This window comes from Perissodus microlepis, chromosome 1, assembly GCF_051167445.1.
Source record: "Perissodus microlepis isolate ML-2025 ecotype Zambia chromosome 1, ASM5116744v1, whole genome shotgun sequence".
Classification (NCBI taxonomy): domain Eukaryota; kingdom Metazoa; phylum Chordata; class Actinopteri; order Cichliformes; family Cichlidae; genus Perissodus; species Perissodus microlepis.
Genome location: NC_140461.1, coordinates 40,089,381 through 40,161,469, shown reverse-complemented (window position 1 = coordinate 40,161,469; position 72,089 = coordinate 40,089,381). Strand labels below are relative to the sequence as shown.

At 40.9% G+C, this 72,089-nt stretch overlaps 1 protein-coding gene and 1 long non-coding RNA gene across 2 annotated transcripts; one reads left to right on the top strand and one right to left on the bottom strand.

Moving 5' to 3' along the window:
* Positions 1–29,742: 29,742 nt before the first annotated feature.
* On the bottom strand, positions 29,743–36,262 carry LOC146394285 (uncharacterized). Its single transcript, XR_014799852.1, has 3 exons — positions 30,408–36,262; positions 30,147–30,332; positions 29,743–30,063 (listed from the first exon to the last, which is right to left on the bottom strand). It is a non-coding gene; the product is annotated as an uncharacterized LOC146394285 (long non-coding RNA).
* A 25,144-nt stretch (positions 36,263–61,406) lies between these two features.
* On the top strand, positions 61,407–67,356 carry ccnd1 (cyclin D1). The gene is made up of 5 exons (XM_084923663.1): positions 61,407–61,906; positions 63,225–63,440; positions 64,060–64,219; positions 64,379–64,527; positions 64,605–67,356. The coding sequence occupies exons 1-5, from the start codon at positions 61,709–61,711 to the stop codon at positions 64,758–64,760; spliced, it is 879 nt and encodes a 292-aa protein (XP_084779789.1). The 5' UTR covers positions 61,407–61,708; the 3' UTR covers positions 64,761–67,356.
* Positions 67,357–72,089: the final 4,733 nt, after the last annotated feature.

The window sequence follows — 72,089 nt, the reverse complement described above, 5'->3', positions numbered from 1 at the left end:
CTTGTATTTCATGTTGAGTTCATGAGTTTTCTACAGCAATAAATCTGCCGTTTTGAGTTTATTCCTTTGTGTATGAGTCCTGAGTTTCATCCTGCCTGCCACACACCTTGACATCTACACTGCTTCAATGATGTTGAGGTCCAGGCTGTGGGGAGGCCAATCCATGATAGATAGTGTCATTGGCTGTCTTTTGACTCAGCATTTTGAGTTTCATGTGTGTTCCCCATTATGATGGTCATGGTGTCGTATCTTCAGTGTGCGAGTCTGTCAAGTCCCCTGTATTCAGTCTTGGGAAGGTTACTTTTAAAATGTATTCCACTACAGATTACAGAATACATGCCCCAAAATGTAGTTTGTAATGTATTCCGTTAAATTACTCAATGTGAGTATTCTGAATACTTTGGATTACTTAATATATTGTTATGCCTTTTAGAGTTACATTAATGTACTATTGCTGTGTGGTTTATTACCATTACTGAAGGCTACTCCCCACACCAATACCAACGAGATTATTAAATCTTAATATAAAATGAGTAACAGTAGGGTGGAGGTAAGGCTGCACTTTTTTCAGTAATCTCGAAAAGTATTTCTGTATCAGTAATATGTTTTCTTTTTGTCTGCTTTCAGAACTGCACATGATTATTTGGAGCTAGCAGGTCGTTAATGCTATCCATCAAGTCTAACAGTCTGCACATATATGAACTAACCTCAGCTAACGCCAGCTAACAACGTTAACTCGGTGGCGAGTAGCCTTCAATAATACTAATGAATCACACAGCAATAAAACACTGAAGATAATGAAGTGGCACATAACCCAGGTAGCTACCACAACTAAAACAAGGTAGCTGCATTAGGCTAACGTTAGTTTTTAAAAAAGAACTTACTTCCAGATGTTTCTTTAGGTTTCTTTTTGACGCTATTTCAATAGGAATTAGCAGTAGGCAAACAGTCAGTTCACAAGGTTTAATGCTAATACAAAGCAAAATCTAATTGGTGCCTGCTGATACAATGAAATACAATATACAAATAAATAAACAAAATAAACAACCACAAACCTCAAAATAGTCCTTAGCTCTTTGCTGTCAAGTTAAACCAGTTTTGAAACAAATTACAATAGCAGTGTGTAAGGACCTTGGCTCAGCAGCCAGAAATCCACCCCAGCAAAGGAGCAGCTTGGCAATCTGTAAATTAAAACGGGACATCACTACACTGAACAGTTTACCTCAGAAGGAATATCCCTCCTACTTTGCTTCATATCTGTTTTTCAGTTACCTGTCTCCAGGTTAGGGTCGCACCCTAATAAGTATGTGTAATAAGCAAGTGGTGGCAGAGTCCACTACAAGTTTCTCCACAGGCATAAAACAATGTTTTCTTCCTACAGGGGCACAAATAACGTTAAAACTTTACCAAAACTCAAGTGGAACATGTTCTGTGACCTACTGCTCCAATAGAAGGCTATGGAACCCACATCAAGCAAATAGCACTGCTTAGACCAGGTATTCACACAGCTCCAGGTTCATGCAAGAGATCAACTAATTACCTGCACCTGTGCTTATAAAAGGGAAAAACCCAGCCCAGACTCAGGTCTTGTCACATTGTCACATGGCAATGCATGGAATTGCCAAAATTAGAGGGGGGATAGCCTAACATATCAAACAGGAAAAGACCGCCGTGTAATCCATTTATTTCAACAAAGTAACCGTATTCTAATTATCACCTATTTAAACGGTAACGGAATACAGTTACTCGTTTTGTATTTTAAATATGTAATACTGGTACATGTACTCTGTTACTCCCCAACACTGCCTGTGTTTAAGTCTCCCTTGCCCTCTGTGTGTTTCAGTGATGTCTTTGTCTCCCCTTTTGTTTACATGTTTCCCCTCCTTGTGTTTTGTTTGGTCTCCCCTGTTTGCCATGTGTAATTTCCTTGTCATTTAGGTCCCCCTTGTGTCTCTGTCCTGTGTGCCCTTCTCTGTGTTTGTGTTTTTGTGTTGCAATGCTCCTCCTCTTCGTGTTCATTCGATGTCTCCTCTATCTGTCATGTTTATCTACATTCTCCAGTTCCCTCACTCCCACTCTCATCCTCTCCTTAACTATCACCATTTCAGCTCTGTGCGTCTTAGTCTGCGTGCTTCCTGTTTTATTTTGACAGTCTCGTGTTCCGTGTTCAATGTGTTTAGTTTTGCTTCCCTTGTGGCATCATGTTCGTTTGTATCAGCTGTTTCCTCATGTATTTCCACTTACCCCTCCCTGTCTGTATATAGTCTGTGAGTTCTCATTCACTCTGTCTGTTGAGTTCACATCATGTTTCCATGCCTCCATGTTTTCTCATGTTCAGGTTTTTCTCATGTTCAAGGTTTTATGTTCTTTGTCTCTTGTCTCCAGACCATTATGGCGCCCCCTCCACTGTGGCATGTAGAAAACATCTCAGGTGGGATTTGCTTGTCATGCCAGTAACATTGGAAACCATCAGGACCATGAATGTTAAATTTCTTTCTCATCAGAGAATAAAACTTCCTTCCACCTTTCAATGTCGCATGTCTGGTGGTCCCTTGCAAAGTCCAAATGGTCAGTTCTGTGGCGTTCAAGAAGACGAGGCCTTTGAAGACGTTTTTTTGTTTTTGAAGCCCTTCAGTCTCAGATGCTGTCTGATGGTTATTGGGCTGCAGTCAGCACCAGTAACGGCCTTAATTTGGGTCAAGGATCGTCCAGTGTCTTGACAGACAGCCAATTGGATCCAGTGTAGTGCTGGTGACATTTTTTTCCATCTGACTTTTTTTCCCCCCATAATCCTCAAGATCATTTAAGATCATTCTAACTACCAGAAACCTCGAAGCACAGGCCGAGGGGGCGGTGTGGCAGCAATTTTTCACACCAGCCTATTAATTAATGAAAGACCAAGACAGACTTTTAATTCATTTGAAAGCCTGATGCTTAACATTGTCCACCCCAGCTGTGAAACTCAGAAACCAGTCTTACTTGTTATCATCTATCGTCCACCTGGGCCTTACACAGAGTTTCTGTCTGATTTCTCAGACTTTATATCTAATTTAGTTCTGAGCTCAAATAAAATAATTATTGTGGGTGATTTTAACATCCATGTAGATGCTAAAAATGACAGCCTCAACATGGCATTTAGTCTGTTATTAGACTCAATTGGCTTCTCTCAAAATGTAAAAGAACCCACCCACCACTTTAATCACACTCTAGATCTTGTTTTAACATATGGCATAGAAACTGAACATTTAACAGTGTTTCCTGAAAACCCTCTCCTGTCTGATCATTTCCTGATAACATTTACATTTACAATAATTGATTACACAGCGGTGGAGAGTAGATTTTATCAAAGTAGATGTCTTTCTGAAAGCGCTGTAACTAAGTTTAAGAATATAATCCACCCACTGTTATCATCTTCAATGCCCTGTACCAACACAGAGCAGAGCAGCTATCTGAACGCTACCCCAATAGAGGTCGATTATCTTGTTAATAATTTCACCTCCTCACTACGTACGACTCTGGATACTGTAGCTCCAGTGAAAACTAAGGTCTCTAATCAGAAGTACCTGACTCCTTGGTATAATTCTCAAACACGTAGCCTAAAGCAGATGACTCGTAATCTGGAGAGGAAATGGCGTGTCACAAATTTAGAGGATCATCATTTAGCCTGGAGAAATAGTTTGCTGCTTTATAAGAAAGCCCTCCGCAAAGCCAGAACATCTTACTATTCATCACTGATTGAAGAAAATAAGAACAACCCCAGGTTTCTCTTCAGCTCTGTAGCCAGGCTGACAAACAGTCAGAGCTCTGTTGAGCCAACCATCCCTTTAACGTTAACTAGTAATGACTTCATGAACTTCTTCACAAATAAAATTTTTATCATTAGAGAAAAAATTACCAGTAATCATCCCACAGATGTAATATTATCTACAGCTACTCTTAGTACCATTGATGTTAAGTTAGACTCTTTTTCTCCAACTGATCTTTCTGAGTTAACTTCAATAATTACTTCCTCCAAACCATCAACGTGTCTTTTAGACCCCATTCCTACAAAACTGCTCAAAGAAGTCCTGCCATTAATTAATTCTTCGATCTTAAATATGATCAACCTATCTCTAATAATCAGCTATGTACCACAGGCCTTCAAGCTGGCTGTAGTTAAACCTTTACTCAAAAAGCCATCTCTAGACCCAGCAGTCTTAGCTAATTATAGGCCAATCTCCAACCTTCCTTTCATATCAAAAATCCTTGAAAGAGTAGTTGTCAAACAGCTAACAGATCATCTGCAGAGGAATGGTTTATTTGAAGAGTTTCAGTCAGGTTTCAGAGCTCATCACAGCACAGAAACAGCTTTAGTGAAGGTTACAAATGATCTTCTTATGGCCTCTGACAGTGGACTCATCTCTGTGCTTGTCCTGCTAGACCTCAGTGCAGCGTTCGATACTGTTGACCATAATATCCTATTAGAGCGATTAGAACATGCTGTAGGTATTACAGGTACTGCACTGCAGTGGTTTGTATCATATCTATCTAATAGACTCCAGTTTGTGCATGTAAATGGAGAGTCCTCTTCACACACTGAGGTTAATTATGGAGTTCCACAGGGTTCAGTGCTAGGACCAATTCTGTTTACATTATACATGCTTCCCTTAGGCAGCATCATTAGAAGACATAGCATACATTTTCACTGCTATGCCGATGACACCCAGCTCTATCTGTCCATGAAGCCAGATAACACACACCAATTAGTTAAACTGCAGGAATGTCTTAAAGACATAAAGACCTGGATGGCCGCTAACGTTCTGCTTCTTAATTCAGATAAAACTGAGGTTATTGTACTCGGCCCTGAAAATCTTAGAAATATGGTATCTAACCAGATTCATACTCTGGATGGCATTACCTTGGCCTCCAGTAACGCTGTGAGGAACCTTGGAGTCATTTTTGACCAGGACATGTCCTTCAACGCACATATTAAACTAATATGTAAGACTGCTTTCTTCCATTTGCGCAACATCTCTAAAATTAGAAATATCCTGTCTCAGAGTGACGCTGAAAAACTAGTTCATGCATTTATTACTTCCAGGCTGGACTACTGTAATTCATTATTATCAGGATGTCCAAAAAACTCACTGAAAAGCCTTCAGCTAATCCAAAATGCTGCAGCAAGAGTCCTGACAGGGACTAGAAGGAGAGAGCATATTTCTCCTGTTTTGGCTTCCCTTCATTGGCTTCCTGTTAAATCCAGAATTGAATTCAAAATCCTGCTCCTCACATACAAGGTCTTAAATAATCAGGCCCCATCTTATCTTAATGACCTTGTAGTACCATATCACCCTATTAGAGCACTTCGCTCTCGCTCTGCAGGCCTACTTGTTGTTCCTAGAGTATTTAAAAGTAGAATGGGAGGCAGAGCCTTCAGTTTTCAGGCCCCTCTTCTGTGGAACCAGCTTCCAGTTTGGATTCGGGAGACAGAAACTATCTCTACTTTTAAGATTAGGCTTAAAACTTTCCTTTTTGCTAAAGCATATAGTTAGGGCTGGACCAGGTGACCCTGAATCCTCCCTTAGTTATGCTGCAATAGACGTAGGCTGCCGGGGGATTCCCATGATGCATTGAGTTTTTCCTTTCCAGTCACCTTTCTCACTCACTATGTATTAATAGACCTCTCTGCATTGAATCATATCTGTTATTAACCTCTGTCTCTCTTCCACAGCATGTCTTTTATCCTGTCTTCCTTCTCTCACCCCAACCGGTCGCAGCAGATGGCCCCGCCCCTCCCTGAGCCTGGTTCTGCTGGAGGTTTCTTCCTGTTAAAAGGGAGTTTTTCCTTCCCACTGTCGCCAAAGTGCTTGCTCATAGGGGGTCATATGATTGTTGGGTTTTTCTCTGTATCTATGAAGCGCCTTGAGGCGACTTTTGTTGTGATTTGGCGCTATATAAATAAAATTGAATTGAATTGAATTGAAGAAATTCCAAATGACTGTCTTACTGCGTCCCACCTCAGCAGCGATGGCACGCTGCGAGAGACCTTGCTTATGCAGTTCAACAACCCGACTACATTCAAAAAGGGAACGTTTTTTTGCTTTTACCATCAGAACCTCATGACAGTGTGACTACCTGACAGAAAATGACAATGAATCCATATTTTTGCACAGATCTGGCCTTTTAAAGGCATGTGGTCTTAAACTTTTGATCTGCACCTACTTTTTAGGTGTAGCAGGGCAATAACAGTTTACTATTACATCACTGAGTCCCTCAAAATGTGCCAGATGGATAGTTGTAGAAATTCTTTAAACTCGTATTTTTAGTGCATAGTGTTTGGATAGAAATAAGGGTTGTTTTTTTCCACAATGGTATGAGAAAGCAATAGAAAATCTATGTTACATGTTATTCAAGACAGAAACTTTACTTTATTTCAAGAACTTGTATCTAAATATGGAATTAGCAACAATAAAATAGCTTGAAATACAGCAGTTGAAGTCATATAGAAAAGATACCTTTTGTTACTTTCCCTCATCCCCTCGACTTTTATAGGGGAACGTAACATTAGAAGTTCCTATAATTGGGTAACAAAATATTTAAATCTCTATAGCCCAAACTGTTATCAAAAATATATGTTATTGCTAAAAATGATGATTCAATTTCCCTTCCAGTTAGAGTATGGCAGGGAGATCTTTCCAATCCAGATCAAAATTTCTGGACAAAAATATGGTTAAATACAACTTATAAATAAAAACACTCTCTGCTTCCCTGAGATACTGAAATGAGATGGCTAGCTTGCCGCTGCCTCTGGTTCTCTGGGGCACTTGCCCTTTGGCCATGAGGGTTCGATCCTTCTCCGACTGGGGTAGGCATGTTGTTGTCATCGAGATGTGATGGTCCAGGTCTCCTCTGTCTCTGCCCTAGTGGTGTTTCTGACAGAGGTGTCATTGCAGCTTGTCACCCTCATTACCAAGTATATTTTGTGATAAAAACACACACACACACACACACACACACACACACACACACACACACACACCCCAGAAAAATATTGTTGGGTTGTTTATCCATGTTTTTTTTTCTATGTCCTTTTCTCCTTTCAGGTGCTGTTTGTTTCCTGTATGTGTTTGGAGACCTATTGTACTTTTCCACTTGAGCTCTGTCCTTTTATTCTTATTTTTTCATTCATTGCACTTGTAAAAAAATTACAAATGAATAGTTAGATAAAAGGAAAAAGGAGCCTATAGAGTGTCCATAGAGCTCACCGCAGAAAAGCAAAAATGTTTAGCGTAACAGTGCTTTAAGATCCGATTACATGATCTAAAAATAAATAAAAGGTAGCTTAATGAGAATTAATAATTTTTTTAAATGAAGGCAAACACACTCATTCTTTTGATATCTTCCCCCAGTTCCCCAAGTAAGTGAACACTCATTATAGCAACTTTCAGTGTGAAATTCAGCATTAAAGTCACCTCAGTGTGTATTTTGAAAGAGAAATATTGTCGAAAATTAGGTCAGAGTTTAAACAGCTGTCCTCCAGATGTTTCATTTTAGTATTACTGTTTAAATTTTATTTTTGTGTTTGATAACTGAAGTGTTTAAATAATTAGGTTTCCTGCTTGTCTGCTATTGACATATTAAAATTAGGTGAAAGATTTCTCAAAGTCGGGTTCTGTTAGAGTCTGTACTATCTGTATAATTGTTTTCACTGGGATATTATTGCAGCAGGAATGAGTGGTAACTGGAATGGTAATTAAGTCCCTCCCTCTCTTTTTCAAAAAAGAAGCAGAGAGGGAGGCAAGAAGGGAAGAGACTTGAAGAAACATGAAGGAGATAATATGGAAAAATGACTGTTGACATTCCATGCATATTAGTGCAGGCGGGATTTGTCAGTGCTAGGAAATTAGTTTTCTGTTTATTTACACAAGGATCTACAACCATGAAATTATATTGCTATAATCACACATTAGGTTATCCTTGAATTGTGTTTATTTAGAGCAAAGAGAAGTTCCACAAAGTGGTAGGTCAGCAAAAACCCCACAAGCAGAGACTTTTTTCACTGATGTAAACCTGCGGCTACTCTAAATCCCATCACTAACCTCAAATATAAAGTGCTCTTTTCATTTTATTTTTGATAAGGCTTTCATTGTTAACTCTCAATTATATTTTGACATTTAATAGTGACAGTGATGTGATAAATTGCTACATGGATGATTCTTTCTAAAAACCATTCCAAGTGCATTATCATGAGCTGCAGTCAAAGGTTCTAAAAGTCTACCCATTAGAAAAAGGAAAATATCCACATTTTAAATGTACCTGTGTATAATGTGAAAAGCATTTTGTTGTGCAAACTTTATAAGTTTGGCAAAAATGTGCGTATGACATGGCATTGTCTTTACTGCTGTGCACTGTCAAAACCAGTGAAAATTGACTCAGACATCATGAAAAACAGCTGAGTAACTTTGGCACCTTGAGATCACTGTTGCTGTGAGCTAGCATTATACAAAATCAAATGAGTTGAAATGAATGAAATCATTGCTCTGGGTATTCTCAGCTGACTGAAACAGATGGCTAATACTGAATTTAAAGGTTCCCCACTTCACTGGAATGAAATACTGCAGACCTGTATGGTCAGCAGTATTTGGTGGCATTTGATTGGAAACCACTGGTCCAATCCAGCAGCTGCAATTACATATTAACATTCTGCATCAACTGTTTTGTCTAGCAGAGCACACCGAGTTGTTTTGCTACTCTGCCCACCGAGGCAGGCATGGCCAGCTGTTGTGTAGGAGGGTTTACCACCCAAGAAGGCCGTGCAAGAAACATGACACGCATGCAACAGTGTGTCATAGTCACTGTCTGTTATCCATCTGATAAAAGCCTCATCTGCAAACAGTGGGAGGAATATAACCATGTGTGGAGGGCTGAAACTAATTAACTATAAGAAACTGCATTATGCACAAACTTACACTGTTCTTCTGTGCAGTGTGAAACCAAAATAAAACAAACAAGAAAAACATAATTATTCAGCATTGCTAAAAACAGCATTGATAGGTGATAATTGTAAGAATAATACGAAAAAAACGAAACTGTAACTTCAAGATATCGCAGGTGTTGTGATTAAAATGTGTTACATGATTGTTGTTATAAAAGATGAGCAGAAATGAGCAAATTGCTCTTTGGATTGTGACTGTGTGCACACTGGAAGACCACAATACAAAATGAAATTTTCTTGGACATATGGATTGGAGGTGCCCAAGAATAGGTGTGTAGGAGGGTGGAAGATATTATTTAGTCCATGCACACTTAGGGATAAGGAACATAACTAAGTGTGTATAGGAATGCAAAGCTCCAGCATTTTGACAAATTATTAGTAGTTAGTAGTAGTAATCTAAGAGCTTTATTATTGGGCTGACAAATGGTTTGGCAAAATAAACAGTAAACTCAATTACACCAGTTATTACCAAAGATGTTACGAGATTTGATTGAAATGAACTGGGACTTCAGGGCTCAGTTTTTTGGCAAGTTTTAGAATATAAGGAACAGACCTGTAAAAACGGTTTGGATTTTAGATGGATTATGAATGCCATCACTTTCAGATGAATATAGAAAACAGGAACTGCCAAAGAAAAAAATTGAAGTGTGTGGAAACTGATAAATCTGGATGAATAAGAAGATGAGGCAACTTTCCACTGGATAAAAACGCACTGTACTACAATACAGAGAAAACCCAATCAACAATCACACGACCCCCAAGTGCTTGCCCAAGCAAGCAATGGCAACAGTGGGAAGGAAAAACTGCTGGTGGAATCTTCCTGTCTTCTTCACCTCACTCACAACCAGTTGTGGCAGATGGCCACCCCTTCCTGAGCCTGGTTCTGCTGGGGGTTTCTACCTGCTAAAAGGGAGTTTTTCCTTCCCATTGCTGCCAAGTGCTTGCTCAAAAGGGGGGTTGTTTGATTAGGGTTTATCTTACAACATAAAGCACCTTAAGGTGACTATTGTTATGATTTGGCGCTATATGAATAAAATTTAACTGAATTATTCGTCCAAGAAGAGAAACATTGTGGTATATACATTAAATCTTGTGCAAATGTTGTTCCATTGTTTAAGCAAAAGTGATTATTGGAAATATAAGAACCTGGTTATGCTCACTACTACTACTACTACTACTTCACACATGCATTTATACAGCACTTTTATCTGTACTTTTCACACACACACTCAAATGAATGCCAATCGGGGTTCAGTATACTTCAGCATGCAGACTGAAGGAGGTAAAAATTAAGCCACTGACCTTCTGATTCCGACCATGTGAGCCACAGCCATGAGACAATTCAATTCATTTTGCTTTTTTTCATACTGCCCCAATTCACAACAACAGTTGCTCGAAAGCTTTTTATATTGTAAGATAAAGTACAACAAAAAAGCATTGTAAATTTATATTACAGCTGAAAGCAGTGAGACAGGCAGTGTAGCATGTGAGTGATGGCGGCAGGCAGTCTGTCCAGCTTCTCAGTGAGACAGGCAGTAAAGGGCTATGATTGACATGAGGTCTTGTCGCTTGTGCCTCGACACACCAGTTATCCACTACTTCCTGGGCCCTTTGTGCTGCTAAACACACACACACACAGACACCATCTGCTGTGGTAATTCACAAGCTGCATGCCGGAGCAGCACACAGCCTCCTCTCTTACTTTGCTTTCTCCTATTCATCCCTCTTTCACTCAGTCGCTGTCTTTTATTTGGAGGGAAAAAGCCAGGCTATTCAGAACTTTTGTTTGTAGCCCCCCCCCCCGGTCCCATTAGACACACACACACACACACACACACATCAGAGGTACTCTGAGTTTTAAAATGTATTTATCTTCTTATATTTTATTTTATATGAAGCACAGGGCAGCAGTTCAATCAGCAGCTAATTCTCTTTCTAACCAGTCACTTAAGCAAATGTGACACAACTGCAGATATGGTTACATTTCCAATGGAAAACGATGATTTCATCAATGACCAAGAAAAACCTAGTCCTTACTTTGTATGGGATTCTTGACAATTCAATTGAGGATAAATTCATCAGTCACCAGCCTCAAAACTCGCAAGATCACAGCACCTCAGATAGAGCCCAGATAAATGCCACACAGAGTTCCAGTAGCAGACACATCTCTACATCAACTGTTCAGAGGAGACTGCACGAATCAGGCCTTTATGCTGAAATAGCTGCTAAGAAACCACAACTAAGGAAAAGCAACAAGCAGAAGAGATTTGTTTGGGCCAAGAAAGACAAGGAATGGACTTTAGACCAGTGGAAATCTGTGCTTTGGTCCGATGAGTCCAAATTTGAGATCTTTGGTTCCACCTGCTGTGTCTTTGTGGGATGCAGAAAAGGTGGCGTGATGGTGTGGGGGTGCTTCGCTGGTGACACTGTTGGGGATTTATTCAAAACTGAAGGCACACTGAACCAGCATGGCTACCACTGGTTCCATCCGGTTTGCATTTAGTTGGACCATCATTTATTCTTCAACAGGACAATGACCCGAAACACACCTCCAGGCTGTGTAAGGGCTATTTGACCAAAAAGGAGCATGATGGAGTGCTGGGCCAGATGGCCTGGCCTCCACAGTCACTTGACCTAAACCCAATGGAGATGGTTTGGGATGAGATGGATCGCAGAATGAAGGCAAAAGGGCCAACAAGTGCTCAGCGTCTCCGTGAACTCCATCAAGACTGTTGGAAAACAATTCCAGGTGACGACCTCATGAAGTTCATCGAGAGAATGCCAAGAGTGTACAAAGCAGTAATGAAAGCAAGGCGTGGCTGTTTTGAAGACTCTAAATATAAAACATGTTTTGAGTTTTTTCACACTTTTTTGTTTACTACATAATTCCATATGTGTTCAATCGTAGTTATGATGCCTTCAGTGAGAATCTAAAGTGTAAATCATCATGAAAATTAAGAAAAACCATCAACGAGACAGTGTGTCCAAACTTTTGATTGGTAGTGTGTGTCAGGTCACACAACAACCTGAGCCTATAGCAGCAAAGCTAAGGGCTGATTCAGGGTCACTTGATCCAACCTCAACTACAAGTTTTATTAAAAATGAAAATAGCACTGTATAAAGTTACTTATTCCAAAGAGGGTATTTGCATCTGGAAACCAAACTGGTGCTGATGCTTCCACAGCACAGGGGTTCTGCCTCTTGTTCTACTTTTGGAAATGCTAGGTCCCACAAGTCAGCCTGCACTCTGAGAGTGCATTGATAAGATACAATGATTGTTTAGGGTTTTAAGTGTGGGGAGTAGAGGGTTTTTAATTTCCAGGCTGGATTTTTAGGAAACCAAAGAACATAAACCACATACCATACACCAGTCCCTGTACTTAATCTCTACTACAGTATTCTGACACTGTTGTCCTGGGGAACATTTTCATACAGCACACCTCCCCGTTAATGCCACAAAGATTAAAAAAAAAAAAAAACCCTCAAAAAGCATGCCCCTGGTCCCATTCCTCACCTGAATCCAGAGGTGTGTAGTGACGAGTTACATTTACTCCGTTACATTTACTTGAGTAAGGTTTTGAAAAAAAAAAGCACGATACTTTTTACTTTTACTTGAGTACATTTGTGAAGAAGAAACGGTACTTTCATTCACATTTGCAAAATTCGACTTGTTACTTTTTAAAAAAATAATTAGTTTAACACATTAGATAACATGCCGCCAGTGGAGTTTCCGGTAACTTTTTTACCAATCAGATGTGGTCATGCAGTCACATGACCAGTTTGAAACTGTGGCGGGCAGAGCGGCCCAAGCGTTTCAAAGTAGCGACACACGGAAAGAAGAAACACGTGAAAACATGGCAGAGCCAGTCGTCTACGCAAGAACTGAAGAGGATGAACAGCTTTGGCCTCACATACAAAGAATGTTTCGCTTAAAAGCAGTACAAAAGAACAGCTATGTCTTCAGTGTCGGTGTCTTCAGTGAGAGCCAAAATAAACCAACTTTTCAGCGTGAAACAACTCAACTCGTGTAACCTGAGGAAACGGTAAGTTCTCTCTAAATATCTTTTTAGCTGTGGTTAGCTGGATGTCAGTCTTATGTTACAGCAGCTGTGTCGAGCTCGAGCTGCGAGTCATATTTTCGGCGCTACGTTGTAGTGAGATAAGTTTGTGGGTGTTTTGTGCAGCTTCAGCTGTCCTTTTAGCTGCTCGCTGGTTAGCTAGCGTGAGCTATAAGCTAACAGCTAGCCTGGTTAATGACGCTAGAGTTCCACGCACATGCAAACAGCTCGTCTCTACTGCTTTAACTGTTAAAACAGAAGCAATACTGCGGCTGACAGGGTTTATTATGTGAAACAGCAGCTTGTTTAGTTTAAACAGTCTGCATTAAGCTGGGCAAACACTGTGCGATTCCTTTCAGTCACGTTATTCAGCTCCTGCTCAAACTGTACAATTGAATCTCAGGGGTTAGAAGTTCATAGGTCACGATGCAGGGTCTCACACTATACGGCCTGATGCTCTGATGCGACACACTGTGCGTCCATAACATGAAGCTTCCATCCATCCATCCATTCGCTTCCGCTTATCCTTTTTCAGGGTCGCGGGGGGCACTGGACCCTATCCCAGCTGTCATAGGGCGAGAGGCGGGGTACACCCTGGACAGGTCGCCAGTCTGTCATACAAAATCTGTCTCCCGCTCTCCCTCTCTCTGTCTTTCACTCGCACAGACACACACAAACCACCACCATAAACTTTGCTAAATTACTAATGAAAAACATTGACCAGGCAGCTGCAATTGAGCAGCAATGTCCATCCAACTCTTTTCATGGTTGTTGTAGTTGTGATAATTTTGTGAGGCCACACACACACACACACATATATATATATATATATATATATATATATATATATATATATATATATACACAATATAAATATTATATTGTATGAATGTGATAATTATATTGTATGAACATGGTAATTATGAATATTGTAATAACGTGATATTATATTGTTCAAACGTGAAAGGTATATTGCACAAACATGAAAAGTGTATTTTTAGAACAATAAACTTTTCACGTTATAACGTCATATAGCTCTATTTTTCTTTTGCCTGGGTGGCAGCTCTACGCTTACGTACTCGGATGAGCTTGCCAAAGTTCTACAAGTTGTGCCTCCATCTCTTGTGTCCAGATCACACGTTGCACTGCCGTGCTGCTCCACCTTTTCACTTTCATTTCTGTGTTTGTGCGTGCGCAGTGTGAGACCGTGCATTGAGGGGCGACAGGATTTCAAACAGGTTTGATTTTCTTGCGACCATACAATTGATGATTGGGAGCTGGTCGTGAGGTGTTAATCGCTTTTCATTACACCATGTATACTACACGATGCACGACACATGATTAAGGCGAAACTCGGGCCGATCCCCAAAACGGTCTCCACTTCATCAGACATCACCTAGACTCAGAGCTGGATGAGGCCAGCGCAAACAGCAGCCGAACCGACTAAGATGATGGATCCATGGGGTCAGGAAAGCCAGAAGCAGGGGAGCTGGAGAGGTACCTTTCATGTCCATTCACTGGAGGTGTGGATCTATTGCATGGCGTTCCTCACATCAAGAAGCTGTCGATCAAAACCAATACAGCTCTTCCTGCATCTGGAGCCTGTGAAGGACTTCTTAGTCATGCAGGACTCCTGTTCACTGCTAAACAGTTACAGCTTCACAGAAAGAACCTTGAGAGCAAACTGCTGCTGAAGCTTAACCATCACCTCACTGAGTTAAGAAATGGCACATTTTTGCAGAAATAAATGCACACCCATACAACTTATGGTAAACTGAGCTGCCTTGTATGTACATACGTTGAAGATGCCTCGTTCTGTTTTCTCTGAGGCTGCTGTGCCATTTGGAGCAAAAATGAATATAAAGTTTACAGCATATCTCGTCACTGGAAATTGTTTGCACTGTTTATATATTTATATTATTTACTGTAGGTATTGGTGAAAAAAGCTTTATGTTGTGAAAAACTGAAATCTGGAAATTAGAATTGTTGTGCCTTATTTTGTTGATGTTTTTACATATATTCCTTTTGAAAATACTAAAATTTGTATATTTATTTATTTTTGTTTGTCTGATAGCATTTATTTATAAACTAAATCGGACATTTCAAACAGTTACTCGCTACTTGAGTAGTCTTTTCGCCAAGTACTTTTTTACTCTTACTTGAGTAACTTTTTTGATGACTACTTTTCACTTTTACTTGAGTAATAATATTTTAAAGTAATGCTACTCTTACTTGAGTACAATTTTTGGATACTCGACCCACCTCTGCCTGAATCCCCTTCGTGGTTGAACACTGTAGGCACTTTCACTGAAACTGCTGTTTGGTGTCTTGGTCAGAACTGTAGCTGTTTAAAGCACTTTGAGTGCTCAAAGTAGAAAAGTGTTATATAAGAACCAGTGTATTTACCATAACTGGAAATGCAACTTTCATTACAAATGATCGCCAGCATTTAGTAACTACAACTTAACATTTTCATTTATGTCTCCCATGGAAATGAGTCTCATATAACTTAAAAGGAATGAGTACAACAGAGTCACTTTTCCATTTACCAAAACTAAATATTTAATATTCACTTTTTAGTTAAACAATAGTCAAACATTAAATATGAAAACTCAAAAAAATGTCACACAAAAATTAAAAAATTTAGGCAACCGACTTCTTCAGTGTAACAGTGTTTTCTTGGTCTCCAATAATGACACACTATGCTGTTAATATTTAATAAATATTAAAAAAAATATCAAACACAAAGACAATGTGTACTTTTGAATATCTGAATAGCACCACTGTGAACTGAAACTCTAAAACTCTAAAGTGTACTGTCCTGGTTCTGTTATTTGTCAGTACCTACTTGGTTAACATTCATATTCAAAATGACTATCAGAAATTTCTTGTAGTCTAGTTATTGCAGCAAAAAAAGAAAAGAAAAAGAAAAAAGAAAAACAACAAAAAACAAAACAAGATACTGTGCTTTGATACAGTGATCCAGACTCTTGGGTCTTTTTCAATGATCTTTTTTTTTTTCTTAAAGACATCTACTACATCATGTGTAATTTTTTTTTTGTCATGTGTAATTTCCATGACAAATATTAATCGCAGTTAAATCGCAGGAGATGGCAGTAAAAAATCCGGAGCTGTGATGTCATCTAGTACACTGCAGTTCCAATTGTAGAACGATCGTGCTGCGTTCTCGGGGAAGTCCAGACTCCCGTGTGAACTTACGAAGTCCAGACTAGCGAGAACGCGAGGACGGACTCACATACTTGAGAAACGGCCTAACAGTCTGCAGTCTATGAACTAACCTCAGCTAATGCCAGCGAATGTTAGCTGGCGTTGGTGGTGAAGTATCCTTCATTAATAGTAAAATAGTAAAATTCACACAGCAATAGTACATCGAAGATACTGAAGTTTCGCCCATCCCGTTCTTCTTATGAAGCGGTGTCAGAATTTCCAAGTAAGAAATCAATTCCTGTTGCTGTTGTGCTGGCCCCGGGTCCATTGTGTAGCTGACGCCACCAACATTAACAGGATGCTTACATTAGAGGTTCTTATTGCGTGTTTATTCTTCTTATTGCGTGTTTTGTTTGGGTTTCCGGCAATCAGAATCAGAGAAACTATATTAATCCTGTGCCTGACTGCAATTAATCACCAAAATTGGAGAAGTGATATAGAGGGGATAGTCTAACATATGAAACAGGAAATGATCGCTGTGTGTTCCATTTATTTCAACACAGTAACTGTCTAGCCGTGAGGCTGGGTCTCGACTGACTCGAACCACTGTTAGAGGTGATTGTGAATTGGCATTTAGACAGACCACCTTTTCACAGAGTGCTCTGTCATATCAGGGAGTGAGCTTCTGGAATACAACTCTCCCCATCTTTAAGAATCACTTAAAAGGGTGGCTGAGGGACACACAAACATGTTTGTGATTATGTTTAATAATCATGCTTTTTATTGGACATGAAAAAGAGGTAGGGTATTATAAAAAAGGAAACAACTATTAGTGTAATGGGTCAGTGCAATGAAAGGACAGTCAGGGCATGTGTAATACTGGGGTTTGTGCAATATAATTGATTGTTTGAGTGTTTCCGTTGTTGTTATGTATATCGTCCTCTGTTGTCCACTCTTCTTGTCATTGTTTGTTCTAATATAATGTGATCACTGTTTTTGTCCTTGTCACATGATCTGTAACTAGTGTCTCTGTGTTTTTACTAACTTGTGTTTAACACCAACCTGCCAGAGGGTCTGCAGATGGAAATTAGCCAAAGGCTATAATCTGGCATATTTACATTTGTTAAAATGTTCATTAATATGTATTGCCCCTCTTTCTAAATAAAATAAAATAAATAAAAAACAAAGTAACTCTATTCTGAATATCACCTATTTAAACGGTAACTGTAACGGAATACAATTACTCATATTTTGTTTTTTGTTGTTGCTTGTTTTCTATTCCGTTACTCCCCAACACTGGCTATATAGGCACCAGTGCCTATAGTTTGTTTTTCAGCATCATTTTTTACCTTTAGATTATAACCGGATATGAAAATTTCCTGAATTTAGTGACTGTATTTCAGAAATTTTTCATTAGAAGGTTACAGCTCTGTAACTGTTAGGAGACCTGGGTCATCGACCCAGAGTTTTGAGTTTTCATTATTACTGAACTTTGATTTTGATATTTTTCATCATTTCTAGTCTTTTGGTTTCTTTGTTAGAGTTCTGTCTTATGGTTTATGTCTCTTGTTCTATAGTTGCTCTGTCTCCCCTGTCAGCTATATCCCCTTATATCAAGTCTGCGTCTCTGTGTTGTTTCCTGTTTTACTTTGTGTCTCATGTTAATGTCTCATTAGCCCTAATTTATCCCAGCTGTGTTTCCCTCCTGTCTCTCATTCACTGATTGCTCCCTCTGTGTATTTAAGTCCTGTGTTTTCCTTTGTCTGTGTCGTGATCTCCATCATCCAATGCTGTGTATTCCATCCGCCTGCCAGTTTAGTTTCTGTATTCCCAGTTTACCCAATTTTTATGTTTTTGTCATTTAGTAATAAATCTTTATTTTGAGTCTGCACTTTTGGTTCATCATTCTTCCTATCCTGCCTGCACACGCCCCACACATGACAGAGACTCAACTGTCCAAGTGCTAAAATAACTAAGCAAACCATCCGAGACTGTATTTTGTATTGTGGTGTAAAGTCATAGTCATGTGACCTAAGGTTAGGTATCTTGTGATAAACAAGATTAATGCATTAATGCATGAATGCATGTAAACTCACTCTTTCACTATTGTTCTTTTATGAACATATAAACAAACAACTGTCTTACCTATATTTACTTATGTCCTCTTTGCTTTCCTCCTTTCCTTTGCTTGCCCCCTGGTAACAAATGAGTGCTGATGAGGAAGAAAAGGAAAGACATGAAAGCATCCTAAATATCAGACAAGAAAACCACAATACTCGAGGTCTTTGGTGTCACGGGAAAAGCATTGTCTTACTTCCCCTCTATGGTTCTTCAGTTCAGTTCGTTTTATTTCAAACATTTCAAACATGTGCTTTCACAATCATTACAAAATACCATTCCATTATTTGTTTGAAAAGGAGTAGGCAGAAGTATTTACTTATTTGTCCCTACCCCCTCAAGTTTTACCTCTCATTCATTTAATTTTCTTTTAGTCTTGAATTAAACAAACAACATATGAAACAAAATAAAGCAAAACAAAACAAACATACATAAATCAAAAACAAGAAATAATCAAGCCCCACTACAGTATAGTTTCTTTCATATTAAAAATACAGAATGTGTAAATTTGCAGATTCACAAGTTATGGAAAAACAAACAAACAAACAAAAAAACCCAAAAAAGAACTAAAACACCATTTTTTGTGTTTCTTTATGTCCTCCAGTTCCTCCTCGTTAACGTTGCTCCTCTTAGGCGGTATCTTATCGGCGTTAAGGCCCACTGGTTGCGAAGCTCCTTGAGGGTTGCTGAAACCCGGCCTGTCCTGGCAGTTAACCTCGCTGGCTGCTGGTGGAGCGAGGCTCGGCCTGCCAGCCAGCCTTGCTGGTTAGTGTTGGTACCCGGCGTGGCCTGGCAGCTAGCCTCGTTAGCTGGTGGTGGAGTTCTGTCTCTGAAGAAGAAAAACAGGGGATGTTGAGTACAGACCTCTCCCTGTATTTGCTGTAACATGGGACACAATAATCAGCAGTGCTTTGCTAATGGCAGCAAACACACTCACTTTGCTAGACACCCATCACCAGGTTCAGTAATGTAGACAATGCTGAAAAAATAGGATAAGTTAATTGTTAATGCTGTCAAAGGAGCTTGTAAAGAAAAGCGTCTGGACTTCTTTAAGTTGCTTGAAGATGTTTCACCTCTCATCTGAGAAGCTTCTTCAGTTCTAAGGTCAAATGGCCGAGAGTCCCAGATTAAACCCAGTGGATAAAAACACTTCAGGGAAGACACAAAGGACGAGTGTTTGCCTTTCCTGGACTGCGCTGTGCACATTGAAGAGAACGGCAACCTCAACATCAAAGTTTACCGGAAGCCCACACACACGGACCAGTACCTCCTCTTTGACTCCCATCACCCTCTGGAACACAAACTTGGGGTAATCAGGACCCTACACCACCGGGCAGAACATGTTCCCTCTAAGCCTGAAGGAAAAAGAAGGAACACACGCATGTAAAGGAAGCACTCAAAACGTGTGGTTATCCTAAATGGGCGTTCATAAAGTCAGCAAAGAGGCACAGAAAAGAAGATCAGACACCAGCAAGGGAGGATAAGAAGGACAGACGCAACAACATTGTCATCCCCTATGTATCAGAGAAACTCAGGAGAGTTTTCTCCAAGCATGACATCCCGGTGCATTTCAGACCCAGCAACACAGACACAAACTGGTTCACCCGAAAGACAAAACTCCTAAACACAAACTTAACAACGTGGTGTTTGCTGTACAGTGCAGCGAGGAATGCCCAGACCTCTACATTGGAGAGACCAAACAGCCACTTCACAAGCGCATGGCACAACATAGAAGAGCCACCTCCACAGGACAAGACTCAGCAGTCCATCTGCATCTTAAGGATAAAGGTCACTCTTTCGAAGATGCCAATGTTCACATTTTGGACAGAGAGGACAGATGGTTTGAAAGAGGAGTGAAAGAAGCATCTATGTCCACTGTGAGCGACCATCTTTGAACAGAGGCGGTGGTTTACGACACCAACTCTCTGCCATCTATAATCCAGTTTCGAGTTCCCTCCCCAGACGCCTTAACGCCCACTCACATCCTGGGCCATCTGACCTCAGGAAATCACATGATAAGGTGGGGCCAGGTTTCACAATGAGCTCACCCAAAACTCTGGCTGATTGGGACCCACACCCGCTTTCACACCTTGGCTCAGGTGATTAGAGAATCATCAGGGGGTCCTTTTGTCCCTCTTTGAGGGGGGGGATACCCCCACTGGGTTTAAATCTGGGACTCTCTGCCATTTGACCTTAGAACTGAAGAAGCTTCTCGGATGAGAGGTGAAACGTCTTCAAGCAACTTAAAGAAGTCCAGACGCTTTTCTTTACAAGCTCCTTTGACTACGATGACCTGGATGACTGAGAACCTTCACAGACAATTGTTAATGCTGAAGAGTTTGTTTTTTATTGTTACTGATCTGCTGAATTTTAAAATACAATATAAAATTTTGAAAAGGCCAGCATGAAGATCCCCTGTTTCCTGTTTTTTTTTTGTTCCATTGAATTAGATTTTGCAGATAGTTAATATTTTGACCTTTAGGCAAAAGTTGACTCATCGCTTCCTGGTAACTGTCTATCAAATATTCCACCACCTCAGCAGCTTGTTATCCAGTCCAGTCATTCCAGTTCAGCACACTGTAAAGACCTCAACGACTGGACTTAATATAATCTTAAGATCTTGGCCTTGCCATACAAGCCAAACAAGGCACTCACAGTCATAAAAGGATTCTTCATCTTCACTTTTTTCTTTGCTATGAAGCTAGTAAGGCTGATTGTTTCTGATACACAGGGGTTGCTTCACGTGGGAATGAGATCTTTTACAGTTTTTATTTGGAATTTGGGTGCTTTTTCACTCATTCTAAGCTTATTCCTGTTGGAATATGTAAAATTATTTGTCGTGATTATTATTTTCCTCATGTTTTTTCCCCCTCTGCTGTTGTTGTATAATTTTAACATATTCAAAATAAAGCCACATTACAGTTCTTAGTTAAGTCTGACCATTCTTTTTGAACCACAGTCTCTTTGGGTACTTTGAAGGTTGCTATAGAAACCTGTTGCAAAAACCAAAAGGAATCAAAAGATGAAAACAGGCTGGCTCAGGTAAAATAAGACTCAGTGAGGGCTCTGGAAGCTCTGGGTCCACCAGCTCTGGAAACCATTTTCTTATGCTTATTCAGGGTCCCACTTTAGGGGGTATCTGTGACTCAGGCAGATGGGGTGATCTACCAATCCACAGATTGAACCGGTTTTGCCCCCAGTGCATCCATTTGAGTGTGCTAATGTTAGATAAGCCACTATAGAGGAAAAAAGTGCTTGAGGTGTCTAATTCTAAACTCAAGGTGTATTTAAGTAGAAAAGCGCTTTGAATGTATTACAGGGGTGTGAATCATAAGACTTATGATAAAAAAGGCTAATGTAATGAAATAAAAGTAATGAAATAAATAAATAACAGAAAGTTTCTGTTTTTTTTGGGGTTTTTTTTACAATGGGTTCCCAGTTTTAAAAAAAAAACAAAACTTTTGTAATTTTGTCAATACAGCATTACGGCTGCCGTAGTGAGGAGCTTCGTGGAGTAATCTGGGTCCAAAACTCCGTCCATTCAGGTCCCAAAGTCAAACGAACATGGTCTAAATTCTTTCATCTTTAATTAAATCATCAGCGTTGCTGCTTTATCGGGTGTAACAATTAAGTTTTACATCCAGGCATCCATGAAAACAGAATTTATTAAATTTAACGGAGTTAGAAGTTAGCAGGAAGTTAGCTCGCTAGTTTCCACCTAAACATTTCATACCATGTTCTGACTGAGAGATTTTTGAAACTAATTAAAACGTACAGCTCTGCTATCACTTCCAACATAAATGAAGACAAAAATAAACAGCAGAGGCGTTTGCAGGGTTACTGAAGTTGGACTACCTGGTATATAATGTTGTGCTACGTGATTGCTAGCGACACAGCTATGTTAGCATAACATTAGCACAGTGAAGCTGGAGGATGAACGCTAACTTTTTTCCACTCGATAAAAGTTAACGTGAGGGATTCTGGTGGTCAGGGACAAATGCAATCGCATAGCAGGATGCTATACACGGGCCAAACTTCAGTCAGGAGAACAACTGAGATTATTCATCCACAATAGGAGGTTAGTCATTAATATACTGCAACAACATGGGAACAGAACAGCTGCGAGAGAATTCAACATTAATGAATCAATGTTACGGAAGTGGAGGAAGCGCTGTTTTTGGCTTTCCCCATATTTCAACAGTGCTTCATCTCTTTGCTATGACTGTCGCCCGCCATAATTTGCAGATGATAATGGTTTTAGCCGCTGCGATGCTTTCGACCAAAACAGGCGCAGCTTGATGACATCATCAACATGCGCTGTCGCGATAGAGCGATATAGTCAAAATCTCTATCGTTGGCCAAATTTATATCGGTTCTATCGTATATCGTTTATATCGCCCACCCCTAGAGTACATATTTGGTCAGTCTATGTTTTTAAGATTTTTGGGACTGAGTACAATAGCCTGAGCTGAAATTAGAGGTCATCCAGGCTTTTATGTTGTTAAGACATGCCTCTAGTTTAACTAGTTTACTTATGCCATCTGCCTTTGTGGATAAATAAAACTGGACAATGAAAATCTAGGTGCTCTTTCAAAAATGGTCAAAATGTGTATACTGCCTCTGCTATGGTCGGGCAGTCAGCTAAACGCCTTCCCCACATCAAGTCTCTGACGACACGATTCCCGGTTGTGGCTGTCCCCAATGTGGCTGTCATGAAGCAATTTTTAAAGAAGCAGGAAACAGGAAGAAAGAGCTCTGGTGTGGCAAACCACAAAAGAATTGGACTAGAAATCAGTGGAAACAGGTCTTAATGAGTGATGAGTCATTATTTACAAGATTTTTGATTTCTTTAAACTGTAGGTTAAGCCAGTAGAACTACATATATTAGTAGACACTGGCTATAATGTGTTTCTGTACTTGTTGTTCAGGGAAACATTAAAGATGCTTTAACAAGCCTTTTATTCAACAATGTAGTCCCACACGGTAAGTGTGCATACAGGCCATGAAGGTTGAATGCATTACTTATTGTTGTCTTTAAACAATTGTACCTGCTGATTCCAGGTCTTTCTGTTGTGCTCCTTGGTCCTTGGACCTTGGATAGTTCTCCTGATAATTCTTTTCACTTCTTTCTTTTCATTTGAAATCTTGCAGGGAGACCCTTGTTATGGCCATTTAAGGTGAAATTATGTTCTTTCCACTTCCAGATTATGGCCCTAACAGTGCTCACTGGAACCTTATGTAGTTTAGAAATTCTTCCGTAATCGGTACAATCAGTATGATTTCAACAAAAAGGTCGCAAAGGCCTTGAGAGAGCTCATTGGTTTTACTCACCAGGAGTTTTTCTTGTGTGGCACCCTGGTAATGAGACAGCTTTTTATAGGCCATCAGTTGGAACTGAATCAGCTGATATCAATTTGCACTAAGTGGCAGTATTTCTTTCTAATGACTGATAGATTTCAGTTGGTGTCATATCTTTCCATGCCTTTTTGCACCTCCCTTTCTTCGTGTGTTCAATACTTCTGGGGTGGCTGTAGCTCAGGAGGGAGAGCAGGTCACCTACTAACCATAAGTTTGGTCAGCTCTGTATGCCAAATATTCTTGAGCCATATAACCCCAAGTTGCTCTCTGATGCATCCATCGGAGTATGGTTGTGTGTGTGAATGTTAGATAAGAGCAAAGTAAAAAGTGCTTGTGTGAATGAGGCAAGCACTTCGAGTGCTCCGTGTAAGACATCACTATATAAGAACCAGCCCATTTGCTTTTTCAGTGTCCTTTCTCATTATTACACATAGATTAATTCATGGACATCTGTTTCTTTGCATGTGTGGATTGGATGGGTTATTACCCACATTTGATGATAATTTCACCTTTACAAATATATTTACTTAGATAACTGCTGTGTCCAATACTTATTTTACCTGCTGTAAATGACATTACAGGCCAGCTTTCAAGTCAAGTTGTTTATCATTTCAGCTATGGGTATAGTGCAGCTAAATGTTGGTATATTGCAAAATACACCAAGGACATCCTTTTTTGATGAGAGGTGGTAGTGGAGTATTGGGTGATTATTATTATTATTAGTCGTACTGATTCCTGAAATTAACTGGAGAAAGGTGTAAGCTGTGTTAGGTTGTAGTCAGTCAGACATCGAGACCAGTTGGCAACCACCAGGCAGTTACTTCAGGAAAATGTGTATTCCCTGGCTAGGAGCATTTTGTCCAATATAAGTCATTCTTTTTTGGGTGTTAAATTACACACAGTTGTAGTAAATTGCTCATAACAAACTTTAGCGAATCCGATTTGCGTGATTCATTGATATACTCTACAAACACTGTGTTGTAAAAGGGAAAGTCCCAAAAATAACTTTATCCATGACAGATTTGTCAGTTTGCATCTTATACTAAATACCCACAGTACTTATATTAGCTTTTTAAGACTGCGAATAACTCTTTAGCCCTTACAGTTAATTCTTTAGTGTTGCACAGATGTAATGGTAAACACATAATACCCGTATACGATTTTTAAAATCGGATCATATTATATTGACTTATTTTAGAACTAGTAATACAGTTACTTGTATGCCTCAAAAAATAATACTTATATATTCCTGCAAACGACTCCTGTCAGATGACCAGGTTGTAGTCATCGTCACAGTGTACCTGAAGAGCAGCTGTCTGCTGAAAGTGGGTGTAGACTATTTATTTTAGCTGACATGTCAGTTAGGGCTGGAGAGCGTTACACCTTCCAGCTAAAAACCACACTTCTCTAAATGCAAATTGACATGAATGGGTGTGTCTTTTTTAGTGTGTATTGACATGTCTGTAATACAAAGAGTGTTTAAGAGGGGACTGCTTTATTCATACTTCTTGCTGATATTATTTATTTTAGTCTCAAAATCTATGTTTAAATTTAAAATAATTTATAGGAAGCACAAACATAGACAGTAGTTTATTATTGTAGGGTCTTTACCTTCCAGTATAAAGTGCCTTGAGCCAACCGTTGCTGTGTTTTGAATTTAATTTAGTAGTGAGCTGCAGAAAACTTAGTGTTACAAGTTATATTGAAACACATGCTAGCTCTCTCTAGTGAGATGTCTGCTTTGAATTTTTCATGCAGCTCCTATCTTTCACTGTGACTATCTATATTTACATTCATCAAGCCATCTCTTGATTGGAGACTTTGTCAACAATACCTGTGCCTCCTAGAGGGTGTTCTTGACTTGCCTAGATGCTGTGATAATGTCTTCTTAATCGAGTTAAGAATTTTGCAGTCCTTCAGTTCGGCTGTCTTCCAGCCAGTAGGTTCCATGTTTTTAAGACTGCTGACTTGGCCATTCCTTGGTCACTCCCCCTTTTACAGAGTTCTATTGATGGCTTTCAGCTGCAAATTCAGCAGTCAACTCCATCTATCTTCAGTCTGCTTAATTTGCCATGGAATACGCATGAAACAAAATTTTTAAAAATCGATAGAATTATTAACTTGGTATGTAATACTTTTTGGTATAACTATAGAATTTAAGCTCAATGTCTGCACTTCAAGCACAAGCTGACACTTGGTTTAAAATCAACTGTGGTGGTGTCTGGTCTTTAAGTGATGACATATGAACTCTGCTTCCCAGTCCAAACTACTCTGCGTTTATTAAGGCTGTTGTGTTTTTAACGTGTTTTAATGCTTTGTATCTTGTTCTATTTAATCTGAACAAGCCCCTAAAAACACAGTGATCACTGTCGGCCTATCTTGCTTTTTATTACCCATATTCATTTTAAAACTCAGTTTTTAAAACCTTACAATGTAACTACAGCCCAGCCCATGCAGCAGTATATTAATGACTAACCTCGTATTGTGGATGGATTATCTCAGTTGTTCTCCTGACTGAAGTTTGGTCCTTTTACAGCATCCTGCCATGCGATTGCATTTGTCCCTAACTATCGGGAACCCTCACGTTAACTTTTATCGAGTGGAAAAAAGTTGGCATTCATCCTCCAGCTTCACTGTGCTAATGTGTTTATATTATGCTAACCATAGCTGTCATAGTTAGCCACCACGTAGCACATACCAGCTAGCCCAACTTCAGTAACCCTACACCCTACAACCCTGTCACTGTTTTCTGTCTTCATTTATGGTGGAAGTGATAGCAGGGTTGTACGTTTTAATTTTTTCAGAAATCCCTCAGTCTGAAAATGGTATATTATGTTTGGGTGGAAACTAGCGAGCTAACTTGCTTCTAACTCCGTTAAATTTCATAAATCCTGTTTTCAGGGATGCCTGGATGTTAAACTTAAGTGTTACACCTGGTAGAGCAGCGACACTGATCATTTTATTAAAGATGAAAGAATTTAGACAGTTTGTAACTCTGTGATGCCGCAGTGTTCGATTGTTTTTGGGACGTGAAGCGGAGGTTGGACCCGGAAACAGCTAATAACATCAGACATAAAGACTTGCAGAGAGGCAAAATTAAAAAACTGTGAACTGTTAAATGTGACAAATATGCAAAAAGCTAAGAAAAACAGCACTGTATATATTTGACATATTTGCATACATATTACTTGAATCCCTAGTAACTAGTAGACTTGCTGGATTGTTACTGCAGGACCTGCATTGTGAGCAGAGGGTGTGAAGTTTACAGTTGGTCAAGCTGGTTTATGCAACAATAATTGAATAGTAAGCCAAACAGAACAGTGGTAGTGCTGCTGACTCAGACAAGACGACTTCATGATAAGAAATAACTGACATTCAAAACACTGAAGATAAAATACATTTTTATTCCATCCCAGTAAGCTACATATGTATTTTAATAACTGGCAAAAGTGCTTAATCACAGAATGCTGCTGTGACCTGCTACAGGTGGTATGCTACCCCTGAGTGTCAGCAACAGACTTTGGATGTGTTCTGATGCGTAGCGGTTTGTCTCTCATTTCATTACCACGCCTCGGATCCAACTGTAGGAGTTGTGTGTTATCTGTGTTCGCTCCCACACATTGCCCCTGCCTAGCTGGATAAGACTTTTACTGATAAAAGACATTTCTGTGTAACTGAGGTGGGACAAAAACTAAAGCACGATAACACTAACTTTTAGGTCTGTGTTTGTGGGGTTGGACTTTGATGCAGGTTTTACAGCTGTGTCATAGATTTCCTAGAAGTGAAAGTTTGTGTCAAACTGTTTTGAATTCAGAGATGTACTTTGTGTTTAGAGATGGCAGCTTGAAGGGGTTCTAAGTGGTCGTTATATTTAATGTTGCAAAGTAAAAACAACATAAATGCTGATCATGCAGCATTTCAATGACTGTAGCATTTTAGTGACCGAGGCCCACTTTAAATGGATCAGCTTCATTCTGCAGCTTACTCCTATGTGTTGCACTCTAAAGAACTCTACGTCTTATAGAGCACCCGGTTTTGCAAGTCCACCAGAAGTCCAGTATCTTCAGGTAATTCTGAAACTGACGTCAAAGCCCATGCATATAGTCAGAAAGAGATTTTTGCTAATTTGCCCTGAATGGAAGGTGTTTAAGTGTCTCAGGGGCTTACACTGAAAATTCACCTGTGAATTCATGTCATGTTTAATTTGTCCATATGTAAGAATGCTAAGGGGAATAGGAAACGGACATTTCATGAATCTATAATAAGTTATCCTAAACACATGAGCAACTCTCTTTTTTGTGATCTGCCTCGGTAGAATTTCAAAATGGCATCATAAACAGAAAATCCTGTTGTCCCTGTGTCTGTCCTGCCCAATAAGAGTGTAGTTATCCATTTTGGCATTGTAATGTGAATGAAGCCATTTACACAAGCTCTTAACATTTATCAAATTAATGTGGACATTAAGCTTAACTACAAACCTGATGGCCAAAAAATAAATGCACATTTACATGACAAACATGTAAATAACATATTTAAAAAAATATGCTGTAATTACAGGTGACACTGTGACAGAAAACACGAGACTTTGTGCTGAAAAGAATTCTTTCTTTTTTTTTATCTCTATGGCTGAGAGAGAGCGAAAGACAAAGACTGAGTGAGGAACTTTTGTGAATGGCCGTAAGGCCCAACCCAGGCCCTTCTCTGATTGGTCTGCTTTACAGCCAATGAGAAACTTTGATCCTTCAGCTTCATTCATGAAAAGGCAGCTTGGGAGGAGAATAACATGGAGGAGGGAAAGGAGCATGTGTTTGTTCTGCTAAGTAGCAGTTTGTGTGCGTCTCCCTCAGGAGACAGAGTCATCACTTCCTCTTTTCATCGTCACTTTGGACTTAACAAAAGAGTCTTGCCTTTTCAACCATTGTAACACAGACTTTAGCTCTCTAAACAGTGAGAAACAGCCAGCTTGTGTTCTGTAAGTTAAATGCAGCAGAAAAGAGTGTGCTGCACAATATGGCCAAGGTAGAAAATGTAGAAGAGAAGAAGAAAAAAATGCAGCATGAATGAGGAAAACGAGTGCATTTTTTTCTTTTAGCCTTTCTCGCTCTCTTCTTTTAAATTTTCAAACAAATTTTGATGTTCTATTCAATATGAACAAATATATACAACACTGACAGTATTGACTATTATTATTGTAGGGTCTACCTTAGAATATAAAGCGCCTTTATACAGGCGATAGCGCTGTATAAGTAAAATTGATATGTCTTCCAGGAAAGCATGGTGAACAGTGTATAATGTTCAAAATAAATAAGCATGTTATATAATAACAATAATAATATATATAATAATAATAATATATATAATAAATAGCATATTAGCATTTGGCATATTGTGAGTAAAGTAAACCTGAGGCTAATAAAAATGACATTAGTTTTGTGTATTCAGAAAACAAAGTATAGAGAAATATAAAATTCTGACAAGATGACAGCATTAAATTAATAGACGAAGGGATAATAAATAGGCTACAAACATGATTTTTGGAAATGGTGACAAAAACAATATTCAGACCATGAATATTAGTATGCTAAGGGTAATCTGTGCAGAGCTTCAAGCGGAAATGTGACACAACTGAAGTAAAACAAAAAAGAGCAAAGTTAAAATTCATGCTTGATATGATCAGCTCGAAGGATGCTTTATCATCCTGTAGGTGCCTGAGTTTAAAAAATATCTTTTTTGTGTTGATCTGTCTGTACCAAAACTGGAATCAGTTGTAGAAATTCTTAAAATAATCTTAAAGTAACAATAATGCTGCATAGTGTATCATACGGCACTGACCTTTGAATTATCACATTTAATTTAATTCAGTTCAGTTTAGTTAAGTTTTATTTACATAATACTAATTCACAACAAGGTAAAGGCCCTACGATAATACAGAGAAAAATAAGAAAACCCCAACAATCATATGACCCACTATAGGCAAGCACTTTGGAGACAGTCAGTAGAGGAAGAGGAAGAAACCTCCAGCAGAACCAGCCTCAGAGAGTCAGAATCAGAATCAGAAGACTTTATTTATCCCCAAGGGGCAATTAACAAACAACAGAGCAGCATAACTGTCACGGCCGAGGCCGCCTCAAAAGAGAAAGGACTCAAATGCTGGACGCCGAACAGCACGTAAGTAGTTTTAGAGACAACGTTTATTTTCTCAGTAAGTGTTCATAAACAGGAAACTGGAATGTGCGTTTAACAAGTGCAAAATGCCACAACTAAACCAAAGGGATTTTAAGCAGCCTGGGCTAAGTAAGTAATCTGGTGTTGGTCAGTGGAAGCAGCAGTTCCAGGGATTGGGCTGGAGGGAGAGTCAAACTGGGTCCGGGGGTAGGGTCAGAGTCACTGTAAATAGAGTACAGACGTTCAGGTATGGTTCAGGAGGAATATGGGCAAGTTCATTCTGAATTTTCCTTCGCACTGCGTACTTGCCGCGGGTGGTCTGTAGTGGCGTGGAGGGGTGGGTGATCCGGGTGAGTGATCCGGAATTCCTGGCGTTGAGGCAGGGAGGCAGGCAGGTGAGTCGGGTGAACAGCTCGTGGGACTGTCAGGTGGTCCAGCGTCCAGATTGGAGCTCTTCGGCGGAGATTTGCGTCTGGCAATTTGGTGCGTGGCTGTGAGAGAAACACACAATGAGTCAAGGTAGTTTGCAACGCGTGTGCGAGATCACAGTGGTGGCCTGCACTAACTAGGGTTAGCTGAGAATCTGGCGAAGAGAGGTTGAGTGCGCTGGCCTTATGAGTCCCCGGCTTAATTACCCACAGGTGTGAGCAATCAGCAGAACACAGAGGCCCCTCCCAGGGGTGGAGATGCCGATTCGGAGGGAGACACCCTGGCACACACCCGGACCATGACAATAACGTTGAAGAGAATAATAATAACTAATGATTAAATGTGTAAACATATAGTGAGTTAGTGAAAAAAGGGAAGTGAAGAAGAAACACTCATGGGAGGCCTCCAGCCACATAAACCTATAAACCTGTAACTAATGGAGGTTTCAGAATTACTTGATCAAGTCCTAACTATATGCTTTATCAAGAAGAAAAGTTTTAAACCTAATCTTAAAGGAGAGAGGGTGTCTGTCTTCCAAATCCAAAATGCGAGCAGGTTCCATAAAAGAAGGGGCCTGGAAGCTGAAAGTTCTGCCTTCCATTTTACTTTTAAATACACTAGAAAACACAAGCAAGCCAGCAGTTTGAGAGTGTGATATGGTACTTTAAGATAACATGGGGCCTGACTATTAGAAACAGCCTGTCACAGAGTAACACTGAAAAACTAGTTCATGCATTTATTACTGTAATTTGTTATTATCAGGATGTCCTAAAATCTCCCTTAAATGCCTTCAGTTGATCTAAAACACTGCGGCAAGAGTCCTGACAGGGACTAGAAAGAGAGCATATTTCTCCTATACTGGCTTTTCTTCACTTACTCACTGTTAAATCCAGAATCCCATTTAAAATCCTTCTCCTCAGGGAGGGGCAACCATATGCCATAGTAGTTTTTTGTGTGTAGTCCAAATATGGACTACAGACACTTGTATTTTGGTTGTTGTTTGTTTTGGCCTCTCAGTTGTTCCAATGGCTTTTCCAAGACCTGAAAGAATGAAATAAATTAAATAAATTGACATTTTTTATCATGTTGTTTCCATTCCACAGTTGCTGGGATGGAAAACACTGGTGTCTCTTTTCACATTTATGAGCCGCTCAAAATAAATCATGTCTAAGGCTATGTCCACACTAATGCATTTTCATTTGAAAAATGATTGTTTTCTCTCCGTTTTGGCCTCCCGTCCACACTGAGACACCGTTTTCACTCATGGAAAACGCAGCGTTTTGAAAATGCTCTCAAAAACGCATACATTTGAAAAAGGTGCTTTCGCATCGCAGTGTGGACAGCGAAAACGGAAACTTTCTAAAATGATGGCGCATGTTAGTCACATGATGCAGTCATGTGACCAATCAAACAAAGATAGCGGAGGGCATTATAAAGCAGTTGTTTTGTTTGCTCTCAGTTTTGACAGCGCTATTAAAGATTAATATCAGTCTGTACGTGCTCCAGAGAGCTTTTCTTCAAATTCTTTAATTCTCACTCGCTTTTGCAACTTTGTACTTTTGTGTTACTCGCAGCAACAACTCCACCTGATTGTTAGTCCATTTAAAAAACTCGATGCTTTTCCTTAACATTTTGCTGGGATGTTTCAAAGAGCTGGAAAGTAAATAAGCAGCAGACAGAAATGAGGCAGGTCGAATCTTCTTGCGTTTCACGCATGCGCAGTACAGGAGCATAAGTGTTTGAGGCCGTTTCAATGTGGACACGCAACTCTGTGAAAACGACTGAAAACCCTAGTGTGGACGCGGAGCGTTTTCAGATGAAAACGCCGTTGTCAAATCTATCCGGGCTACAATCCGGCCCGGATAGAGCCTACTAAGCTCTTTGCAGCACAATTCTTTTTACTGATTGCATGTTTATTATCATCTGTGGTTGTTTCATTTATATACCACTCCTCTGGGTTTCAGGCTTGTCTATGCTGCTTTTTCTTTTTTCATTTTTGTTTTTTCCATTTTTATGCAGGGCCCCTCTTATGAACATCCAGTCCTCCCTATCAAGGCATACCAAATGTGTGTTTATGTGTATCAGTTCCTACACCTTCAGAATACAACTAGAATGCAGTATGTAGAGTGTAGTGGGCCAAAAATTACTCATTGTCTCTGTCTGCTGGAGGCAGAAAGCAGCGGCTGCTTTAAGCCAGTTTCCTGCTGATACACAGCGTAGAATGTGCGATCTGTAAGTTCTGTCAAGATCTATTCTGTCTTTGTATTTTGCATCTCACTACCAAACCTTACAGCAGACACACATTAGTACATGTAGTCAAAAGAAACAAACGGATGGAAATATGAACATTGCAGCTACCATTGGGATGATGGTCTCTTAGTAGGTATGTTGCAGCAAGAAGCATTGGTAACAACTTTTTATTTCCCTCCTGGATCAGTTCGGCACATTGGTGACTCGCAGTGGGAGGATGTGTGCTGCACTAATTTGCCACTGAATTGCACCACCAATTCAGTGGCAAATTAGAATGCAAACAAAAGAAAGATGTAGGTACAGAAACTGCAAATATCCTGGACGAAAGACTTCATGAACACTGGAAACACGAACGTAACAGACTGGAAACATCAGATCAAAACCAACAGCATGAAAGAGATTAGCACATGCCATTAAATGCTCAGCATTTGCCTTCCTGTTTTATCCCATTTCTATACATTTCTGAAATATACACTTCAACACTCAAACATTTTCAGGATATGACTGGTCTGTCTGTGAAGGTTCTCAGTCATCGTCTGGAGTCCAGACGCTATACTTTCCAAGCTCCTTAGACATATGACTGGTCCACTGTACGTACATGCTGCTCTCCTTTTTCATCTGGCATTTATCACATGGAATAAAAATTCTCAAAATTATTCCAGTGTATCAATTTTTAAGTGATATCAAATCCTCCCTGTATCTGTGACACAAAAACTTATATATTTTCTTTGAGTTGTGCCCTTTAGAATAACTAAATTTTTCATGCAAACCAGACTGGATAAAAAAAGGCTCTTAACCAAAATGTAGCAAATAAGCTAATATTGCAGCTTTGCAAAAGTAAAAAAAAATAAATAAATAAAAGAAAATTGTTTTTTTTGTTTGTGTCTGTATATTCAGTTCCTCACATAAAGAAATTTTATAGGACTACAAGTGGACATGAACTGAGGCCACAAAGGTCGGTGTGGGAAGCTGTTAGGATTGAGGTGAACATTATGGTCAGACTTAGTATTTGGTTGTTTCAGGTCAAAGAGGATAGTTGTGCGCCTCTGAAAGGATGAAGGGGTTAAGCTTCACCCCACCCATCTCCTCACCCATTCTGCACTGTCCAAGCCTGGATGACCTCCAAACAAAACCATCAGAATGTCCTGTCCACGGGGGGGGCTATTGTTCTATAAAGTAGGTCAGAGCCCGCAGCTATCACAATCAATTTGGACTGATTGGAGACTATTGAGAATGAAGACAGCAAGATATAGGCTGCACAGCCGATCACACTTGTTGATATAAACTGAAGGAACAGGAATTAATTATAGTATTCTTTCGATTTCATCGCCCTCTTTCTAATTTTCATGTGTCAGGCCTCCTTATCCTTCTAGTCATTGTTCTGTCCCACCCGTCCCAACCTTTCTCCTCTACATTAATACTCCTTCTTTCCTCATCCTTTTGTATAGTGTAATTAGTCATGTGGAGCATATGGAGCATCACATTACATAAGCCAACAGCAGCTGCAGCAGGATTCAACATAATGCAAATCAGGGGCCACATTTGTTTTGCAGAGCACTTCTACAGCATTCATCTGCATTAATATTAAACTTTATGGATTTTTTCTTTATACTTTATGGATGTCACAGGAACAAGGAGCTCGAACAATAACTTGCTGGTGCTGGCCTCTTCCTTTCGCAAGACAATGAAATTACATTCATAAACTATTGCTTCCTAGCCTGTAGTATTAATGTTGCATTAGTAAAATATAAAGATTGGTGTTGATTAGATGCAAAAGGAGGTTTTGGTTTCAGAACTACTTGCAAACACTGTACATATAAATGATTCGTTGTTCATTTCTGGGCTATACCTTTTGTGTTTTCTTTGCCATTTTCATTATCAAACCACACTGCATAAAAAGTAATTAGTCAGTGTAATATAACCATATTTTAAATGCCTTTTTAGACACAATAAGGTCAATGGTAGTGGCTGAAAAAGAAAAAGAAAGTCCTTTATAACGGAATAGTTCATCTATCCAACCATTTTCTGGGACCCCACTAGATGCCTCGTTATATCCCAAAAAGGTTGATTCTGTTCATCTGGACGTAGCGTTTTCAGTGTGAGAAACATTTCATCACTCATCCAAGTGACTTCTAAATTCTCTGCTGACAGAAGGTTTCCCTTTTCACATAAATGGCCTCCTTGACTGCCTGCTCAAACCAGCATCCCTGTCCAGGATGTGTACATCCTCATCATTGAAAGAGTGTCCACTGGTCTGTAGGTGTAAATAGTGGAGACCTGGCCTGACGAGTTGTATTCCCTGATGTATAAATCACGGCAAACCTCTGGCACTTAACAGCGTACACTACGTTACGGTGTTTGTGTCAGGGGACCGGATCCTTTGGGTGGACCAATTTTTAGCCCAGTGTGTTTTGGGGTTTAAAAGCCACAGAGACACAGTGTTTAGAAAAAAAAATGTGTCTCAACTGTTCTGATACTCCTGACACATATGGGATCTCTAAGGGTTTTTACTTAGGTAGCAGTTGTCCTTCTTGTCTCCTGGATCGCCTGGAGCTGTCTTTAGGCACCTTCTCAGCTTTGACAAATGTCCAGCTGGGATAACCACATTTACTCAGAGGGCCTTCTTGATCTGGCCACTGTGTCTGTGGGGACACAGCGGCCAGGGGTTGTAGTGTCCCGATGACACCCAGTTTGTGCTCCAATGGATGGTGAGAGTCAAACCTTAAATACTGATCCATATGCATGCAAAAAGAATGAAAATCTTGGGCCCATAAAAAGCACCAGACTATCTGTGTTTGTTGCAGAAACAATGGTGTGGCTTAACACTCCAATGCTAGGTATTTAATGCAAGATCCCAACAAGCTCGGACCCAGTATCTTTCAGCCCAAACATTTGGTAGTGAACACAAGTAAGACTGGCTCAAATGGAACTAGCTCTTTCACCTCTTCACCTCCCTTCAGTAAGAGCATAATTATAGACTAATGGGTTCATTAGCCATGTGTTATTCTAAGGTTTGAATTAATCCTGGGTGCCTGTTTCCTAGCTTCTGCCACCATATGGACCAGACTGGAATATACTGGCACAATGGTACATCTGATGAAAAAAGTGGACAGTTGGCTAAGGTATTATGTAATGTTCTTATATTTGCTGATTAAGTAGTTATCTGATAATGTTATTTTGGTCTTTTGATGGTAAGTGTAGCATATGAATGAACTTATCTTGTCTGGAGAATGTTCCTCACTACTCCCCATTACATTACATTTACATTTATGCCCAACATTATATCTTGGTTCCATCAAAAAACATAGTGAAGTCTTATTATTCTGTACATTTTGGTAAGTGAAAGAGTAAAGTTCTGAAGTATGTAATGTGAAACCTAAATTATGCAGCTATCAGAAAATCCCACTGAGTGGGACTCAGCAGGAAACTGGCCTGAGTGGGACTTATGATGCATTATTTGACTAAAAACACTCTTGAAAATTGGGCCTGGCATTGTCCTGTAATTACCCTTTCTTCCACAGAGGCAGCCATTGGGCTGAGGGTGGTCCCATCTTGATGTTTAGTAAGGTTTGGTGTGGTATTTTGTTTGTCAAACACTGGGATGTCCTTTTCCTCTGAGTTTCTGTAGGTAGCTACTGTCCATGTTTGTTTCATTCCAAATATGCCAGATGCAGGGTTTTGTTCATCTAATATTTTCTAGTGAAGATTAACATGACAACTATAACTGGTTCTGTCAGTCACACATCAGCCATGCTAATCTCATTTGAGGTTTACAAAAAAATAAATAAATTTTGTCTTTAAATCTAATTGGAAGCATATGCCTTCAGTCATCTTATAAAATAACCATTACTTTATTTTTGTTGTTTTGTTGTCTTGCTACTATGTGGTTGTTTTGCATTCTTTGTTTGTGAGCCTTATGTCTTGTAATCCTCAATTGATAGATGTGTGATAATCAATACATTCAGCAGCTGTGGTAGCATGTTTGACCATAGGGGATTTACTTTAATAACTACACCACCCAAAGCCAGATCAGTCAGCCACATTTATCCCCTGATACTACTAATTAAAAAACTGTGCCTGTGTGCCCTTTGCGCTGTTCTTTAGATCAACAACTTTAATCTGTTGTAGTAAGGTATTAATTCCATTTGATAGATGTCAGCTTAGGTTTGTGACGATTAATGTGTGGCAGCATACTGTATTAGCGTGGGCCTCCCATTGTCAGCAGGGTGTGTGGATCATTAATTTTATGGGGGACAACTGTTTCACGGCTGAAATTGACAACCTTGCTCTGCTTCCTGAGTCTATAGGTGCTGTAACATAGTAATGTCATGTGCAGCCATTAAGAGGTCTGTTTTCTCATAATTTATTGAAACTGATTATATTAGGCAGTATTTAAGTGTTATAAAACACAAATCTATGGAGCAATGTAAAAACATGTTTTGTTCCAGACTTCTTCCAAATTACAGAGGGAGCAGCTTAATAAGAAATAATGAAAAACACTTACAGTGACAGAAATAGCCTATCATATATAATATTGCTAGTCATTATTATAGCAGCTGCCTCTGAATAATAGACATTGTTTCCTGTGCTCATTGATCTCTAATGGTAAAAGGAAATGTGAAATATGCACATGATGAACTCAAAGGCCAAAATGTTCTTAAAAATTTAATGAGTCACACAAAATATCCTTTCTGCTATGACAAAAATGTATTATACCGGTGGCAGGGATAGGGGCAGGGATAGCTCAGTAGGTAGAGTGGTGGCCTCATGATCGGAAGGTCGGGGGTTTGATTCCCCTGAACAGCCACCCTGAGGTACCCCTGAGCAAGGTACCGTCCCTACACACTGCTCCCCGGGCGCCCAATGGCTGCCCACTGCTTCACTGAGTGAATGGGTTAAATGCAGAGAGGAATTTCCCCACGGGGATCAATAAAGTACACTTTCTTTCTTTCTTTATAAAAAACTGATAAAACTTATACGGGTTTTTAAAACTTAAAACTTATATAAAACTGATAAAAATCAGAGCTTCTGAGATGCAAGTCTAAATCGGGCCTTACTCAGCTAGCACAGCAATAGTAGTGAACCTTTTATTGAGCACTTTGTTGGGGGTAACAGAAAGTTTATTTTAAGCATGACCATCCATCCATCCATCCATTTTCTGAGAATTAACTGGGGCTGGGTCAGTGGGGGCACCACCCTAAGTAGAAGCCCAGACTCTGCTTCCACTATGGAAGGCATGTCAGTGGGCCTGTGAAGATCTTCAAAGTATTCCTCCCACATTCTGACTATATTCTCAGTGCATATTGAATAGGGCAACACCTCCCCTTCCCGAGTCACCTGATGATTTGCCAAAATAGTTTGGAGGCCAACTAAAACTTTGTCTTAACTCCTCACATACCCAAGTTTTTTGCCTTGGCTACTGCCAGAGCTGCATTCCACTTGGCCTGTTGGTACTTGTCAGCTGCCTCCGGAGTCTCACAAGCTAACTAAGCTCAATAGCACTCAATTCAGGTTGATGACTCCTTTCACCTCCGGTGTTTACCATCTGGTTTGGGGATTACGACCACGACAGGCATCAACCACCTTACAACCACAGTTCTGTGCAGCCACCTGAACAATGGAGTTGCATGACATGATCCCTTCAGACTTAATGTCCCCAGTCTCCTTTCGAATACTTTTGAATTTCTGCTAAAGGTGTGAATTGAAGATTTTGTAGACCAGGGCCTCTTGCAGGTGCTCCCGGTGAACCTATTCTATACATTTGAATGTTTTTTTGCCTCAAAACCCACCTCAGTAGTAGTGGTTAGCTGAGTGTAAACACATGAATGGCTTGAGGGTTAGGGTAAATATAAGACCTCATAGTACCGTATAACCCCAATAGAGCACTTCGCTCTCAGACTGCTGGTTCTGATGAGATTTAAAAGTAGAATAGGAGGCAGCACCTTCAGCTTTCAGGACCATCTTCTATGGAACCAGAATAGGCTTAAAACTTTACTTTTTGATAATGTTTACAGTTAGGGCTGGATCAGTGACCCTGAATCCTGTCTTGGTTCTGTTCCAATAGGCTCTAGGCTCCTTTTGGATTATCTATGTGCTCACACACCACTCTGCATTTAATCATTAGTTATTATTAATCTCTGACTCTCTTCTATAGAGTGTTTTTTTGTCCTGTATCCCTCCACTAACTACCAACCAATCGTGGCAGATGGCAGATTTAACTCTTTATTTTCCAGACCCACAGCAAATTACAGTACAGGTACACACTGATCCCACAACATGTAAAAAGAGGGCTTGCATAAAAACAACTGTACCTAAAAGTGTACCTCAAAGTGACATTGTGGCTATACATTTAACACAAGCATGACAGGCCCTGGTTTCTGACCTGGTTTGGGAAATCACCCAGTTGATTGAAAACAGCTTAAAAGGAGGCACTCCAAAGGGAGGGGATTGTTTTATAGCCGCATGAAATGGAACCTTGAAATGGTGCAAAAGGGTGTTAATAGGGGGGCTTAAAGGTTGAGAGGGAAAAAGGGGGGGCATCCCTCAAATAAAACTAAGAACCTGTAGGTACCTGAAAAAGTAGGTTTTGGGGATCACATCATATTTAGTCATTAGTTGTTCAAAGGCAGAGGAAACGCCCTCAGTATACAGATCATGAAAATATTTTATACACAAAGCAGACCACTGAGAGCAGCCTCCATCCCCTAGCATTAAAAACATGGTTGCTGCAGATGGGAGCTTGCAAGGAGAAAATCTGTGCGCCAAAACTGCACCTAAATTGAATGCAGATTTTAAGCGTTGTCATCACTTATACAGTTTTACAGTATTCTGCACCGTCTCGACCACTAGCCCTATAAACCAGAGCAGCCAGAGACGATGGTACATGGAGATCTCCATTCTCAGCCACTCTGGGATGTCAAGTGCATCACTCATGTGCAGTATATGTAGGGTAGCTGCCCAGTAATAGAAGATGAAATTCAACATCACCTTTTCTCCTAACCGCTTAGGCCTCTATAAAGAAATATTTAACTTATCCTTAGGGGCTTTTTATTCCAAACAAAGCCCAAGACAATGCCATCAAGTTTCCTGATAAAGGATTTGAGGATAAAATTGGGATAAAATTTTGGCAAAACATTCATTTTAACTAGGCTTATCCGACTAGCTATAGATAAGGGCACTAAGGACATTCTCTCAAAATCTTCCTGTATTCTCATAAGGACAACTGTGAAATTGTATTTAAACAAGTTTTTAAACCCACAGACTTATAAAATATATTCTAAATTGTTTTAAATTGGATCGTATAACAGGGAGTTACAGGGTGCAGCACTGATCAGGAAAAATTTGTTCTTATCAAGAATCAGCTTGTAGCCAGAGGCCATGTCCACACTAATATGTTTTCGTTTGAAAACACATGTTTTTCTCTCCGTTTTGGCCTTCCGTCCACACTGAGATGGCATTTTCGGTCAAAGAAAACGCAGGATTTGAAAACACCGTTTTCGCGTCCTGGTTGGACAGCGTAACTTTCGGCTTTCGGAATCTATGACACATTTTAGTCATATGATGCAGTCATGTGACCAATTAAACTAAGATAGCGGAGGGCATAATACAGCAGTTGTTTTGTTTGCTCTCAATTTTGACAAACCTATTAAAGATTAATATCAGTTTGTACATGCTCCAGATAGATTTTCTTCAAATTCCTTAATTCTCACTCGCTTTTGCAACTTTGTACTTTTGTGTTACTCACAGCAACAACTCCAGCTCATTGTCAGTCGATTTAAAACACTTTTCCTCGACATTTCACCGTGACGTTTCAAAGAGCTGGAAAGTAAATAAATGGCAGACAGAAATAACGCAGGTCGAATCGTCTTACGTTTCATGCATGTGCAATACAGGAATGTAAGAATTTCAGTTGTTTCAGTGTGGATGAACTACTGGTCAGAAAAGATTGAAAATGATAGTGTGGACGCAGAGATTTATCCAGATTAGTGTAGACGTAGCCAGAGATTGAACCACACAAGTTAAAGACAGAGAGGACTTACCTGGCAAAGAAACATTTAAAAGCAAACCATCACGCCACTCTTAATTGGTGATTCTAAATAGCCACAGGTGTGAATGGTTGTCAGTCTCTCTGTTTTTTGGCTATGTCATAGACTGCTGACTTTCTCGGTGTGTGCTCTGCCTTTGAGGTGAGAATGGTTCAGGCATTATTAAAGGGCAAGATCAGAGAGGCTAAGGACAATTACAGGAAAAAGCTGGAGTGGAACTCCAGCAGAACAGCATGAGAGAGGTGTGGAGTAGCATGAAGACAATCACTGGACTCAGGCCATCCAACAGCAAGGGAGCTGGGGGCAGTGGAGACAGAGCTAATGAGTTGAATGTATTTTTCAACAGATTTGACACTACCCTTACCCCACCTGTCACTTTCACTAATGACCAGGTTCAGAGAAAAATGAGAAGACTCCACTCAGGCAAGTCTGCAGGACCAGATGGGGTGAGTCCCCGTGTCCTTAAGGCCTATTTCCCCCAGTTTTGTGGAGTCTTTCATAAATGTTCATGCTGAGTCTGAGTCTACAGGGGGTCCCAATGAAGACGTCATGTCTTGTCCCTGTACCAAAGACCCAAGTCCCAGTGGCCCCCAGAATTACAGGCCTGTGGCACTAACATTCCATCTTCAACATTGTGAAGAGGCACATATTGAGATCAGCAACACTGGGGCACCGCAAGGGACTGTCTTCTCCCCTTTCCTCTTCACCCTCTACACCAGAGACTTCAGCCACTGCACAGAGACCTGCGTCAGAAGTTTTCTGATGACTGCGGTGGTTGGATGCATTGGTGAGGGTGACGATTCAGAGTATTGGGCTGTGGTCGACTCCCTTGTCATATGGTGTGAGCAGAATCATCTGCAGCTCAATGTGACAAAAACCAAAGAATTGATTGTGGACTTTAGGAAGACCAGGAAAACCTTGACCCCTGTTTCAATCCAGGGGGTCGATGTGGACATTGTGGAGGACTATAAATACCTCGGAGTACATATAGACAATAAACTGGACTGGGTTAAAAGCGCCACTACACTCTACAGGAAGGGCCCGAGTCATCTCTATTTTCTGAAGCGGCTGAGGTCCTTCAACATCTGTGCTCAGGATTTTTTACGAGTCTGTTGTGGCCACTACCATCCTCTATGCTATTGCATGCTGGGACAGCAGGTTGACACAGGAAATCATTCCTGTCTGTTCAACTCCTCCATCTAATGCACACCAGGACTGGGCGATATATCAAGATTTTAAATATATCGCTATATTTGTAAACGAGACATGAGATGTGACAATATCGTTTAAATTGATATAGTCTATGTTACGTTATAATTATACTTGTGGAGCCGCAAGTTTGCCTCTCTTTCGCCCACTTTTGTCTCTACGTAAAGTTACTCTGCCTCGCCGCTCTCCTTCCCTGAACACAACTCCCCCTCCCCCATCGCTTCACCTGCAGGCAACGACAAGATGGACAGGGCAGCTGTCAAAGAGGAGCTGGTTGGTAAAAAGAAAACATTTGGAGATTACTATTTTAGTGCTGCTGCGTTACTCTCGTTAAAATGACATTAACGCCATAACTGCATCGACGCGGCAAATCTCCGTTAACGAGTTACTGCGGATCACCCCAACAGCGTCAACACGTTAGCGTTAGCATTTAGCTCGTTAACGTGTTGACGCCGTGCAGCTAGCACTACTAGTATTTTCACCATTTACAACAGCGCCATAAAGTGCAAAATGAAGAGTGTGTGAAACTGATTTTATGTGGTACACGGCACTCAGCAATCTGTCAAAAATGTTTGAGTACGACTTTGGTAAGCTACGAAGCCGCACCGCTTGATGGATTGTTGGAGCATTACGGCTGCTGTAGTCAGGAGCCTTGCGGAGTAATATTACCGTAATATTACCATATGGTGTGTTTATAAGGACCACAAATGCCACCTGTTAAGAGTCATGGTTACGAAGCGGATTTCAAACTCAAGGCTGTCAGTCACGCAGTAGAACTTGCGAACAGAGCAGCTGTAAAATGTGTCTTTGTTATTATGCTCAGCGTCTTTTTAGTTTACATTTTGACTGCACAATTGTGAGCTTTTTGTTACGCAAAAAAACAACATTGTTTTCTTTTATTTATAGAGCATTATTATTTAATAAATGCTGATAATTTATTTATGAGTAATTTTTTTCATGTACATCCGCGCTGTATGTTAATAAAAGTGCCTGTGTGAGATCTGGGACACAGCGTGACTGAGAACTCTCTTTTTGTTTTTTGTTTTTAAATATTGAGATGTATATCGTATATCACCATCCAGCTAAAGGATATCGAGATGAATTTTGGGCCATATCGCCCAGCCCTAGTACACACTGCGATAGTTATACCCTTTTGCACATGCTCTACAGTAAAAAAAGAACAAATGACAAAGTTTCACAGGTTACAGTTATCAATCATATATTTTTCATCTCTGTAATAGTGATGTGCAAATCATGAACGAATCGTTCAATACTCGAGAATCACTTCACTGAATTGTGAATCATGATTCACAAGCCCAACTGACTCACTAACTCATCCCTGTTGCTGTTAGCAAACTAATTTCATTAGTAGAAATATATCTAGCTTATAATTAAAATTGTGTGGAAAAAACAACAGCCAGTTTCTTAACAAAAACATTTCTGCTCTGAACTGGAAGAAAAAACCCTGAGTAGAAGCTCACATCAAGACAATCGCTCCTCGGTTCACAGTAGCATCGCTCTGCTATGGAAGCCCGTTTCCGCCACTAAAAAAAAAAAGGGTTATTTTCTCGAAATTTCGTCATATTAACTCGAAATTTCGATTTATTAACTCAAAATTTTGAGAAAAGTAACTCGAAATTTCGAGTTAGCGCTGCCAATCAGTAATCTACGTGAATGACGTCATTTCCTCGTTACCCGGAAGCTGAAGCCCTCAGCTACAAATGCTACAGCTAAGCTACCGGTATTACATCCAGTCGTGAATGCACAGATTGCTGAGTGTTTTCAGCCTGGCTTCACAAATGATGAAATCCCTGTGTTATTAGCTGAATCACATGGTGTTACTATCAGCAAACGTACTCGCGAAAGCGCCAATTTGTTGGGATCCGTTTTTGAGTGCGCGTTCCTCTGCGCCATATGCTTCCGGGTAACAAGAAAGCGACCTCATTCACGTATATTTTTGATTGGCAGAGCTAACTCGAAATTTTGAGAAAAATAACTCGAAATTTCGAGTTATGGATACTAGCTTTTTTGGTTTTATTTAGTGGCGGAAACGGGCTTCCATACTCTGCTAACATGCTAACAGCACATTTGAGTTACTCACCCGCTCCCTTCCTGTGCTGAATCGTAGCATAAATGAATAACTCACTCACTCACTCACTCACTGTGCTGAATCGTAGCATAAATGAATCACTCACTCACTCACTCACTCACTCACTGTGCTGAATCGTAGCATAAATGAATCACTCACTCACTCACTGTGCTGAATTGTAGCATAAATGAATCACTCACTCACTCACTCACTCACTGTGCTGAATCGTAGCATAAATGAATCACTCACTCACTCACTCACTCACTGTGCTGAATTGTAGCATAAATGAATCACTCACTCACTCACTCACTGTGCTGAATTGTAGCATAAATGAATCACTCACTCACTCACTCACTGTGCTGAATTGTAGCATAAATGAATCACTCACTCACTCACTCACTGTGCTGAATCGTAGCATAAATGAATCACTCACTCACTCACTCACTCACTGTGCTGAATCGTAGCATAAATGAATCACTCACTCACTCACTCACTCACTGTGCTGAATCGTAGCATAAATGAATCACTCACTCACTCACTCACTCACTGTGCTGAATTGTAGCATAAATGAATCACTCACTCACTCACTCACTGTGCTGAATCTAGCATAAATGAATAACTCACTCACCCCCTCCCTCCTGGCTCACAGCTTCTTCTTCTTCTTGGTTGGCAACCAATGTTAATGCGCATTACCGCCCCCTGGCTCACAGCTCAGTGGACATTTAGATGAGAAAATATATATTTGACACATTTGAGGAAAATACTAATAAAATAAAATAAAAATAAATAAAATAAATGTTCCCTTTAGAAATCTTTTTTTTTTTTTGCTCTTTTTTGCTCTATAAAAATCGTTGTTTTTCTTTTTCACTCAACTCATCTTAGCAGTAGGATTTACATGAAAAGAGAAACAAATTAAGTTTGAGTGAAAATGTAAATTTTTTGCACTCATTTGACTCATTCAAACTCGATTCGGTACAAAGAATCGAACTTACCATCACTACTCTGTAATATTCTTGATATCTAAATTGAGCTATTCGTATATATATTAGATTTATTTCTTATATTTTTTTAAACTTAGTATTACAAAATTTGTATTGTTTAATTTGTTTAGTCTGTTACTGTTATTGTCTTGGAGCAACTGTAGCCCACATCATTTCCTTAGGGTTTGTTAAAGTATTCTGATTCTGCAGCCCAAAACAGGTTTTGTAACTTAATATTGTGGTGCTACATGTTTGGTTTATTTAAAGGAAGAGAACAAAGATGCTTCCACAACAGTGGACTTGAAGAGTGCAAGCGATAAGTGGTTACAATCTACATGGATGTGTCATTTTGAAAATGAGAGGAAATAATATAAATCTTATGATTGGCATACAATTCCTACCCATCATCCCCTCACACAAACACAGTAGTTCCTAATCCACAGAGATGGTTTCGACCGTCTATCTGGGGCAGATGGTACGCCCTGCTGGTTGCCAGGCCATGACCCTCCTGCTTTTGATCCTATTAGCAGGTGAATGAGGAGATGGACATTAAAATGACAGTCCGGGACTGGCTTCCATTTGGCCACCCAACCTGAATACTCAGTAGCCCATATATTTCCCCCATTGAAGAATATTGCACAAGGCTTCCACAAATTCTACAAAATTTTTAACATCAAAGTGTGTTCTCAGTGGTGTGGAGAAAGACAATAAAGTGAGACAGACACTTCAGGATCAACTAATAATATGAGTACGAGTTTGAGTATGAGTATGTTTTGTAGGCACTTCATATTCTGCCAGTATATAGTGGACCCAAAATGCAGGACGTCACAGACTGGAGCTGAAGTTAAGGCAAGCTACTGATGCTTATCAATCCAGTGAGTTAATAGAGTCCAGAAAAAAAAACTAGAGAACAAAACCAGGGAATCTGGCATTCTGGCATTTTTTTTAAAATTGCTTAAAAATGCTCAATTTATTCATATCTTTCAGGGGGGAAAGTCACACTGATGATGTAGCAGTCTCAAAAACTCACAAAAAACTGCATGTATCAAATATGATACATTAGGTGTTAAGGGGTTAAACATAAATCATTCTCGCAACCAAAAAAAAAATCATGAATTCACAAAAACTCAAAAAACAGCATCCAAAACCCAGGACGATGACACACTTTAAGGTGAAAGGTTTCAAAGTTCAATCTTTCAGTTTCAAGTTCAGACTTTATCAAAGAAACATTAAAGCAATCTACTGTGTTTGTAGAAGGAAGTTTCCTAAGCTGATACTGCAGCCATCTTTCACTTAATTCAATTCAATTTTATTTACACAGCGCCAAATCACAACAACAGTCGCCTCAAGGCGCTACATATTGTACAGTAAATCGTACAATAATAGATACAGAGAAAAACCCAACAATCATATGACCCCCTATGAGCAAGCACTTTGGCGACAGTGGGAAGGAAAAACTCCCTTTTAACAGGAAGAAACCTCCAGCAGAACCAGGCTCAGGGAGGGGCGGGGCCATCTGCTGTGATTGGTTGGGGTGAGAGAAGGAAGACAGGATAAAGACATGCTGTGGAAGAGAGACAGAGGTTAATAACAAGTATGATTCAATGCAGAGAGGTCTGTTAACACATAGTGAGTGAGAAAGGTGACTGGAAAGGAAAAACTCAATGCATCATGGGAATCCCCGGCAGCCTACGTCTATTGCAGCATAACTAAGTGTAGTGAAGTAGATTTTGGGTTAGGATTTTATGTGATGTCCGCAAATGCAGCACTAACATCCACACCTTCCCAGCTAATAATTAGCGGCCTTATAAGAAACAGCTGCACTTCACTACCACATGGAGGCATTTGGCAGTCTTTTCCCATTTTGTTCCGTCTTGTTCGTTTTATTCTGTCTTGTTGTGGCCTGTTATCTTACAAACGTTTATGGACTGGCCTCGACTGACTCCTGGTTTTATGGGCTTTTACTCGAAATTGTTTGCTATATTTTAATCTTGCTTTTATAAAGTACTGTAACTTAGGGTGTATTTGTTTTATCTTTTACTATTTTAACTTTTTATGCTTTATTGCTTTAGTGGAGGTGCGGCCGCTTGTTGAGGGGCTAGGCACGTGAGGTGGAATCCGCTCCCCAATGCATGAGTGTACACACCAGGCATAGGTGGATTGCACCATCTAGATTTCAGTGTGAGTGACAGTGAGGTTTGCAGTGGAACTACACAGGTGAGTAATTGGTTGCACCCTTGGGCACTCCTCTCTGTAGGTTGCCTCCTCAAGTGGCCGGTCTCCACCATTTTGTTTAGTTATTTTATCAAGCTGTTATGGTTTTAAGGTAGCATCGTGGCAACGAGCCTGGTCATTTTTATCATTGTTTGTTAATAAAGTGTTTTAATTAACTGTCTTGCAGTTTCAGCCCTGCTACCTTAAGAACTTTTTTGATTTTACAGCTCTATGCTTTTAGTAGTTTTTCTTAATAAATTTTGATTTGTGAAACTGATCTGCCTCACCTCTGCTGTTAATAACAAGCCTGTGGGCTTTGATAGCTAGTGTAGCATCTACATTGGCTATAAAAATCTTTCCTGGGGTGTACCTCTTCCCCCAGTTGGCGTTGTCAACATCCCTTAGTCACCTTCCCTGGTTATCCCTCATTTGCGCCACCACATAAGGGAAGATTCAGAGTCACCTGGTCCAGCCCTAACTATATGCTTTACCAAAAAGGAAAGTTTGAAGCCTAACCTTATAAGAGATAGTGTCTGTGTCATGAAACGCTGTGTGGCAGGCAGAAGTAGGACCCAAGATGCAGGCACTCAGACTCGAGGGATGAACTCAAAAAACTGAGCTTTATTTGCTGACAGGGGAAAAGCATACAAAACTAAACTGGGAAAATATAAACTTACACTTGACAGAGAGGCACACGAGGAAACACACAGCTTGAGGGACGACGCGACACTAACACAGAAACACAGGGTTTAGATACACTGGGAAGTAACGAGGGGAATGAGACACAGGAGAGCACAGCTGGGGGAAATCAGAACTGACGAGACAAGGAAGCGTAAACTGAACACACTGAGATCAGACGCGAACTTTCCGAAGCAAAACAAAACAGAAGCACCAGGAGTCCAAAAACGACACGTGCACAAAAAACACTGGCGCACAAAGAACAGTTCAACAGTAAGTCAGGGGGCCGACCCGGAGGTCGCCGGCACAAAAGTTCATAAGTCAAACGGTTGGGGGGGACGACCAGGTGGGTGGCACAGGTGACAGAGCTGGTCTGGAGGCTGGCCGTGCGGACGGCAACGGCGGCGACTCAGGCGAAGGAGAACTTGGGGACGAGCCGGCCGTGCAAGGTGTGGACGAGGAAGTGGCGAGTCAACTGCTGGACCCTCCAGCGGAGACAGGTGGCTGGCCGGGCCCCTCGGACCCCCCAGCGGAGGCAGGTGGCTGGCCGGGCCCCTCGGACCCCGCAGCGGAGACAGGTGGCTGGCCGGGCCCCTCGGACCCCGCAGCGGAGACAGGTGGCTGGCCGGGCTCTCCGGAACCCCCAGCGGAGACGAGGAAGTGCTGGCCAGGTTCTCCTGAGCTTCCAGCGGGAGCAGATGCAGAGCCAGAGGGTGTGGGGACCCCTGGCTGAACATTAGGCTGACTAGGTGGGTGAGTGTGTGGCTGACCAGGGAACTGAATTGCTACAAGGGACTGAACTGAAGTCTGAACTGGCACAGGGGACTGAACTGAAGTCGACTGAGCTAATGGTTCAGGTGCCATAGGTGACGGGGCTAATGGCTGTGTTACAGGGGGCAGAGCAGGAGACTGAGCTACAGACTGCAAAAGAGGTAGTGAAGATGGTTGTGGCGAAAGTGAAACCGGTGGTTGAGTGGATGACAGAGCTAAGGGCGACTGAACAGGAGACACTAGAGACTGAACTGGAGACAGCTGAGCTGCAGGAAACTGAACTGGGGACTGCAGTGACGGTTGTGGTGAGAGTGGAGTAGGTGGTTGAGTAGATGACTGAGCTAAGGGTGACTGAGGAGGAAACTGAGTGGCAGACTGAACTGAGGGAGACTGAAGTGCTACAGGGAACTGAACTGGTGGCAGCTGAGCTGCAGGAGACTGAACTAGTGGTGGCGCAGGAGTGATGGACTGAACAGGCAAATGAGCTATGGATTGCACAAGAGGCTGAACTAAAGGTTGAACCGAGCACTGATTAGCAGACTGGGCTAATGGCAATGTAGGAGGCTGAATAGCAGACTGAGTTAATGGCTGGAGTGATAGCTGAGGTGAAAATGGAGCTAGTGGCGGAGTAGATGACTGAGGTGTGGGGGACACAGGAGGCTGGGCAGCCAAGTGAGCTTCAGGAGGCTGGGCAGCCAAGTGAGCTTCAGGAGGCTGGGCAGCCAAGTGAGCTTCAGGAGGCTGGGCAGCCAAGTGAGCTTCAGGAGGCTGGGCAGCCAAGTGAGCTTCAGGAGGCTGGGCAGCCAAGTGAGCTTCAGGAGGCTGGGCAGCCAAGTGAGCTTCAGGAGGCTGGGCAGCCAAGTGAGCTTCAGGAGGCTGGGCAGCTAAGTTAAAACAAACGGCTCCGGAATAAACAGTCCCAAATCCAGGAAACTCTTAAATATTGTCTCTTTCTTTTATCACAGCTGGCAACTCAGAGGTCTCGGGGTCCGGCTGTGGCGATGGACGTCGGCGACGTGATCGCCGCTTCTTTTTTGATGATGGCTCCGACGGGCCGAGCAGCTCCACGTCCGGCCAGTCAGGCAGGTGAACAGTAGCAGCTGGGGGATGAAGGTGGAGCTCATTTTGGATTAAATCCTGTTCGAGCAGGTGGAGCGCACTGAGTAGCCAAGGAAGACCGGAGATTAAACGCTGTAGTCTAGTTTCCACAGCACGGCGAAGTTCCCTCCCCTCATGTTCAAGCCAGAGATGCAGGAGTCTTTCCACGGAGTAACTAATGTCCAGACGCAGTTCTTCTGGTGGGGTGAGTGCCGCTGGGTCCATGTCTGGTCGCGTCATTCTGTCATGAAACGCTGTGTGGCAGGCAGAAGTAGGACCCAAGATGCAGGCACTCAGACTCGAGGGATGAACTCAAAAAACTGAGCTTTATTTGCTGACAGGGGAAAAGCATACAAAACTAAACTGGGAAAATATAAACTTACACTTGACAGAGAGGCACACGAGAAAACACACAGCTTGAGGGACGACGCGACACTGACTCAGAGAAACACAGGGTTTAGATACACTGGGAAGTAATGAGGGGAATGAGACACAGAAGGAGAGCACAGCTGGGGGAAATCAGAACTGACGAGACAAGGAAGCGTAACCTGAACACACTGAGATCAGACACGGACTTTCAAAATAAAACAGGAAACACAAACACAAAGACAGACTAAGAGACACGGGCTTAACACAGAGACCTGACTACACTACAGGGGATACACAGGCAGAGACAACGGAAAACAGAGGGAGCACAGAATAAACACTGGGAAACCACAACACAAACTGTCATAATTCAAAATATCAAAAATAAGAGTACAAAAATCAAAAACACGGGGTCACCGACCCAGAACCATGACAGTCTGTCTCCCGAATCCAAACTGGAAGTTGGTTCCACAGAAGAGGGGCCTGAAAACTGAAGGCTCTGCCTCCCATTCTACTTTTAAATACTCTAGGAACAACAAGTAGGCCTGCAGAGCGAGAGCGAAGTGCTCTAATAGGGTGATATGGTACTACAAGGTCATTAAGATAAGATGGGGCCTGATTATTTAAGACCTTGTATGTGAGGAGCAGGATTTTGAATTCTGGATTTAACAGGAAGCCAATGAAGGGAAGCCAAAACAGGAGAAATCTGCTCTCTCTTTCTAGTCCCTGTCAGGACTCTTGCTGCAGCATTTTGGATTAACTGAAGGCTTTTCAGTGAGTTTTTAGGACTTCCTGATAATAATGAATTACAGTCGTCCAGCCTGGAAGTAATAAATGCATGAACTAGTTTTTCAGCGTCACTCTGAGACAGGATATTTCTAACTTTAGAGATGTTGCACAAATGGAAGAAAGCAGTCTTACATATTTGTTTAATATGTGCGTTGAAGGACATGTCCTGGTCAAAAATGACTCCAAGGTTCCTCACAGCGTTACTGGAGGCCAAGGTAATGCCATCCAGAGTATGAATCTGGTTAGATACCATATTTCTAAGATTTTCAGGGCCGAGTACAATAACCTCAGTTTGATGTGAATTAAGAAGCAGAAAGTTAGCGGCCATCCAGGTCTTTATGTCTTTAAGACATTCCTGCAGTTTAACTAATTGGTGTGTGTTATCTGGCTTCATGGACAGATAGAGCTGGGTGTCATCTGCATAGCAGTGAAAATGTATGCTATGTCTTCTAATGATGCTGCCTAAGGGAAGCATGTATAATGTAAACAGAATTGGTCCTAGCACTGAACCCTGTGGAACTCCATAATTAACCTCAGTGTGTGAAGAGGACTCTCCATTTACATGCACAAACTAGAGTCTATTAGATAGATATGATACAAACCACTGCAGTGCAGTACCTGTAATACCTACAGCATGTTCTAATCGCTCTAATAGGATATTATGGTCGACAGTATCGAACGCTGCACTGAGGTCTAGCAGGACAAGCACAGAGATGAGTCCACTGTCAGAGGCCATAAGAAGATCATTTGTAACCTTCACTAAAGCTGTTTCTGTGCTGTGATGAGCTCTGAAGCCTAACTGAAACTCTTCAAATATTGTATTTTTCGGACCATAAGGCACACCAGATTATAAGGCGCACTATCGATGAATGGGTCTGTTTTCATACATAAGGCGCACCGGATTCCAAGGCGCATTAAGCAAAACAAAACAGTCAGATAAGTCGAACTTTACTCAACTCATTCTTCTTGCTTTCTCTGCTTCCGTACCATTGATTCATTAATGTTGAATTCTCTGGCAGCAGCTCTATTCCCATGTTGTTGCAGTATATTAATGACTAACCTCATATTGTGGATGGATTATCTCAGTTGTTCTCCTGACTGAAGTTTGGTCCACAGCATCCTGCTATGCGATTGCATTTGTCTCTAACCATCAGGAACCCTCGCGTTAACTTTTATAGAGTGAAAGAAGCATAGCATTTATCTTCCAGCTTCACTGTGTTTATGTTATGCTAACATAGCTGTGTCGCTAGCAATCACGTAGCACATCATTGTATACCAGCTAGCCCAACTTCAGTAACCCTAGAAACAGCACTGCTGTTTAGTTTTCTGTCAAAACAACACAAAATATTCACACAAAGATGGCACAGCCATTTATTTTAAAATCAGCTCATTGTTATTGCCATACTGTCAGTTATTATTATTAATATCATCAGCATCATCAGCATCATTTACAGACAGTAAAACTACAGGAAATTTGAGAAATCTGTGGGGATTTTTTTTTAACAGCAATTCTAGCAAGGCTCCTACTTAGTACACTAGCCATATCAGGAAGTTGCCAACCACTCAGCAAGAACTACAACAAATTACAGATGCTTTCTCTAACCAACCAATAGGAATCCTCTCCTTTTGAATAGGCAGAAGTCTTCTAGCACAGAATAGAATTTTTTCTTTAAAACCTGAAAAGCCAAATTTGTAGGGATGTGTGTTTGCTGGTTGATGGCAATTCTATCATTCAACTACTGCAAAGCTGAAGGAATACAGACATGCAAAGAGTTAGTTACCCCAAGACCTTTTGACTGGAGAAAAGATAAGATTCTGATTATTTCACCATCTGCATCTGTTAAGTGCAGGTGGCGAAATAATCAGACAAATTCAAGGAATAGTAAGAAACTTGGTTATTCATGAACAAATTCCAAATAAGCTGAGTGACAGCAGCAAGTTGTCCTGCATGCTCTCACCCGACACCTAAATCAAGTGGATTTTTTTTTCTGTAAGAGGATATCTGGCACAAACCAGTCTCTTTCAGTCTGACAGTACATGTAGATGATAGAGAAGTACTCTGAACACTGTGTTTGCTATGGTGGAATATTTAAATAGCGGGGTTACATTGCCCCTCTTGCAACTTCAGAAAGAGAGAAGTCTGTGTGCGTATTTGAAAATGATCTGGAAACTGAACTGTCTCAAAAAAACTAATCTTTGCAGGAAAAGTGAATGTTATGTGGATTTGAAGAAAATTAGGATTAATTTGAATCAAGTGTGGGATGTGGCAAAAGATGGGGACATCTTGACTACTTTACTTTTTCTGCTGGATCCATCAGTTCATCTGGGAAACTGGAAGAAAAATTAGGGGTGGTCTTCACAAAACAAATACAACCAATACAATAGATTTCAGAATTTTACCTAAAAGGCGTGTAATAATATACAAATGATATACAAACCTATTGGGGTGGAATGTTAACTATTATAAAATCTCATTCCAAAAAGCTTTTTTCCCATGTGAGCTGCACAAACAACACAGTGGCACGGTGTATGAGGTAATAGGGCATGTTGTCAAATTAGAGGGAAATAAAGCTCTTTCTCTTTCCTTCTCCACTAAACACAAGTACCCCAGCCCACCAATCATTTAAAAGATAAGCAAGTACACCTTTCTTTGTCACAGAAAAACTCCCATCATTCCTCTTTACCTATTTGCCCTGTGGTTATTTTTCTGTGACACAATTACATACTGTGTTTTGACTGTGTGTGGTGGGGAAGAATTGAGCAACAGTGGAAGATGTTTGCAAGCTGAGTCCTGATTTGTGCGCTGATCAGAGCTTGAAACTTGATCGACCAAGCCAACAACTTTATACGGTGCCTGCAGTTGGACAGTAGCATACTTTGGAGCAGCAGTGACAATATGTCTTCAGTTTACAAACTGACAGCTTTCATCCCAATGAAGATCCAGCTAAGCACTCAGAGGCATGTGTAGTTGACTATTGTACCATCGCTATTAATCCAGTAGAGTAATATCTACATAGTATCTAAATTACAACAGGGAAGTATGCAGCTGAGTGTAATGTGGCAGGGATGAGAATTAGCACCTCCACGTTTGAGGCCATGGTTGTTAGCCTGAAAAAGGTGGATTACACACTCTCTGCTTGAAACCAATGTCTGCCTCAATTGGATGAATTTAGGTTTGTCAGAATTTTAGTCATGAGTGAGTGAAGAGTGGAGCAGGAGACTCACAGATAGATTGGTGTAGCATCTGCAGCGATGAGGACATATTACTGGTCTGCTGTGGTGAAGAAACACCGAAAGGAGCCAAGTAAATGTGTTTGTGCATCTCAACAGGACGCCTCTTGGACCCCTCCTAGATGAGGTGTTTTTGGTTTGTCCAACTGAGAGGACTTCACGGGGTAGGCTGAGGACTTACTGGAGAGATTAGACTGTGTTAGTCTAGAGTTGGTGGTTCTGTTTAGATTTGTTTATGGGTCTTTGCCCTCTGTGTCTCCCTTAGTGTGTCTGTGTTTATATTGTGGTGTGAGTTCTTGTGCTGTGTTTCCCCTTGTGTTTTATTCCATTGTGTTTATCTATGTTCCCCAGCCCGTCACACCTGCACTCTCTCTCGCTCATGTTCCCTCGGTCCCTCTAGTCTGCCGCTCCTCCATTCCTGTTTCCTGTTTTATTGTGAAGGTCGTGTTCCCATGTTTGGCGTGTCTTGTTTTGCTTCCCCTGTGTAGTCTAGGTAATTCGTGTCAGCTGTGTTCCCCATGTGTTCCCCATGTGTTCTCACTTCCCTCGTTATCCCTTTTGCATTTAGTGTCTGTGTCTTCCTGTGCTCGTTGTCGCAATCTCCCTCATGATGTGTGTCTCCCAGTGTGTTTTGGTTTCTTATTATTTCTCAGTTTAGCTTTGTATGGTTTTGTCCCTGCCAGCCAATAAAACGGTGGTTTTTTGAGTTATTCCTCACGTCAGTGAGTTTGTGTTTGGGTCCTATTCTTGTCAGGGGGCGGAGAAAGAGCGGACTCGACAGCGGAGCTCCTTGCAGGTAAACAGTGTGTTTTATCTACAAAGTGGTGAAAACAGTGAACAGCTCCCATGTACAATGAAAGGTGAATGGGTGGTTTTCCTCCTCTTCTTTTCATCCGTGCCCGAGTAGAGAATTAACACCCCATGTCCTCCAGTAACCCTCGTCCCAGGTGGTGATTAGCCCTCGAAATTCCTCTCCTCTCTCCTCGCGGTCCCTGTGACAAATACACAGAGCACAACAATGACGAGGCAGATCCTGAGGGAGAGGTTTAATCCACACATCAGTCGCTACACTACCGAGCTTTGCTAATACTCCAGCGCTGACTGAAGGTCGATCGCTCTGTTAAATAGTCCAGCTAAGATGGCGGATGATTAGCAGCAGGTGCGAAGGCTTCAGCACAGGGATGCTCCCAGGAGAGCGCCCCCGACAGACGTAAACAAACAGAGAGAGAGAGGGGAGAGGGAGCGAGAACACAACATCACGGGCCGACTGGTGAGGACCTTGACAATTCATGCCTGCATGCAGCCGCTGTGTGACAGATACTGAGTCTCAAGATACTCGCAATTCATCCATTGGGTTGTAAATGTTAAATAGAAAGGACTTTGATATAGAAAGTAGTGCTTGTATGAATATGTGTGTTAATGGGTGAATGAGACATGTTGTAAAAACTGTCTAAGGAGTTGGGAAAGTAAAAAGCGTCTGGACTTCTTTGAAGACGTTTCACCTCTCATCTGAGAAGCTCCAGACGCTTTTTTCTTTCAGAGTTCCTTAGACTACAATGACCTGGATGGCTGAGAACCTTCAGACATGTTGTAAAAAGTGCTTTGAGTGCTCAAGTAGAGTAGAAAAGCATCTTGGAGCAAAGACATATGAATCTTAAGAAATAAATCAAATTAATTCTCTTACAGGAAGTCAGTGTAGTGGACCAATAATGGAAATCATATAATTTTGAATAAACTTGAAGTGGGATATAGACTTTTGGTTGAGACATGAGTAAAGCAAATTGTAATAAATTGAGAAACATTAGAATTTTGTAAATACACTTTTTAAAGATAAATAGTGCAAATTTCTACAATTTTTATCTAAGAAGAGTCATCTTAAAAAATTAGCTAAGACAAAAATGGTCCAGTGCTGGTTGGTGTTGAAGCCAAACTACTATTACCTATATTACAGTTGATATCATCAAAAATGAACAACGGGCTGTTGTAATTATAAATTCAGTTACTAAACTTAGCAGAAAATGTTCTGTATTTTTTAATGTATTTAATGTATTAACGTGTTACTAATTTCCTTTTAATAACAGATTTATGTATGTATGTATGTATTTTTTACAGTGTATGAAAAGTGATTTTATCAACTATATTGCTGTTCTGAGCTCTGGCAGGACAAGCACAGGATTCCACTGTCAGAGGCCATAAGAAGAACCTTACAGAACTGTCATCAGTGCTGTTTCTGTGCTATGATGAAACTCTTCAAATAAACCATCTGATCATTCCTTTTTAAATGATCATATAGGCTCCATGCTTTACAGCAACTCTAGAGAACTTTTTAAGTAGCGGTTTAATTATAGCTACCTTAAACGTCTTTGGTAAACAGCCTGTCAGTAAATACAAACTGATCATAACTAAAATATTTTCTCCACTAATCATGAATTCATTATTACTAAGAGCTAAAGCAAAATAAGTTTCAACAGAGCTCTGGCCTTTTCCAAGCGTAGCTACAGTGCTGAAAAAAGAGACTCATTTTCCAGGCTAGATGAAGGTCCATTCAACACTTTTCAGTTATTTTTCAAACGGAGCATCCCCAGAGAATCACGTACGCCAGTATCACTGTGTGAACTCATGTGTCTATCTGTAAGATAGATAAGGCTCTTAAAAGTGTAAAGCACAATTTAGAATTTGGGTTAATGTATTTTGTAATATGGAAGTCTTGGGAGTGTTGAATAAGAGTTAAAAACAAATCCAAACAAATGCTTCTGAGCTCATTAGTCTACATCCAAACTATTGATTTATTTTACAGGTTAAACTGAACACCAATATCTGGTTGTGCAGAGTAAACAGAACACTGTGAACAATGTGTGATTTTCCTGTATGGAACAACATGCTGTGTGGCACAGTACAGTATAATACTGTTTTAAAAATAGACTGACTTTGTGTAAATAAAGTGTAAATGCAGGAGTCAAAGGATGGCCCATTTACCAGTAACTGAAGTCCTGCCATTATTAAGTCCGAAAGCTATTTATATGAGATAAATTATTGCTCTTTTTGATCACGTTTTCTTATCGTTGAACACTTGGAACTAGAAATGGACTGAACCCTCTGGTCTGAATTTTATTAGAAGAAAAGACTGAAAAAGTTAGCGTGCTTTCAATGAACACAAACATCTCTGCTTTGAAGATTGAATAGCTTTTTTTGTACACGTATAAAATCATGCATGTGTAAGAAATTACACTTGTATGATAAACTAGTTTGAGATGCTAAAACAACATTTCAACCACCATGAGGCAGAAAGTCACACAAGAGGCAGACTGAGGACCTTGTTTGAATGTTAACGCCTTTTGGATCGGCACAACTCCAAATACTCGAACAGCAGTTGTCAAAAGATACTTTTGTTATGTTTGTGAGGCATCAGTGCACTTTTATGAGCCTCTAGAGTGACTCCCAAGCATTTCCTCTGGGCAATATGTGAGAATCACTGATTATTCATTTCTAGATTGCACACATTTACGCAGTTTGAATAAGAACCGAGCAAAAGGACACAAACCCAGTAAACAGATTTGTGTGATGATAATTCCCCATGGAACTCGTATTTCTCTTTCACATGTGTACGCATACATGATCTCTGCAGCCATCCTGAAACACAGAGGAGGTCAATGTATTGAGAGGCAAATGATCATCATTGTGACCCCTGGCATCTGAGAGAACGCTGATTTACAGCTCACAATGGACTCAGCCCAACCAAAGACCTCAGCGTGCACAATAGAAAAATGTATAGCTTTTAGTCAAGTGGGTACTTACTTTTACTTTTAAAGAGATGTAAAATTCCACAGCAGCACCTAATGTTAGCTGTGAACTTAGACTCTTAGCAAATACTTGCCAATTGTAACTACCTACCTGCAAAACTTTGGTCTTCAAATAGCTTTGAGTGTTAATTGGGTTATACTTCAGAAAAACTACATGTGGGAGAGGGGGAAGGCATTGTATGCTGGCTCTGTTCAATTTATTATTGTATTGTTTTGTGGCACTTGTTATGAAAACACTTGTTTGAGCATAATGGATGTGCACTGTTTGCTGGTCAGATCCGAGTTAGATACCACAGCCTCATTCACAGAAACTTTTCAAAGCAGTACTATCTAGTCTGAAGTGTGTGTGTGTGTGTGTGAGAGACAGAGAGAGAGGGGGGGGTATAGGTTGCATGCATTTCTCTTTACTTTTATGCCGTTCCCAAACACCTACTGATTCATCACACCAGGGGGTTTTCCTGTTATCCTTGCCCTTGGTCCTAAATGTCTGTCACTCATCCAGCTAGAAAACAGGTGCTGTTAGGTCAGTTATGGTGCAAATGGTGGACACTCACAGACACAAACACACAGAATGACCTCCGTCTGTCTGGTTTAACGGATCACTTCACAGGACAGTCTCCCTATCCATCTTTGCAGGGTCATTGTGGCCCTGCCCTCAGCTAAGAAAGGAATTTCATTCAGATGGAAAAAAAACCTCTCCTACTTCTCTGTGTGAGGGAAGCCTTCTCACACACAAACACACATTATTACTTCAAAGCTTTGATTCCTCGTCACAGACGGATAGATATTAACTTTGCTGTAAGTGAACCGACTGCACTACAAAAATATTCAACATGCACCAGATCAAAATTTCTGAGTATGCCACAGTTATGCAAAAATTGCACAGAATAGGAAAGATAATCAACCACACACGAGTAAAAGAAAATCTCAGAAAAACACACCACATCACAGACAAAAGTTTACCTCAATGTGGCACATCTAGGTATGCAATAGTATGACTGTGTTATCTATGGGCATGCATATTAATGTGAAGGAATACGGCCTTATACAGTTAATCTCTAAAGGTTTCAGCATTATGCAAAAAGTGCCCCACATGACAGAAAGCTGAGAAGTGAGGGTTACAAACGGCATGGGGGAGGGTTTGAGTTGGAGGACAGAAATGAGCACACACACGCAGATACACAGACACTCTGTAAATGCACCAACGTATTTCCATCACCTTCAGCGTCTTTATCATTGATTAATAAATATCTGCATACAGTTTCAATTACAGGGTTCGTTGTGAATTTGTATACTTCTGGGAAACTAATAAATGCCAGTTTACTGCATCATTAGCTCAAAGAATATCCACATCTCACATTGCAATTTTGAAGAACGTGATCAACACAAACATGTGATGGAGCCATCATTTACCCATGCTTAACCTCTCCACTAATTATCATGAAAGGCCTGGTCATTGTGTTTAATCTTGCTGATAAACAGGCCAACAGATGAGTTTGGTTATATGTGTCAACAGAGAGTTAAAGATGGATATCTTATGCCACAAGTCCTGCCAAAGATTACGTTCAAGAGAATGGGTGGATGTCATTAATAATTTATTGCTATATGTTTGAATCCACATTATCAAGCCGTGGCCTTGATATGGTAAATTGCATATAGCAATGGGCTATATGCCATGGGCTCTGCAGTAGTGGGATAGTCTGAATCAGTACGTATGCTGGTGTCATGTCACCCTCCACTGTCCCTTTAAACACCCCTCCCTGTTACCATAAAGCTGCTAGAAGAGCCTCACAGCAAAAGTCACATGCTCCAGCTCTCTTTGTTTCCCTGAGAAAACCCGTATCTGACTGTGCACGAGGGGGCTGAAGAGACACAAATGCCACAGAGGAAAGCTGTCAGTGAAGCAGACTACAATCATTCATAGGATCAGTTTTATTAGCATCTGTGTCTGCAGAATATACATAATAACAACGTGGACTTGAATGACATCATGGTAAAAATACTATATAAAACAATGATAAAAGTTTTACAGGTGACATGCACACACTCTAAATAAAACAGTAAAGCTCAAATTGGTAACCAGCAATTCAACACTGAAATGGATTACTAGCATGATTCAGTTACAAAGCAGCTACAATAAAACAACAATACAGAGTATAATACATATTAAAGTATACAGCAAAGGCCAGTGTGTTTTCTAAAGTGGAAGTAATACACAAGCAAGTGTTTGAAAAAAAGAGCCAATCTGTGAAACATTTCTGAATAGATGGATACAGGTTTTACACAACAGAATCATTTATTCATACATTTATGCGCTCATTCGAAGCCACAGCAGAGAGCAGATATGCTCCTAATGTGACTTCTTGCTTTGTCCACAGAGGTGAAGCCTGCTTCAGGCATTACGGTACCCACTAGCTCAGACAGGAATTTCAGGAATGTGAAAAGCTCCAATGCATATTGAAAATAGATTAAAATGTGCACAGAGTGCCCATTTAATTTTTAACTTAAGCAGCTAAATACACTTTCATAGTTTTTATCAAGCTGTAAAAGTCGGAATATACATCTCTGCATGGCTTCATTAATAACTTGATCTAAATTGTTTCCTGGTGGTTCTGGTGAACAAAATACCGTCGGTAGTAAAGGTCTGTATTGTTTATTTTAAAAGACTGTGTCAAAGGACTTTGATTGGATTATCAATAGCAATGTCAAGTTTTCCAGTGCACTGAACTTTTCCCTACATGAAAAGATACACCAACATCTGCCTAGTAACAGCAATTCCTCCCATTGGTTTAACGCCAGTCTCCTCCCGTTTGTGTGTGTGTGTGTTTGTGTGTGTGTGTGTGAGAGAGAGTCAGGAAAGTCTTTAATCTTGACTATTTCCCTAACATTTTATTATATTGAAGTACACACACACATATAAAAATATGATTACACTGTTCAGTGCTAACAGAATTGTACTGAAGATATTCAGTTAAATTCAGTTTGATTTAAGCAGCCCTAATTCTCAACAACAGTCGCCTCGGGGCGCTTTATATTGTAAAGTAAAGACCCTACAATAATACAATGTATGTGCTGCTAAAGAAAAAAGAAAACTGGCCTTTAAGTCAGTTGATAATAGAGCTATGATTATTATAGCCTGATCTGGGAAACTCTTTCCAGTGTTCTCCCATGCTAGATGGAGTCAGAGGAGTGAATGACTAAAGCAGCAACTCTCTGTTGTCCCACGTGCTCACCTTATGTTTGCTCAGAGGTTCTGCTTTCATTCAGTCACAGACAGAGGAAGTACAATATGAAAAGAGAGGGCTGTGAGCCTCTATCGCCCCCTACTGATAACAAGCAACCACCCCCTGGCCATATCCTTTCCAAAAGGGACAGACGTCTCCCTGACCCCGGACCTCCCACCTCCTCTTTAGAAGGTACCAGGCTATAGGAGGAGGGGGGAGAGACGCGAGGAGGGAGGTCTTCCCTTCTCTTTCTCTCTTCTTATATATATGTATAGCGCTATAATAGAATCCCTTCCTCGCGCGCTCTTTTGCAGACTGCTTATCTCTTTGATCCGACCCCCTGCCGCCTCTGCCCACCCCCAACACTTAACAACAGCTGACGTCATCTCCTCCGCCGTGCGTGTTCGCTGATAAACTTTGTGTGTGTTCTCGTGCGTGTTTGGTGAGCGCGAGGCAGGGGTTTTTGTCTCGCAGTGCGAAGTGGTTTGTTCCAGAGGGCTGGCGCACACAGTCGGAGTAACAGCACGCAGTAGCGGCAGCGGCAGCCCAGTAAGAAGAAAGTGGCGAGAAAAGTAGCTGGCTGTGGGTTTCTGTGCTCCGGCTTCTTCTTACTGTTACACGGTGACGTCTTAACCCGGAGATAGGAAAGTTTTATCGGCCGTGATAATTATATTCAAAGCAGAATTAGCCTACTATGGAGGACCAGCTGCTGTGCTGTGAGGTGGACTCAATCAGGAGAGCTTACCAGGACGTCAACCTGCTCAATGACCGAGTTCTACACACCATGCTCAAGGCCGAAGAAAACTACTTGCCTTCGCCAAACTACTTCAAGTGTGTTCAGAAAGAAATTGTACCAAAAATGCGAAAAATAGTTGCCACCTGGATGTTGGAGGTTGGTTTATTTGACTTCAACTTTTTGCTTCTAACTCCCCGACGGCGTGTCGCTTGCTTAACCTCCAGTGTGTACACCCAAAGGTGGCATATTGGTCGTTATATGAAAGTTGTGCGGCTCCGTCTGCTATTTTACTGTGCATGTTACATAAAGGCTCTGAAAAGTCCCGATGAGTGCTGGGTGGTCCTTCACCTATAAGCGGAGATCGGCCACTCACTTTCCACCACGAGTCGGCTGCCTTTCTTAGTTATTCTTTTGGATTCCGCATGTTTTTGCTTCTTGCATTAAATGTTAACGAGATCGGAAAAAATATTCCGAAATAACAGCAATGTACACGTATGCAGTCTGCTCTGTGCCAGTATTATGCGCCATCTTTGTTGTCGTACAGGAGGAAGATTTTAATATCTTTAAAAATCAATAATGTCAACAGAAATGACAATAACTTTGTAATATCGGAAAGAAATGCCTGTATACGATGAGACAGCTCCACGGTGCCTGCCTGCGCTCGTTTAGCTGCTATCCGCTGCTAAACTTTGTTGTGCTTGCCGACAGTCCGGGCTGTGTGTGAAGGTCGCCACGAAAAATGGATATTCTTAGAAAGCGTAAAATGAAGAAATGACATTTTGGAGTCGGCTTTAATACTTGAGATGTTTTTAAACATTTACATGTAGTTTTGGAATGAATTCTGTGCTGTCTTGTATTTTTTATTAATTTTTGAAATTGTGCATCTGGGCGCCGGGGGAAGTGCTGCCTGCAACACGTGAAAGCCCGTCGCAAAAAACATTTTCTTTTGAATTCACTTGGACTGCAGTCGGGTACATTTGTGTCCCATCCGATTAGTCATTCGATAAGGATCATTTACATCCTATTTTAACACGGCCAGATAATTTTTAAATATTTCTAAATATTTTTTGAAAAGATGACGAAGTTGAAATTGGAGTGTGGAACTTGCATGGACGCCACCTTTGTGTCTCAGTCAGAACTGACTGCAAACTAATTCTCGGCTGCTTTCTGTGCTGAACACTCCAAACTACTTAATAAATACATTGCGTGTGAACTTGCCATTATTCCGGTGTGGTCTGAAATTACGTTTTGTTTTGTTTTTTAAATAGAGTGGTGAGGAAATTGAAACAACTCAAACATATTTAATGTGCAGACTGTAATTTGTTCTAATGTCGTTTGTCGTCAGTGCGGCTCTTGAACGCAAACAGCTGTGCACGGATTAAGACGCAGAGACAAAGACTCCGCAATGCACAAGAGTTGGAAGTTCCTGGAACCGAGCAAAAGCATACTCTAATAGCTTTGTCTACCCTCCCAGGTCTGCGAGGAACAGAAATGTGAGGAGGAGGTTTTTCCGCTCGCTATGAACTACTTGGACAGATTTCTATCAGTTGAGGCCACCAGGAAAACAAGACTACAGCTGCTCGGAGCCACATGCATGTTTCTAGCATCAAAAATGAAGGAGACTGTGCCCTTAACGGCGGAGAAACTCTGTATTTACACGGACAACTCGGTCCTGCCCGGGGAACTGCTGGTAATTGACTTCTGCACACTTGGATGTTGCATAACACATACAGCACATAGGCAATATGCACTGAAGAGCACATGAGCAGTATACCTAATGTTTGCAGTTTATCTGGTTAGTGTCACCGTGGCGGGTGGGAGGGAGGAAACTGTATTGAAATGACGTTGAACTAAGAGCAGAAATGTGCAGCAGTGTCTGAATGGCTGCGGATGACTTTCCCATGGTGGCTGCGAGGCCGCTCTGATTTCATGAATGGTTTCAGTGGCTGCCAAGAACAAACTGGTTCACAGCAACACCTAGTGGTCATAGGACAGACCTGCACATGCTTGCCAATAACCAACATCGGCTCCAGTCAGTCTCACAGTCTTCTTCTATTGTGTGCTGCCCTTCAAAGGAGCATATTTCAATTATTCATGTTCCTACACTGCAGCATATGTTTTTGTGGATGACTGTGTTTGTATACATGGGGACATAGAAACTTGATGTCAAATGTCATTTTAAGAAAAAGCAGATTAGATAAAACTTTTAAAACCTAAAATAACTTCTAGAATAAATACATGTCACCACAGACACTTGTACTGTATACGGATCAGTTTGAGTGACTCCCTCTGTTCTGGTCCGTCCACAGCAAATGGAGCTGCTGGTTCTCAACAAGCTCAAGTGGGATCTGGCTTCAGTAACTCCTCATGACTTCATCGAGCACTTCCTGTCCAAGCTGAAGATCTATCCCTCCACCAAGCAGATCCTCAGGAAACATGCCCAGACCTTTGTGGCACTGTGTGCTACAGGTGTGACATGAACTTTGTCCTTAATGCAAGCCTGGTCCTTTAAGTGTGTGTGTGTGTGTGTGTGCGTAAGCAGAAAACAGAGTTCTGAGTTTCTTAGGTTAGCAATGAGCGTGCAGTTTTTTTTCATCCCTGGAAAACTTTGTTGTGCTGTTTTAACAGATGTCAACTTCATTGCCAGCCCTCCCTCAATGGTGGCAGCAGGGAGTGTAGCAGCAGCTGTTCAAGGGCTCTACCTGAAGAGCCAAGATGCGTCCTTGTCTTCCCAGAACCTCACTAACTTCCTGTCGCAGGTCATTCGTAGCGACCCGGTATGGAAACGTTTTGTCACTTATTTGATGTTTGCAGTGCAATTGGTCTTGACTCAGTCTCAATTCTGTGCTTGCAGGACTGCTTGCGGTCATGTCAGGAGCAGATCGAGTCTCTGCTGGAGTCTAGCCTGCGACAGGCACAACAGCACAATGGCACAACAGAAACGAAACGAGTTGACGAGGACGCGGACTTGTCCTGCACCCCAACAGACGTCAGAGACATCAACATCTGAGGCGACCCGGACCTACGTCGCACAATGAGCAGTGATGGAGGGAAAGTTGTCAGAGGGTGGTAACGGGCGGACCAGGGATGGGGCACCCCACTTGAACTCCCTCCCTCCCTTCCTCCTCCAGCGTGTCACTCACATGCCTGCTGTCCACTACGGCTGCCAAGATAGGATGCTCACCATGCTCACCCCTGTCACATGACCTGCCAGCGTCCCCTCCCAGGCCAGGAAAAGAAATGAACTCTACAGAGATGTACCAGAGAGAACAGACACTGAATATCAATGAGCTCTGTGGGGCTGGAGCTGAAGCCACAGAGGCAAAATGTTTTTCTTATTCCCTCACACATTAATTAGGAATCTTTCAATTAAAGCAGACTGAGCATGCCTACTAAAACATCCCAAAGTGTCATGTACAGTAGGTTCTCATAGTCTGTCATCAGGGCTTCACGTGAAAGCAAGAGGCTCGTCTTTTACTTCGTTTTCTGTTATGTCGGAATGCTTTAGAGTTCCTGCCCAAGTTTCCTTGTTTGTCTTGTAGTGCAGACACTCATATACCCTGCTTGCTTATATTTAGTCACTTTATTATGTATCATTTTAAACCTCTCAGTTAGTTAGTTTTATGCTTCTGTTCTTCAAAGCTTGTTTGTTTGTTTGTTTGTTTGTCTTAAAGCAAACGTAGGGTGAGATGCTCACATTCTATCACCCTTAAAGACTTTGGACTGCTATTGTAAGGTTTGGACTAGGGAAATTCTTTGGTCAATCTTTGATTTTTGCTTTACCCATTTACCTGTTATTTGATAAAATCAAATGTAAACAGAGCAGTCCACAGTCTGTTCTTTCTCTGTGTAGTTAGACGTAATATCATTCCAACTTTGTTTTCTAAAGAAAAGCACTTTTGGTCAGTGATGCTGGCTCAGCTAAAAGTCACAGTGATAGTTTGTAAAACAATATGAAAACAGAGTCTTTTGATGATGGAGAGTGTGGGGAGTACTTGCTGACAGTTACACCCAGTTATGCCTGGATCTGATTCATGGTGTGGGACACAGAATTGAGCACTGTGGCAGAAACTGAAAGCTGCTCAGCACTGTGGCTCGCTGTAGCTGCCTTCCAGTTCTCAGTGTTTCATACAGGTAGAGCTGCTCTGACGTCATGATTTTATAGGTTTAAATGTGTGCAAAGCCAAATGTTAAAGGCCCAGAGCTAAACGTAAAAAGTACTATTTTAATAGTTCAAATCATTTTTGTATAGTAAAACATATTATTTATCTTTGTAGGTTCATGCTGACCATGGCTTCATGAGCTGACGTTAAATCCAAGCTTATTTCTTCCTCCAGAACAGGTCAAACTGCAACTAGTCTCTGTAATTCTTCTCCATTGCTGTAGCCCAGCTCACATACGTGTCATAGATTATGAGGGCAATGAAGCTTAAAAAAAGAGAGAGTGGTGAAAATATTAACTTGATTTTGCACAAACCTAAAAGACGTGGTCTGCGTTTTTTGGGACTTGCCTAGAGGAAAAAGGGAAGCGAAGCCAGCAAAAGAAGTGGCAAAAAGTTTGAGGGCTCACCAATGGGGTGCGTCTTACTGCTGTATATTTTATACAAGGGCTCCTACACAGCACGGGGATGTTGTCATGTTCAGGTTGATATATACTTTATACATACGGATGGACAGATTACCATGAGCAAGGAGAGCTCTCTACTACATGGAGTCAAAGTGTGGGAAATGTGAGTTCTGTGAGCATGTCACACTGTGTAGGAACCTTGTAAAATAGGTTTCTGATTGTACATTAAGGATAGAGTAGGAGAGAAACACTCCTTGTATTCCGCTGCTATAGAAAATAAATTCCAGCTACATGTTTAAAAAAATTGATTAAAACCATGCTTTTCTCCTGTTTGCTGCTACATTTTGGTTGTTTTATACATATGTCGATATAATGCCATTTTAGGATTGAACTTTCTCATAGAAATTGTTATTGACATCCTCATTTGTTTATTTTTCTTGTGTATTCTATGTGATCTTTGTTTTTGTTCATAACTACATAAAAATTTTCCATAATATTCCAAAAACAAGGAAAAATGAGACAATGTACAGAAATGCTTTGATCCACAATACCTCATGTGACAGTCAACAACTATCTCTAATTTGTAGTCTTTTTTTTCCGTTTAGTTATATTCTATTCTACTTGTTGGTTCAGTGCCTACTAGCTGCGTTAAACCTATTTGAGGTGAAGCATCTGCAATGGAAACCAGCGAGTCCAGGGCATGCTTTGATACTGGTGCCATAACAGAAAATGGGATATGTATAACTCTGTTGAGTGCTAAGCTGTCTCGGTGAAAGAGACTTTATCTTTCCTTTTAGGCCCATAGTGGCCTTCCTTTCCCCTTTTTATATTTATATACAAGAAAAAGCTTTTTGCTCCAACTGTCAGTGAGTTGATTTGAATTTGTATGTAGATTCAGTGTCATGCTCAGTAAGCCATAGACTGTTTTAATGTTTTCACAAATCATTCCACACATTTGTGTCTGCTTCATGCCAGTTTTTTGCAACTGGAACGGTGTATTCATCCTTGTGTTGACAACACAATAAAAACATTAGATGGAATCTGGAAAACTGGTTGCCTGTTTTGGTCCAGAGGAGCTCAAACCTGCTCACTATAACTGAATGTGTTTTTGCAAGACTGAACAATATATTAAATGGAGTGGTTCTTCTATAGCACTGTTCTACTCTACCTGAGTACTTGGCGCTTTATTCAGCATGCCTCATTCATAAAAGCACTATGCTTTTTCTACGGCGTGCTTTCTAACATTTCTACTGTGATGGATGCATCAAAGAGCAACTTGGGGTTACCCCAGTCTGCCTTTTAAAGGATATTTAAAAAGCAGACTGGAGCAGCCAGGAATCAGACTACCAAACTTTCAATTAGTCGATGACCTACTCTACCTATACCAAACACACTAATACACGTCACAAGTGTGTAATATAGTTTTTAAGGGTTGCAGAGTAATTTCTTTCTTGTTCAGGGATTATTTTTCAGCAGTAGTTTACAGTCTGGCAGTAGGACTGTGTGTGGTATAACTTTCAGTGTTCATTAGCAGCACTCAAAAACAAGCTAGCTACTACTGAAGTTTTGCCTGCTAAAACCATTTATCAAACTCTGGCAGGGTTCATTTTATTTCCACCTCACTCTAAAGCAAAAAGGCATGAGAGATGGAGGCCAGAACTATGAAGACCAGAGCTAAGATTTGTGGCTTAGTAAGATAACTTGGAAGTCTCATATAAATCATATACATAACAAAATTTCAAGAAGTGTCTCAATCTTGAGTAAAGTAAAACACATTCTGGACCACAAATCACTCCACGTTCTCTATTGTTCCCTGATTGCACCGTATTTGAATTACTGTGCAGAGGTTTGGGGCAATACTTACAAATGTTCGCTATCATCAATCTTTATATTACAAAAAAGGGCCATAAGGATAATCCATAAAACTGGTTACAGAGATCATACAAATCCACTATTCTTAAAATCAAAAATTCTAAAATTCACAGATCTGGTTCATTTTCTCACTGCACAAATTATATATAAAGCAATAAATAACCTGCTTCCTGACAATATTCTAAAAATGTTTTCTAAAAGGGAACGGGGATACAATTTGAGGGGGGAATTAAATTTAAAACATCCTCGTATCCGTACAACATTAAAAAGTTTTTGCATCTCTGTGTGTGGAGTGAAGCTGTGGAACAGACTAAGTAAAGATATGAAGCAATGTCCAAGCATGGCGCAGTTTAAAAAGCGGTTTAAGGATATGGTTTTTACAGGGTACAGGGAAAAGGTAGAGATTTGATAGGGTGTTCTTGTCTAACATTTTCATGTGTGTGCGGGTGCACGGGTATGTTGGTATGGGTATATATATATATTTGTAGGTTGTGTATCCTTCAGGTGTTAATGGGGTTATTGAAAATGTGTATATGTGCGTATGTGTATATACGTATGTATGGATAGATAGAAACATATATGTATATATATATATTAAAAAAAAAAAAATTACACATGACATATAATGTAATTGCAAGGAGGTATTTCTGTAGTCTATTGATACTAGATAGTGGAAAAGGGGTGGGATTAAATAAGCTTATGCTTCTTCCTGCTCCTTTTTGAACATGAACGTTATTTGGAGTTGTGGTTGCTCGTTTTCCTTTTGTTTTGCTTTGTTCATTTGTCTCTTTTAATTCTAGTTTGTTGTACTTTTTCAACATGTTCAAAATAAAGATTCAATCAAAATCAAAACTTCAGGGTTAAACTTGGAATTTAGATGTTGCAAAGATAGATCATTTCTTAATAGGCTATGTTGCCATGCTGCAGACCTAACCTGCTCTGTAAAACATTGTGTTTGAGATAAGAAAATGATAGGTCAAAAATCACTTCCACTGCCATTCCTGAAAGATCCCTTGGACTTTGGTGCGTAGACAGTAAGAGTCTAACCATGAACAATAAGTTGATTGATGGGAAGATGGAAGTTGAGATTTCAGTTCCGGAAAAGGTAATCAAAGTAGGTTCAACCGGGACTGAATGTATACACCCACAACTGACAAATGCGATTGCAATGAATATATTGTTTCCAAGGCCTGACATGGCTCATGAGTGAGTGAGTCACCCAGGAAGCCCTGGAGACTTTCAATTCAATTCAGTTCAACTTTAGTTTTAAACTGCCAAACTACAACAACAGTTGTCTTAAGGGGCTTTATATTGTAAGGTAAAGACCCCCACAATAATCATCATGATATGATCCTTAAGAGGGAAAGCAATCTGAAATCTGTATAATTGAGTTGTTTACAAACTCGGCCATCTCCAAACGTAGGACCAACAGGATCCCATGATTGGAGGAGAATTCTGAAGTTGGATGAAGTGGTACAGAGTGTTCCCAGCGGGGAGAGGGTAGTGATTGACGTAGACCTAAAAAGAACATAAAGGTGAAGGTAACAGGTGAAACATCACACCTGTTCAAACTGAGGTGTTGAGCAGATATGATGTTAAGGGGAGAACTATAGAAAGTCAGATAGTGATGGGATAGAAATGGCTGTGGTGAACATGTACTTCAAGAAGAGGGAGGAACATAGTGTGACTTGTAAAAGTGGAGGATGATGCACACAGGTGAACTACATCTTGTACAGAAGGTGCAATATGAAAGAGATGGGAGACTGCATGGGGTGGGGTGATGTCAGGGGAGACTGTAGCTAGGCAGCATGAGATAGTAGCTGTAGGATGACTTTGGAAATAAAGAAGAGGAAGTGAGTGGAGGTAAAGATTAAATGGTGGACCAAGAGGCTGATGGCAAAGATGGAGAAACTCTGAAAGCCAACGACAGAGGAGACATGGCCAGTGACGGAGACTCTGGGCAATGGGACACCTCAGGCAGTCTTGCAAGTGGCCAGCGACAGCGAAAGAGACGGAACTCCTCAGGCGGTTTGCCGTGACGGAAGGGATGACCTTCTGGCACAGACAGAGCAGAACGAGATGAAGCAGGACCAAACTGAATACATCCCTCGGGCTCTGGCAGCACGGATGGTGCTGGCTCAGAAACCCACAGCTCCGGTGGCATAGGCGAGCTCAGGACCCTTGGGCTCTGGCCCAAATGGCGATGGGGTTTGGACCCTCTGGCTCTGCAATAGGTCTAGGCTGCTGGGGGATTCCTACGATGCTCTGAGTGTTTCTTCTTCAGTCACCTTTTTAACTCACTATGTGTTTATATACTTCTCTGCATGCAAGAATCACATGTCCTTCCGCCAGGCAACGTAGTGCCGTACGAAGTAGTGCGAAAAACAAACTTCAAAGTAGCGCTACGCGTTCAGTGGGAGGCGTGGATGACGAGCGGCGATAAACTTGCGAAAAGCAAGTTATGCTCAACTCCACCGGTGGATTCTGACAGCGTGGAAAAGTGTGAAAACATCCACGATCACCAACGGATTTCGAAGGGCTGGACTGCTGCATGATGGAGAGGAGGACACCGCCACGGCCCTTCTGAGGGTGTTCGACTCTGACACTGACAACGAGGATTTGTTTGGTTTTGAAAGTGACAACGAAGGAGAGAAGCTGAGAGTGGATGACGAAGCCACCCTGAGCCTGTTCGTATCCGACACTGGAGAAGAGGACTTTGGTGGTTTTAGCAGGAAGAAGAGAAAGATGGTGGTGAATGACTGACTTTTCTTCTTGTTAAAGCCGTGTCGCTGCACCTGAGCCTAAAAGGTAGGCCGAATCTATTTTTCTGGTGTGCTGTAGGTTATTGTTATGTACTACATTTGTTACTCGTTTATGAAGCACAGTACATGTTTCGTACTTGTAATTACCGGTACTTGTACATATACCCTAAAAAGTTATGCAAATATGTACCCATAACTTGTTTTTCAAAATATTAATAAAAGGGGTGTGTCTCCAAACAGCCATCTCTTTCCTGACAATTCGCTTTGTGCATATTCTCTTACATATGATAAGTCAACATTGAAACACCTGCGGCTTTTAGTCAGGTGCAGCTAATGTATGTACAAAACAGGATTTTCCCCTGATTTTAGCTTGTGCGGCTAATATTCAGGTGCGCTTTGTAGTCCGGAAAATACGGTACTTATATTTTGTATTTTAAATACGTATGTATTCCATTACTCCCCAACACTGGATATCGTACTTCCCATAAAAGCAGCAAAGTGAGGTAACTGTATGTCTTTTGTTTGTCGTTGTTCTTTGTTGGTTGAGTAAAAGTGAAGAAGAACTAGTAACCACGGGTCTATTCAACAGAGTGCAACACTATGTGTGCAAAAGACGGTATTACAGCTAAAAATAATTATAAAATATATAAATTAGTGCCAACTAGTGGTAGGATTAAGAATAAGTGATATCTGGCTAGGCATCCACTTGGATGAGTTCCTGCCCCAAGTGGAGGAGTTCAAGTATCTCGGGGTCTTGTTCACGAGTGATGGGAGAAGGAAGCCGGAGATCGAAAGACGGATTGGTGCTGCGGTCGCAGTGATGCAGACGCTGCACCGGTCCGTCGTGGTGAAGAGGGAGCTGAGTGTAAAAGCGAAGCTCTCAATTTACCGGTCGATCTACGTCCCTACCCTCACCTATGGCCACGAGCTGTGGGTAGTGACCGAAAGAACGAGATTGTGAATACAAGCGGCGGAAATGAGCTTCCTCCGAAGGGTGGCTGGCCTCTCCCTTAGAGATAAGGTGAGAAGTTCAACCATCCGGGAGGGGCTCAGAGTAGAGCCGCTGCTGCTCCACATCGAAAGGAGCCAGTTCAGGTGGTTCGGGCATCTGACAAGGATGCCTCCTGGGCGCCTCCTGG

Excerpts from the sequence above, each read along its gene's own strand:
- ccnd1 (XM_084923663.1), top strand. The coding sequence starts at position 61,709 with ATGGAGGACCAGCTGCTGTGCTGTGAGGTGGACTCAATCAGGAGAGCT. Across the intron at positions 61,907-63,224 it reads TTGCCACCTGGATGTTGGAG|GTCTGCGAGGAACAGAAATG; the intron begins GTTGGTTTATTT and ends CTACCCTCCCAG. Across the intron at positions 63,441-64,059 it reads TCCTGCCCGGGGAACTGCTG|CAAATGGAGCTGCTGGTTCT; the intron begins GTAATTGACTTC and ends GTCCGTCCACAG.